The 69,753-nt window shown below is 40.6% G+C and overlaps 2 protein-coding genes and 1 long non-coding RNA gene across 6 annotated transcripts; 2 read left to right on the plus strand and 1 right to left on the minus strand.

Annotated features, from left to right (window-relative positions):
* Window positions 1–2,570: 2,570 nt before the first annotated feature.
* LOC310702392 (nuclear receptor subfamily 0 group B member 1-like) lies at window positions 2,571–9,079 on the plus strand. 2 transcript variants are annotated; one of them, XM_083493859.1, is made up of 3 exons: window positions 2,571–2,680; window positions 6,968–7,262; window positions 8,392–9,079. In XM_083493859.1, exons 1-3 carry the CDS (start codon window positions 2,675–2,677, stop codon window positions 8,643–8,645), a joined length of 555 nt encoding a protein of 184 aa, XP_083349985.1. In that variant the 5' UTR covers window positions 2,571–2,674; the 3' UTR covers window positions 8,646–9,079. The 2 variants fall into 2 exon arrangements, with proteins under 2 accessions (XP_083349985.1, XP_083349984.1); XM_083493858.1 differs by lacking the exon at window positions 2,571–2,680 and having other exon boundaries at window positions 6,588–7,262.
* Window positions 9,080–14,546: 5,467 nt separating this feature from the next.
* Window positions 14,547–56,879, plus strand: BCKDHB (branched chain keto acid dehydrogenase E1 subunit beta). 3 transcript variants are annotated; one of them, XM_083497483.1, is made up of 11 exons: window positions 14,547–14,764; window positions 20,382–20,459; window positions 20,748–20,816; window positions 22,201–22,334; window positions 23,104–23,259; window positions 24,647–24,755; window positions 30,569–30,666; window positions 31,487–31,597; window positions 35,447–35,533; window positions 52,991–53,139; window positions 55,351–56,879. In XM_083497483.1, the coding sequence occupies exons 1-10, from the start codon at window positions 14,620–14,622 to the stop codon at window positions 53,129–53,131; spliced, it is 1,128 nt and encodes a 375-aa protein (XP_083353609.1). In that variant the 5' UTR covers window positions 14,547–14,619; the 3' UTR covers window positions 53,132–53,139; window positions 55,351–56,879. The 3 variants fall into 3 exon arrangements, with proteins under 3 accessions (XP_083353609.1, XP_083353610.1, XP_083353611.1); XM_083497485.1 differs by lacking the exon at window positions 14,547–14,764 and adding an exon at window positions 15,106–15,127; XM_083497484.1 differs by lacking the exons at window positions 52,991–53,139; window positions 55,351–56,879 and adding an exon at window positions 39,494–40,628 and having other exon boundaries at window positions 14,564–14,764.
* LOC310704271 lies at window positions 39,811–50,443 on the minus strand. The gene is made up of 3 exons (XR_014524692.1): window positions 44,751–50,443; window positions 41,948–44,386; window positions 39,811–41,626 (listed from the first exon to the last, which is right to left on the minus strand). It is a non-coding gene; the product is annotated as an uncharacterized lncRNA (long non-coding RNA).
* Window positions 56,880–69,753: the final 12,874 nt, after the last annotated feature.

Raw genomic sequence — 69,753 nt, forward strand, 5'->3', positions numbered from 1 at the left:
CGCCTCTTTTCCGCAGCATATGCGATCGCCTTCTTTGGCACCTTGAGGGTCTGTGAAGTGGTAGCCGAGGTTAACGCAAGTGGGAGGAAGTGCAGTTGACCGAAGCTAGCATGACTGTGCAGATACGTCAATCCATAACGGACCAGGCAGGTAGGGGTTCCCTTGTAAAACTCACAGCTTCAGTGCAGCGGGGCCCATGCCCGGTCAAAGACACTAGATGGTACCTTTACCTCAGACTGCCCGGTCCTGGCCCGCTCCTGGTTCACGAGGATGGGTCACCTTTGTTGAGACACCAATTCACAAGGGCACTCCGCAAAGCTATTGATGCCTGTGGCTTATCTTCCCAGGATTATGTGGCACACTCATTCAGGATTGGCGCCGCCACAACAGCTGCACGCTTGGGCCTGCCAGCGGATAAGATTAAGAAAATGGGCCGGTGGAAATCCGACGCTTATAAAGGTTACACTCGTTAGAATGCGCTCTGCTCCTTTACCTCTACTTACCCATATTTTTCTTTCCTTTATTCTCAGCCGTTCTCAGAAGTGTCTGGATTTGTGGCCATGGTATAGTCCATTTGGCCCACGTATGGTCAGTTAGCTGTGGCCTCACCCCTAACCTTGGATTGCCACCTGGAGTGCAAATTTCCTGGTTTTCGAGACGAGGCATTGCTTATGCCATTGCTGAGAGGGAGAGACGAGGCATTGCTTATGCCATTGCTGAGTGCGAGTTTCCTGGTTTTTGAGATGAGGCATTGCTTATGCCATTGCTGAGTGCGAGTTTCCTGGATTTCGAGATGAGGCATTGCTTATGCCATTGCTGAGAGGGAGAGTTGCCGCGTTTGGCCCTCCTGACATCCTTATCCTTCAATTAGGAAAAAATGACCTGGCTAGCAGAAGAAGTGTGGACTTGTCGTGGCACATAAAAAGAGATTTGGATGAGATTGCTGCCTTGTGTGTTCTGGCCCTCCTTCCTGAAGAGAATTGTGTGGCACGGTATGCAGAACTGTATGGCCATTGAAAAATCCAGGAAACTCTTAAATCGTGCAATAGCCCGTTGGGCGCACTTTTTGTATGGCTGAGTCATCTCTCATGACCGTATCCAGATTGGCGACCAAGCCTTGTACCGGAATGATAGGGTCCATCTTTCAGACCAAGGGAATGACATTTGGTTAACTAGCATCATCAGCAGCATCAGGGATTGGTTACAGCTGTGAGGGTATTGGCGAGCCCCTTTTGGGCTCGGGTGGCGGTTAGGCATTGGAATAATGTGTCGTGGTGTCGAAGGGCTAGGTGTGGCCATCTCCTGCGCCTTCAATTTTTGGGTATTCCGTTAAAGGAATCCGGCGGTCGTGTATTCTGTCCGATGCCTGCTTGGCAGGAGGCCATGGCACGACCCTCGGTGACATCAGGGGAGAGCCTATAGTTGGATTAGCATCAACAGGCTCCACCTACTGGTGAATAAACCCCCTTTGTTTGTTTGTTTTTTAGACTCACCCCTCTCCGAGTGGGTGGAGTCAGCTGACGTAATCCAGTGCCTAAGCCAATACCTTTTCACTTGCTGTAATCAATAAAGTTGTGGCCTTTTCTTGCCCATTAACCTTATATCATGTGTCCTTGTGTTTCATTCCACTGCGCGGGGTTCGGGTCCTCGAACCACAATTGCCTCAGCGTGAAACAATGGAAGCAATGGGCCTGAGGGAAACTGAGCCATTGGGAGCCACTGAGAGAGGAAGCAGGTGTTTTGCAGTTCTCATGAGCCTGAAGTGCAGAGGGTTTGTTTAGAGCTTCCTTTTATATTTGGGGTTTCTCAATAACAGTATCACAGAATATATCCAAGGTGTGTGGTGGAAATGGCTTCAGGTAGGTCATATCAATGGGACGCGGGAGGCACTGTGAGTTAAACCACAGAGCCTAGGACTTGCCGATCAGAAGGTCGGTGGTTCGAATCCCCGCGACAGGGTGAGCTCCTGTTGCTCGGTCCCTGCTCCTGCCAACCTAGCAGTTTGAAAGCACGTCAAAGTGCAAGTAGATAAATAGGTACCGCTCCGGCGGGAAGGTAAACGGCGTTTACCTTCTCTGGTTCGCCAGAAGCGGCTTAGTCTTGCTGGCCACATGACCCAGAAACTGTACACCGGCTCCCTCGGCCAATAAAGCAAGATGAGCGCCGCAACCCCAGAGTCGGCCACAACTGGACCTAATGGTCAGGGGTCCCTTTTCCTTTACCTAGGCCATTCAATGCTGTTGGTAATGCAAATAAACTTCAGCAGCTTTGATTAACAGAAGACCCCCTGGCTTCTCATATGTACTTCCAACAATTATGTGACGCTTAGGGCTTACCAACATCACAACGATGGTTTTTAAAGCCCAGCAAGTGTTGCATTTGCCATTTTCTCTCTACCACCAGCAATGCCTGTCTGCTTGCACTCCAGTTAAATATTAAACATTCCACACTCAGGTTATCTGCATCCCTTATCACTTGTTTCCTAGCTGATAATGTTTAATCACTCAAGTGTTGTAGTAAATCCATAAAGTTTATAGATAACATGGTTTTGTGTCCTTGGATTGTTTTACAGTTTTCTACAGGTCACTGGATTCAACCTTGAGGCTTGTCAGCTGACCAGAAGGATGGTTCATAGCCATTTGTACTTAGAGGATGGCAGATTGAGACTTACTCAATGGGAGTAAGTACTATACTCCCATGTACTATAGACCTGAGGTGTCGGTCGTATTCTAACCTGCAAATATACAGCAATATAACAAACTACCTTTCCTTAACCCCAAAATGGGTGTGTGTGACTGCAACTTTTTATAATGTTGATTTATAGGTGGGCTTTGTTTGTTTATTTAGGCCCATTAGCACAACATTTTGGATACTTAGGGGTTTGGGTCTCATTTGATTCCCTGGGTCTAAGGCTTGAACCATACTTGTGGACACCATGGTGCTTTTAGACACCCTCCTGGCAGATGTCCCCAGTGCTTTTTTCCTAAAAAAATTTAAAAAAAATGTTTAAGGGCACTCTCATTTCCCTACGCATATTTAAATACTGCCCCCCCAATGAGGCCAAACTTAGATTCACAAAATATTGTGTTTTTTTTAATTGGGAGCATCCAGTGCTTTTTTCTGGGGGGTGGGGTGCAGGGGGAAACATACCCCTAAGCCCCCCAGGAAAAAAAGCACTGGATGCGCCCTTTAAAAAAAACCAAAAACCAACCTTGAGGGTTCTTTGCTTTTTCTTTGGTTGGAAAGGTTGTCTGGGTTATGAGGGGGAAAGTTGGCCTGCTTTTCTTTCCTGTGTTTTATTTGTTTTGGGGAGCATAGGCATTTTGCCTTCTTTGAGGGAGGGGAGTTCTGAACATTACTAGCCTTTCTTCTGTGAAACTTGATTCACAACTGTGCCCCCAGCCTGAAAAAAAAAAGGTTCAGTGGCCCCTGGCCTCAGTTCTCCGCAGGTGACATGGCAAGTTGCCTAGAAGGAAGAGTTCCAGAAGTCATATGCTGATGCCTTATCATGACCAATAAAAACGTGGCCTTTCCTGGAGTTTTTAACTCTATGCCACACTGTAGCAACAAGGTCCCAGAGTTTAAACCTTTACTGTGGAGTTTTTAAACAACAGAATAGTAGTAGAAATAAAAATAAAAATAAAAATTATTTATACCCCACCCATCTGGCTGGGTTTCCCCAGCCAGAATAGGATTCTTATGCTACCTGGGGCAGAAAGCAGAGCCGTAGCTTTTTTCCCTGAACACCTGAAATATGTGTATGCTTATGCTTAATATTTTAGAAGCGGGACCTAAGAACTGCCATGTTATTTTAAGCAGACGTACATGTACATACTTCTATGCTCCACTGAGACTAATTCCCAGGTAACAGGACACAGGATTGATGCCTTAATAGTCCTGCTTGTGTGAGCTGGGGACCGGCTTGTCAGTCCATCAGTTCATCTAAGACTGAGTACCATTCGCTCCCATGGATGGATCAGTGGCAGAAACACAGACATATCGCTTTCATCGTTAGATGTCCTTTGTCACTCCTGCTGAGCTCTCCATTTACCTTTTTGTGGTTACTTAGTGGCTTGTAAATCCAAGTGTTAAATTAATGTGGTGAGAAAAGCTTTACATGTAGCAAGATCCAGAAGACATTGTAATTTATGGCTGCAGTCTTAAGTTGAAATGCCGTTGTTTGTTGGCTAATCATTCTAATCTCAAACGCTACAAAAACCAGGGCGTATCCCTGATTCACCAGTTCAGTGCATTAACCACTAGGCTGGAGGGCAAAAACATTGCTAATCCCCCTTTCAGAGGATCTAAAACGTAGCCTGCGATTTCAACATGTGTTTAATTTGAGGCTCATAGGGACTTAGAACCTATTAAAGCAGGTGCGTTTCTTCTTATTTGGAGAGCAGCAAACTATCGTCCCAGATCTGTTCTCACCCCAGCATTTGCAACTTGATTGGAGAGCAGAGCATGTGCGCTCCAGGTATAGCTGGAGACTGTCTCTGCACATTGTTAATATTGTACCTCTCACGACAAGGACAAAAATGTGAATTGCAAAAGGGAATGAATAATGAAAACAGGAGTCTGGTGTTCTGCGTGCTGGCTGAGTCTCTCTCTCTCTACAAAATCTATCACCAGCTGCATCCCTTTCATTGCAACAACAAACAAATGCTGTTGTAGGGGCACACAGACATCTGTGGTTGAGCATTATTGCCTCCTGTGGCTCAGGGCAGTGGCGTAGCATGGGGGGTGCAGGGGGGCTGGCTGCACCGGGCACAACATCTGGGGGGGCGCGCTCGCACTAGCAGCTCTCTGCCCCTACCTGGCTCACTCACTCTCTCTCACTGCAGTGCTGGCTGTGCGAATCCGATCCGAGCCGCTGGGTCGCTGCCCACTGTGGAGGGGGGGGGGTGCCAGGCGTGCGGTGCGGAGAGAGAGCGAGGAACTATCTGGGGGAGGGACAGTGCAGCGGCCGCCCAGCGCAGCGCTGAGCGCGGGAGAGAACCACACCAGACCAGACCAGGCAGCAGCAAGAAGAAGCTGGCAGCGGCGGCAGGTTAGGGGTTAGGGGGCGCAAATTACTTGCCTTGCCCCGGGTGCTGACAACCCACGCTACGCCGCTGGCTCAGGGGGCTTCCTGCTGAGGTTCGGTCAGACAAGCAAAGGGCTTGGGCAGCTCCTTGAACCAAAGCTCCTGGGTTTCTGTGGTTTTCCCAGAGTTCCTTGAAGCATTAACAAAACAGTGTGGGTGGGTTGCTTTGTGCTGTGTGAGCTATCCATATGCAGAACTTGACCCAAGAGAGAGATGGCATTGTGAGGAGGAGTTGAAAATGAGGCAGCAATATGATGCAATGGCATCAATGTCGCAAGCAGGTAGGGATTAGGTGAGGTGAGAAAGCTCACCAATTGTGATTCAGTTCCAAAACAGGGAGAGTGTGTCTAGCCCTAATCCTATGGCGACAGAAGGATGCTATGAAATGCTAAATGGGGCTAATATGTTAATAAGGGATTAATAAGAATTCCCACGGCCTAGACAAAGCAAAAATTGGGTATCGGCATTAGCCACAACCATCTCAGGCTGATTTTTGCCTGTGCGTTATAGAGAGATGTGAGAGAGCTGTGTTGATGGCTTTCACTGAGCAGATCTCATCTGTGGATGAGTGCATTTTCCTGAAAGATTAATTCCAGACAAAAGGCCTTAAGAGAACAGTTTCTGCTTGCCTATACATCTCACCTACCACACTTCTGATGTGCTGCTATGGGGAGTAGGGAAAACCGCCCACTTCCATGCAGAAGAACCAGGTGTGGAAATGGCGAGACGCTCAACTTAAAATTCTCCCATTGCAGTAACTAGCGTGTTCCCACTGCTGTGTTCATGGAATCTTCCGGAGCATGCATTGACACTGCTTCTTCTTCCCAGTGCCCATCTGTTCAGGGAATGAGAAGAGGAGCTGTAGTAAGATGAACTGATTTTCTGTGCATGTGGGATCATTGCAGGACATGTTGGTTCCAGAAAACAACAAGACAGTTTATTTTTATTAATTATTCGTTTGCAATTATATCCCACTTTTTGTCCAAGGAGCTTAAATGGCAGTTTCCCAGCTATCCCTGTTTTATCTGCACCACAACCCAGTGAGATAGGTTAAACTACGTAAAAGGTCCAGGGTCGCCCAGTGAGTTCTGTGGAGGAGCGGGAATAGAACCTACTGCCCAAATTTCTTACTATAATGGCAGACTGCAAGCCAGCAGGCTCACTCTTAAGACAGGGCCATGGCTGTGACCTTATAATACAAAGTGTGTGACTGCAATAATAGCCATTGTTTTCACATCTGAAGTGCATGGTGTTGGGGCATGGAGACAATTGCCCTTATGCTGAGGTGATTCGTGATCATAAACGTCATGCTAGCTTCCCCCTCCCCCCCCCCGCTCATTCATTCAGACCATTTCTGCCCTGTCAGGGTTTGTTTAGCCACACCTTGGTTGGCTGTGGATGAAAACAGTCAGGAGCAAATAAAGTTCAAGGCAACTGCTGCTGGGGTCACTATTTACTGTTTGGCTTCCTGTGTATAAAAACCATGCCATGCCTACCTTGTTGTCAGGCATACTCGTTTCTGTTTTCTCATTATATTTCCGCATTGATCAGTTCTCCAAACGGCAGAAGATCCCAGGCTGAGAACTCTCTTAGGAAGCTGTTATGGCTGCTCGAGGGCTGTTTGAGATGGGTGGCAAATGTTGCAGCGGCTCAGTTTCTCCCCAGAGCATCCTCTACCAAATCCTTAACAATGAAGAGCGATGGAAGACTGAAGGGAACCCCCAGTGTTTTCCCCTTCCCTTTCTGTTTCCAAATATTGGCTGCCCCTGTGAGGTAAACCGAAGAGTCATCCTGAAAATACCGGGCATCACCTGCAGCAGAGCGTCGGAAGTGCTTCTGAAAACTATCACGTTCATAAGAAAGCTGCCTTCTTTTTTCCAGTTGCCCCTGGAGGACCAGATCCTCTTGATACGACAGGGCTGGGCACCCCTCTTCCTACTGGGTCTGGCTCAAGAACGGGTGGACTTTGAACTCTTAGAGACCTCAGTCCCCAGCCTCTTGAAAGCAGTCCTCCTTAATCAGTCTCCGGCAGGTGAATACAAACTGGAGAACTCTCCTTTGGGAGCATCACTAGCAGAAGTTCAGAAGATTAAGGATTTCCTGGGAAAGTTCTGGAACGCAGACATTTGTGCAAAAGAATATGCCTATCTTAAAGGAATTGTTCTATTTAATCCTGGTAAGTCTCGTCCAGGTATTTTCAAAGGCTGCAGTCCTGCCCTTAGTTCCTTGAGCATTGCTCCTATTAAAAGCCAAGGGACTTAACAGCTTGACTTGACTTACTTAATGACAGGATTGCACCCTAAAACGGCACAGTTCAGGGTGCAGAAATAAATTTAAAAGTTGCTTAAGAGGAAGGAATTTTTAATTGGGTTTTTACATGTTTTCAAAAATCCATTTTTAAACCTTTCTGACTTTCAAACTACAATATCCTTTTTTTTTTAAAAAAAAAGTATGTATTATATATAATACACATGCAGGTGTTGTGGGTGTATGGGAGCTAAAATATCCAAATTTACTTTACCGCTTAAAACTTTAGGCTCTAGTCTAATGTGAGGGAGATGTATGCAGGGGCAATACTGGACAATGCACAATGTAAATGTGATATTACATTACTATAAGTCAGGGGTGGGGAATCTGTGGTCTTCCTGATGTGGATTGCAACTCACATCAGCCCCATCCAATTTAGACAATTGTAAGGGACGATGGGAGCTGTAGTCCAACAATTTATGAAGGGACACAGGTTCCTGTTTCCAGCTGGAAGTGCTGCTGCAATGTAGGGAGCCAATTACTACAAAAATGTGGAATGAGTAACAGACCCTTCAAAAGAGATCTTAAGAGGATGGAGTCATTAGTGACAAGAGCATGGGGCACTAAATGTAATTAAAGGTTCATTCATGAAACATTACCGTGGGCTTTTGAGTAAACGCCTAACTGCAGTGCTAACCAGTTGAAAAACTTTATGGCATTCTGTATTTAGAAAGAAGTTGTCATCTGCTCGATTTCGTCCACCTTATTTATTTTTAAGCCAGCTTTTTGGAGTCAATCCCTCACAAGGCTGTTTTCAATACTGTGTATCAAAACATGAGTTATATAAATCAAAATATCTAACCTATAAAACAAACAGCAGGAATCCAAAATGAGGGACTAAAAAACACTGAACCCAGCATAAGATAAAAATGGACCACACTCCCAGCGAACATGCAATAAATGGCATTGCCATAGCGCTTCACACTTTCCTGCTCTCAGAACCAACACAACGAGAAGATGCATTTATTTCCCTTATTTCCTTATTTCTAATTTTACAGACCTCCACGACTTAAAATGCCACCATTATGCCCAGGCCCTTCAACAGGAAGCTCAGCATACTCTGATACAGTTTGTCTCAATGACTCATAGCAGAAGCAGGAGGAGATATGCTTGGATGATGGAATCGCTTGGTTTTCTGAGGACCTTCAGTCCAGATACCATTGGAGAACTCTTCTTCAAACCCATCTTGGGTGATGTCGACTTAAACACCTTACTTCTGGAAACACTTTACACCAAACAGGACCTTATTTGACATCTGATGAGACATTACAGAAGACCAGGACTATCATCAAAAGGGGCAAGTTCCCCAGAACAATAGGAAACCTTGCTTTCTGTGCACTGGAATCTGTCTCCACCCCTGTGGAGAACCCCACCACACTGTAGGACTCTCCTCTGTTTTGCCTATTTCCTGTTTCTTTGGTGATCTGCATTAATATATATATTTCACCAGTCATCCATATGCTATGGCGGCCAGCATTCTATTGCCCTTTTACCGATGATCTCCACTAGATAATAACTTTCCTCCCTCTTATAGTTGCATTACACTTGTTTTTATTAACGCTTTGCCACCCATGTATTTCCAGACATTTAATGGTTCAGCACAGGACAAAACAGCCCAGACGTCACTGTGATGTAAAATAAAGTATGTTTTATTTAAGTTTGTTCTTAATATAAGCAGTGATGCTTGCATTTGCTGTTAATTTTGAAATTAGGTGGCTCAGTTAATTTTGCTACCAATACTTTTGATACTACACAGTTATGGTCACTTTAAATCAGGCATGGTCAAACTTGGCCTTCCAGCTGTTTTGGGACTACAAGTCCCATCATCTCTGACCACTGGTCCTGTTAGCTAGGGATGATGGGAGTTGTAGTCCCAAAAGAGCTGGAGGGCCAAGTTTGGCCATGCCTGCTAAATGGTATATCCTGTGCAATGTATGGATTTTTGTCACTTTACAAATGTGGCTGTGTGAGCTTTGAGTCCCCCCTCCCACCCAAGCCTAAGCCAATTGCTCTATAAAGCACCTTTCTCCAGTTAACACATAATAGATGGCTCACAGGTCAACACATGCATTCTTTAGACAAGTCTAGGGCCTCCATCTTCTGAAGTATCTCAGGCTTCCCCCAGAACCACTGCCACAGTCTCTCACCTGGTGCCACAACTGGTGTTGGCTCAGGTTCCCAGCGACCCTGCCCTCACTTAGCTGTAGCTCTCTCTTAAAGGCTGCTTCCAGAGTCTTTTCCTTGCAGTCTTTTTTCCAGCTCTTAACCTGTGACCTCTATGTTTGTGAGTATGGGTATGTAAGTCCTTGCTGAGCAGCATTAGGTTTTAAGTTGTTTCTACATGCCGGTTTGTCTTTTAATTGCTAATTAAGTAGGTTTTATGACAGTACATTCAGGTCTTCGATGTCTTGAAAGGGATGTTGCTGCAACTTTACAATGCATTTAGTATAATCTGAGCTTTATGTGTGCACTTTGAATTCCACCTCTATATAATTTGCCCTTTATTTTTCACATACCATATGCAAGTTTTCGGTTAACGCTACATTGTCTTTGTTCACACATTTAAAAAATGCAGCTTGATGGTTGCAAAATTGCTGGCTGTTTTCTTTTAATGCATTCTAATCAAGATAAGACTGGATTTAAATATTCAGGAAAACTAAATGCATATTGAAACAAATGGTCAGCGTATACTACTCCACCAAAAACAGGGAGGACTTGTCCACTCCCACTAGTAACAACACAAAAGCATGTAGTAGTCGTAGTAGCAACAGCAACAGCAACAGCAACAGCAACAGCAACAGCAACAGCAACAATAACAAGAATAATTTTATTATTCGTACTCTGCCCATTTGACTGAGGTGCCCCAACCACTCTGGGCAGCTTCCTACAATACAAAAGCATAATAAAACATCAAACACCTAAAACTTCCCTATATAGGGCTGCCTTCAGACATCTTCTAAAAGTTGTAGTTACAGTGGTACCTCAGGTTAAGTACTTAATTCGTTCCGGAGGTCCATTCTTAACCTGAAACTGTTCTTAACCTGAAGCACCACTTTAGATAATGCGGCCTCCTGCTGCCGCCACGCCACTAGAGCACGATTTCTGTTCTCACCCTGAAGCAAAGTTCTTAACCCGAGGTACTATTTCTGGGTTAGCGGAGTCTGTAACCTGAAGCATATGTAACCTGAAGCGTATGTAACCCGAGGTACCACTGTATTTACCTTGAAATCTGATGGGAAAGAGGGTGCCACTACTGAGAAGGCCCTCTGTCTGGTTCCCTGTAACTTTACTTCTTGCAGTGAAGTTTACTGTTCCACTCGCAATAGTTAGATGTATAACACACTCCTATGTATGTTTATGTGGAAGTAAGACCCAATGAATTTGTCTGAAGGATTGCAACCTGGATGCATCATTTTCAGGATGGCTCAGTACGGAATATCATTATGCCGGAATACCAATCAGTAAAGGAAGCAAGCGGGAATCCTTCCATGCATAAGCAGCTGGGGAATGGTTAGAGCAGAAGGGAGGGAGTCCAACAGCAGATGGAGCCAAAACCAATGACAGGAAGAGCCAAGTACTTGTAGTTTTGCCTCCTTTGTCCCCACCAGGTATGTAGGGTTAGGACTGCAGTCTTTGAAAGCAACCTTGCTGCTTTTACTTCCTCTCACACACTCTCTTCTTATGAAAATTAACATAATTTGATTCTCATTCCGCAAGGATGAAGAACAAGTCGAACCAGGCTTTCCAAGGGTGGAGAAACAAGCAACTAAATAGTGGTGCTCAATTTGATCTTTCTGTGAACAGAACAGGAGTTGTTTGCTGCAAATTTCAACCAGAAGTCCATTCAGTAGAGAAAACGTAGAATACACATGGGTTGGGAAGTTTGGAAGAAAAGCAGGGTGGGCTTAAAGCTTTAGAAGGAACTGTAAAGTATTTCCTAGAAATTCTTCAGGGGATGGAAAGCAATGGTACAAAATCAAATGCAAGCTTTGGTCTGCTGCTGCAGGGTTACAATTAAGTCCAAGGTAATGAACCTATTAAGGAACATTTATTTAAAAACTATTCAGGATCTTGAACTTAAACATGAAAAACTGGTTCAGCTAGAATATATGCCAAGCTAGAGCAGCATAGATGGGAACTGGACGGTGTGGAATCTCATTATGTGGCCAAGTCACTCCACTTTGTGAAACCAAAGTTCAGTGCTCTAAACTCTTAGCAAATGCGTTAAAGGGGGAGAAAAAGAAGCAATCACATGTGTTCTCTTTGAGATAAACTAACGGCTCAGAAACCTAGGATGGTAAAAATAATAAATGATTCTGACGCTATTACTTGAACCTATATCATTCAAAGTAACTGTTACATAAGGCTTTTTTTCCAGAGGGAACTCAATTCCGGCACCTCTCAGGTTGGTGACATTGGCATTCTAAGAGAAAAGGGGAGGCATTCATGGTGAGTTCTGGCGCCTCTTTTTCTAGAAAAATAGCACTGCTGTTACAGAACAATATGAATCAATATTTGGATAATCTGCATTTGAAACCACTTAAAGAACAACACACAAAGTTATCAAATACAGCATTTATACTGAAGAAGAAATCAGTTATCAACATTGGCAAGCTAAAGCATGGCAACACACCAGGCCCAGACTGCTTTGGCAGTCTTTTTTATAACAGGGTTGCCATATTTCAAAAAGTGAAAATCTGGACACAAAAGTTGAGGATTTTCCTGGATATTAAACCCTTTCCCACCTGGATGCTGTTTACAAATTCAAGAGTGCCTAATACCTTATTTGAATATTTTGTTTAATACTATCCGGAATGGGGAAAGAATCTCAGATACTTAGAATATCCCATGTGGGATCTGAAGGAAGTGGGATCCTATCACCTGATCAAGATTTCCTTTTTTCACTCATGCTCTTCACCAGAGTTCCTCAAACACGACCCTCCAGATGTTTTTGGCCTACAACTCCCATGATCATTAGCTATCAGGACCAGTGGTCAAGGATGATGGGAATTGTAGTCTCAAAACATCTGGAGGGCTGAGTTTGAGGAAGTCTGCTCTTCACAATCCCCCTGGAGCCCTGGCTGTAGCATTAAGATATAATTCCTTCATTAAAGGATAGGAGGGAGAGGGCAAACAACATATGTGGACAATATTATTTGTATGACACATAATCCCAAAGGGACAATCCCTGCATTGAGGACTGAATTATCAGTTTTTGAGAAAGTATAGCTGGACTATGTTTTAACTGGGATAAATCGTTTTTGTATTGTAATGTCAATTCAAATACACAACTGGAACTTTAGAAAGTTAACATCTTGATACGTTGTAAAGATTTCCATTACTTAAGGATGCAGATCCCTTGAAATTTAAGTACATCACATTATTTGAATTTTATTCCTTTAGTCAAAAAGATTATGTGTAATTTGGGCAGATGGAAGAAGCTTAATATATCTATTTTGGGCTGAATTGCATCAGTAAATATGATGATAGTTCCTACATTCCTACATCTGTTCCAAGTGCTTCCCCTCTCTCTCTCCATCCTACCTCTCTTAAGAATTGGCAAAGAATGATTAAAAATTTTGTATTTCAGATGAAGAGAACAAGATTAGCTCTGAAAAATTGTTGTAGGAGGCCAGATGAAGGAGGATGAGGATGTCCACATTTGATGCTATATTGCAAAGCATTTCAAATAAGATAACACTTTTTTATTTTTGACAAAGTTGACAAAAATGGATTTTACATGGACAGAAGTGATGGGTATTGCCATTTTACAAATGGACTCCTACAGTGCTGCATTAAATTCATAATCCATATACTCTGCCCTATCCTATTCCTACAGCTGCTTCTATCATCCCTGATCATTGCTAATTGAAGCTGAGGGGGGCTTAGAGTTCAGCCACACCTGGAGGCCTACAGGCCTTGCTTTAGTGTGCCCTAGTTAGTACATGGCTAGATAACTAAAGCAAGGTTTCTACTTATTGCTGTTCCTTATTTTTCTGTGCCATCTTGTGGGTTGTCAGAGAATTGCAACATGAACGATGCACTTTACAGACCACATTGCAATGGGCATTCAAGCGAAACTCAGAAGATGTAAATAAGATGCTGTAACGTTAGTGGCTGGTGCCCATCGAGACTGGTAGGGTGGAAGGCAGGGAGACCAACTGTAGGTAGAACCAGAGACAATGAATTCTAATTTTGCCCCCCTCCTCTTCCTTGCTGAGTTCTACATATGCAACCCTGGAACTAAGAAGGGGGAAGCTGACAGGCAGCGCCACCCTATGAACTGGTTGCGAGGCAGGCAAGTAGAGGATGGCAGAGGGCAGACTACGGTTGAGGGAAATTGTTAGGTCCTGTTCATGGCGGTGTGGCTGTGGATTGAAGGAGTACAGAGTGCATCATGGGCCACCCTTGTGCTGCTCTTGTCCAACACCCACCTTGTTTCAGCAGGCACAATGATTCCATGGATGGAATGTTCTGCAGGTGTCCCTCTCATGGTGGTGTTCTAAGGATATATCAGGGCTTCCATCAACTCACCTTGACATCATATGGAATATATTTGCATTTTTCATTAATTCAAATAAGCATGCTTAAGAAACGATTAAGGCGAGTCTCGATTCAGGTGCTGCAATTTGATGACAGCATCGTTTTGTATGCAAGGCACATGCTCTATCACTCACCCTTCCACCTTGCCCTAGCAGGGGATTTCTAACGTGTTTGACAACTAGCAAATAAATGAATGCAATCTCCCTCAAGAAATAAGACCTGACCTGAGAAAGTTTATGAACTTTGCTTCTATCTTTATTTGGGGGTGTGTGTCCTAAATGTGTCCATGGTGGTTGTTGTTTTTATCCTTGCAGGTGAGGGAGAGCACAAAATGGCAGGAAGTGCCGTTTCCGTACAACTCTGCAGTTTCAAAAGTCAAATCGCTGCCAAGATTCCCTTTATATCACACGCTAACCTCCCAATTTCCTCTTAGCACCTAATCCACACCAATACTTTGCGCATGCGTCTTACAACGCCAATTCCCCCCCCCACCTTCCAGAGCACTGTCTCGCTCGGTATTTTTAAACACAACCCCACCGCCCCAGCAGGGAGGGTTCCGATTGGCCCGTCCCCCGCTCGCAAAGCTGCCAATGAGAATGTCCGGTGCGGTCCCCGCCTGCGCTTCTCAGGGTCGGCGTAGCGAGACCGCGGGCGCGCGCGCGCGTTTCTCGTCAGCAGCCGACATGGCGCTCGCTGGGCTCGCGCTGCGCGGCGCTGCTGCGGCGGCGTCGAGACCTCGGCCGCGGCTACGTTTCGCGACAGGGCCTCTGAGCCGCAGGCACGCGGCGCATTTCACTTTCCAGCCGGACCCAGAGCCCACCCAGTATGGTGAGAGCTTCCGTCCTCCTCACTCGCTCCTGAGTAGAAGCGAGCCGCCCGGCGGACTGAGGCGGCGCAAAGCTGAGGCGGTAGAATGGACTGCACCATTTAAGGAGGGGAAAAAAGAAAAAAAGATATTTTCACACACCCCACCGGATGCCGTTACTCAAAAACCGCGCACCAGGCGCTAGGCCCCTTTTCTAACTCCCGCGCCTTTTATTTCTGAAGAATCTTTTACGTGCAGCCGAATTTTAAAAGGGCACCTTCCACCCCCCCTCGTCCCCTTAAAGTGGTGCAGTCCGTTCTCCCTTCTCATTCCCGCTTGGTTCCGCTGTCCTATGGAGACTCAGCCTCATGTTGCTGCTGGGGAGGGTGAAGGCTTGGCGCTAGAGGGCGATCGCTTTGTGAATGGGGGGCAGAAATAAATCAAACTTGTTTACTCTCTCCCCCCCCCCCTTGGGTCGCGGTGCTCGCGTTATTAAAATTCAGGTTGCCCACCTCATTGTGGTACTGCAGAGCAGCAAGGCAGCCAGGTGCCAAAGAGGACAGAAGGACACTGGCAGTTTTTTTTAGCAGTTATAGCAGAAATTGGGAGGCTTGCAGCCAGCTGGTAGTTTGCTGTAGTTCTTTGCATCTGGTCACATTCACTTAATGTTGGAGTAGGGTTTTTCTCCTTCATCCCCTTGAACGTGGAACTCCCAAAACAAGGCGTCCTGTAAATATTGATTCTAGGGAGTGAGAGATGTTACTGACAAACACACACTCCTGTGGGTAGGAGTGACAGTAAAAATCATGAAAACCGCCTGCCATACACACAGGCGTACAGTGGTACCTCAGTTTACGAACAGCCCTGTTTACAAACTATTAGGTTTACGAACTCCACAAAACCGGAAGTAGTGTCCTAGTTTGCGAATTTTATCTTGGACTACGAATGGAAGCCGAACAGTGAAAGGGCACCGGTGGAGGGAGGCCTCATTAGGGAAAGCGCGCCTCAGTTTAAGAACAGTTTTGGTTTAAGAACGGACTTCCGGAACGGATTAAGTTCGTAAACCGAGGTACCCCTGTATATGTAAATGATGGTACTACTAGAACTCTGTGACACCAGCCTGCCATGATTTATCTGTACAGAAGATTTTTAAAACTCAAAAGTTTACATACGCTGAAATGAATTCTTGGAGATGTGACCTGTGCTACTTTATAGTTCGTACATGAGGTCACTTCGTGAAGAGAAATTGCGTCAGTCAGGCTTCAGAACTATAATGATTTTGTACTTTAGGGTGCAGAGATAGACAGTTACACCTGTTAAGTAATTCCACTTCCTTGCTTCCTAAACACCATTGAACAGCTGGCGGTGGAAGAATGCTAAAAGGATAGCCTATTATGAGTGCATCCAAAAGTGTGTGTGTGTGTGTGTATGTGTGTGTATATATATATATTTCATTTCATTTCATTTATTTATTTACGGCTATTAGCCCATAAAATATGTACAAACATAAAAAAGCACAAAGGCTTAAAAACCGAAATATCTGACAACAGAAGGTGAGCACTGCGATGCAAGGGTGGGTCATTGGGCAGAGCCAAGTAACAGGATGTGGCCCGGAGAGCTCCAAGGGACGGTTCACAGAAAAGGAAAACTGAAGACGAGATCCGACATGCACTCTCATCATAACTGTCCGATTAGATTTTGATGTTGTTGTTGTTTTTTGGTGGTTTTTGCGTGTGAGATAACCGCATTCAGGAATCTCGCCACCTGCAGAGTAACAGAAGGATCTGTATCCTGCAAAAGCAGTGCGGCGTGTGACTCAACAGGCCTGCTAACCAAGCGCAGTAAAGCAGGGCCCAGGAATTTAGTCCTGGCTATGGTATGCAGGGGACAGTTGAACATTATATGTGGAAGAGATTCAACAGTTTTCCCATCACACACGCATAGCGGAGACACCAAACCCTTGGAAAATCTGTGGCTCAGCAGGTTCGATGGAAGGACATTGAACCTTGCACGAATAAATGCAAGTCGGTGTGGTACTGATGAAAGAGATGACATGTATGATGGAAGGTCAAGTGGTGGGGTTATTCCGTGATACCTGGGGGAGCAGACACCCCCACCTCTGGCAAGGTTGTGTTGATTTTCAATGTCTGCTAATCTTTGCTCAATGAGGCTTTTAGCTGAGCGTAAGTTCATCTTTAGGGAGTCCGCTGGGGAAATTCCGATGCTCAGAAGTTTGGCATGGATTTTTCCTACCCACGGATTAACAAATTCGTCCCGCCAGAGGCACTGAAAAAGGTAATGGTCGGGAAGCCTATGCCAGCTGGACAGCCAATAGCCAAAGACTCGCTTCCAGATGACAGTCTCCAATGTTGCAATCCTTAACTCCAGACGTATGGCTGCGTTGCTCACACACATAGGGAGTTTCAGGAGGCGACGGAGAAACTGATTCTGCAATGTCTCCAGCGATGTTAAATTGGACCCAGGGGCCCAGAGCGGGGCAGCATAGCAGAGGGTGGAAACCACTTTTGCGTGGTATACCTTCAATGCAGAGGGGATGTGGGAGGCTCCGTCAGCCGCAAAAAATTGGAGTAGAGCATAAAGTATTGTTTTCCCTTTGTTTAGTAAATACTGTATCTGTGGCTTCCAGCTTAGGTTGTAGTGAAAAAAGACTCCCAGGTATTTAAATTTGAAAACCTGTTCTAATTGGACTCCATCTAATTTCCAGCTGTAAGTTTTCCGAGACCTGGTAAAGACCAGGACTTTAGATTTCCCATGATTAATTGTCAGATGGTTGAGTTTGCAATAAGCCGCAAAAATCTTTAGAGCTCTGCATAAACCGACTCTAGAGTAGGAAAGGATCGCTGCATCATCGGCGTATAGGAGCAAAGGGCAGCGAAAATCGGCTAGGCGGGGGGCATGAATGTTGGCTTGAGACTCATTCAGAAAGAGCTTCATATCACTAATAAACAGGTTGAAGAGGAGTGGAGCCAAAATGCAGCCTTGGCGCACACCTCTATTTATTGGGACCTCGTTGGATAGGTTTCCCGCAGGTGTGAGTCTCACTCTAGCCGACGACCCGTGGTGTAATTGGGTTATAAGCCATAACAGTCTTCTATCTATGCCCCATCTCTCTAGTTTCTTCCATAGACAGTTTCTTGGGATACTGTCGAAGGCGGCCTTTAGGTCTATGAAAGCGACGCATAGGCGCCCCCGCCTCGGGGCAGAATATTTTCTGGCAAGATGATACATAATTACCATATGGTCAGAGGTCGAGTAATTGTTCCTAAAGCCCGCTTGCTCATGGCCAATCAGATTTGAGTCGTTTGCCCAATGAGACAGCTTAGACAGCAAAAATTTTGCATAGATTTTCCCGATGATAGACAAAAGGCTGATGTTCCGATAGTTCTCCGGGTCAGCAGGGGGACCCTTTTTATGGACTGGCACGATCACGGCCTCCTTCCATGACCTAGGGATAAGCCCCGTAGAATTAATTGCGTCAAAGACTTTGGCCAGAATTTCAGCCCACCACCTCGGTTGCGCAACAATAGCCTCAGCAGGGACTAGATCCAGCCCGGGGGCTTTGCCCGTTTTCAGATCTAATATCAAGTCCATTATCAGGTCTGGGTCGGTAGAGGGCCACAAAGGTAGATGGTCGGCTCGGAATTCCGTGGATGAGTTGGATTCCTCTGCCAAGGAGAAATATTTACTCAAGAATTTTTCCCATGTGGGCGCAGGGATAATCGTCAGTGGGTACTTCCTTCCTCTTATGTTTATCAGAGCCCAAAATTCCTGTGGTCTGCGGGATCTAGAGGCCGCTATCAAGGCTCGCCAACGCTTTTGATGCCACTCGCGTTTGGCTAGCTTTAAAGTCTGTTTGTATGCTCTTTTGGCTTGTAAATAGGAGGATGGTAGAGCTTGGGCATTAGAGTTTTTGTATTCATTATAGATGGAACGAAGAAGGGATCTTGCTTGTTCGCAAGAGGTGTTAAACCAAGGGGCCCCAGCACTGCAATGCGCCACTTTCGCCTTTTGAGGAGGTGATGTAAAAAAAGTGGTAAGGTTTGTTGTAAGAAGGTTAAAAAGTTTCAAAACCGAATTGGAATCTTGTAAATCAGTAGTTATTTGAGGTAGATAGGCAGTGATTTCCCTATGGAAAAAATCCTGGTATTTTTGGGCCACAGCCTCCGACCATTTGATCCCTCTTATTTGGACCGATGATGAGGTTTCCAGAAGGACTGAGTGTTTATAGTCCTTCTGGCGCCGGAACAATGACAAAGTGGTCACTACTGGAAGGTGATCACTGAAATGTTGATTTTCAACTTGGAAGGAAAGTACATTAACGGCCAAATTTGCGGAGATCAAGCAGTAATCGATAACACTGTTAGATGTTGGTCCCAGGTGAGTGAACTCCCCCGGTATATCGGGGGGGAAGGTGCCGTTCAAGAATACTAGATTCAAGCGAATGGCCATTTGGTAAATATATATATATATGTGTGTGTGTGTGTGTGTGTGTGTGTGTGTGTGTTACATAATGTCTACATTCACATGAACAAAGGCAAACAATTGGGTACTTCTCTAGAAGAGCTGTTGTAGGGCATGGTATCTACATATCGTACTTCAGTGCAGAAAAATGACCCCAGTGATTTCTGCTATAAATTATGCTGATGGCCTATTATCTTCATTGGTTTGCTAGTTTATTGTAAGTCTCGGTACTGACCCCTATGTGATATAACTATACTGTGCACAAGGCTTGACTACTTCTGTGTATGGCTAGGTGAGAACATTAGGGGTGGAGACATTTCATTATTCCAAATACCTGCTTTATCTGTTTCTTATATTTCAATAAGAAACAGGAATAGCTCATTTCAATTCTGTACAATATTTTCCCCCAGTATTTTTTCTAGTTGATAATAATAGGATTTACAATTCGGTTTTCCATAAGGTCCCAGAGTGGAGTATATACATTTTAATGTTACAATTAAAATAATTAGATAAAATTTCAATTGAAACAGTGCAAAACCAGTTCAAACCAGCAACATCCAAATATTACAGTACCGCAGAGGGGAATTAGCACTATGTATTATTCAGTCATCCCCCATTCCCCATCTTAAGCTGTTACTGAAAAGTACAATGATTAAAAATCATAATCCTATCCATGTTTACTCAGATGTAATCCTATTTAATTAATTGTAGCTTACTCCAATGTAAGTGGGGTTAGGATTGCAACCTTAGTATGTAGGCAAAGGTATTCAACAAAACTCAGCCCCCCAAAGATTATTCATGGTGAATGTGTCTTAAAATTTCATTATTCAGCTTTTGGATTAAATAGCAAAAGCAGAATAGCAGAAGCTATTTAATGTACAAGAAAGACAAATAACTATTGATGCGTGGTGAACATTTCATACTTGATGTGCTCAACTACAGAAAGTGATAGCTAACAAGAAATCTTAACCCTTATTGCATGGACCCTTTATGAAGTTATAGGTAGTGAAATGAACTGTGAATAGCTGAAGGCACTGGGGTCATGGAAAATCTTGTAGATTGGAAATATATAATGCTGTCTCTGTGGATTGGAACCCAATATTTCAGGTATTTGTATTTAACCGTTGTCTTGTCTAACTTATTGGTCTCTTTGCACAGGCCAGACACAGAAAATGAACCTTTTCCAGTCCATTACAAGTGCCTTGGATAATGCCTTGTCGAAAGATCCAACAGCAGGTATAGTTTTATATCTAAAATTATAACTAGGCACTAAAATTATATCTAAAATTATAACTATAAAAGGGCTTCTAACAAAAGAACCTCCATAGACATAATTTTAGATAATTTTAGATACATCCTGCTACTGTGCAGCCAGAGTTTTGATTATATTGAATAATATAATGCAAAGTATGCAAAGGGTCAGGTTGAACTTGAGATTCCTTTTAATTACTAATCATTATTAACTAAGAATCATTTTGTATTCTTGAGCAATTATTTACTTAATTCCGTGTTGTACACTTGCAGTAATATTTGGTGAAGATGTATCCTTTGGGGGAGTCTTTAGGTGCACTCTTGGCTTGAGAGACAAATATGGTGAGTTTACAACTTATATGATTCATTTGCCAGATAGTTGTTTCTCTTCCTGTTCATATTAGCTATTATATCAACCATAATATTATATATATATATAGAGAGAGGTTATATGTTTGATTCCACTTGAGAAATTGTTATTTCCTTCTTGTAAAGGTGATCAGAGCAGCCAATGCAGGCAGCTATTTCCAAAGTTTAAAAATGGGCTAACAGCACAGTCCTATAATGTCTATTTAGAAGTAAGCCTGGTGGAGGTAAGAAGGATTTACTTCTAGGAAAGTGGGTCCTGTATAGAATTACAGCCTAGTTCACCTTGGTTTTGAAGGTTAATAAAACTGAATGATTTTTAGGCTCTTAGACAGTTATGCAGGATGTGCAGAACTATTAATATTCTGCACCAAGGAATCCCATATTTAGCATTTTAAAACATAGCAGATTTTCACTTAATGTCAAGCTTTGTTAGAACAGTGCATTCATTTGTGCTAGATTGTGCTTCTGACACGAGATGGTTTTATTTGGGGTCTGTGGTATTTGCTGATAGAGCTCAGCAATTCAATTTGCCCAACAAGGGGGAAAGACTGCAGTTGCAAGAAACAACATTTTACATGTTGATATATCAAGAACTACTATAACATTTTGCAAATGAAACAAGTAGGGAAACTTGTGTGGGAAACTTACTCTGGTTGCTGCTAGTGAGTACATGGCTAGTAGTGTGCATTCCACTGCACTTTTGGCAGGGGCTTCTGGGACAGCACATCTCCTTTCACACTGTTAGAGCCCAGTGGAACCTCTCCCAATCCTAACCCCTGCCAGCAACATGGATTAGTGGTTAGGGTTGCTCTGATCACAAATATATTGCAACTGCAACATTAATAAACAGTTACTAGTGTAGGTGTTACTTTCCTTACCCTTACACAAGTTTCTTTGTCTGCATATTAGTAGTATATATTGTAACAATGGCCCCTTTTAACAGTAGGTATATTTGTAGCTATGCTTGCATAAAGCTAAAGTGATTCATATGGTAACATTTCATAAATATATCAAACTATGTTTTTAGGTGTCCACTTACACGTGATACATTAAATGTTTATAGATGAGTAAATTTAGCTTGGGTTTGATAAGAAACCACACCAAATAAAATATTGAACATATTTCAAAACAAACAAAAGTTACTGGAGAAAAGCTCTGTGGCTTCAGACTTTCCCATCATTGTTCTCTGACATCACTACTTCTGACAGTAGCTTTTAGTAAAAAAAGTTATTGTCACTTTGTAGGCTCCTGAATTCCACTAAGTAGCTTGTACTCTGAGAAGTATCTTTTGCATCTGCGCATCTACCCTATATTCTTATTTTAAAAGGTTTATTAAGAGAAACTCTTATTTTTGTAGGTAAAGACAGAGTGTTCAATACTCCTTTATGCGAACAAGGAATTGTAGGATTTGGCATTGGAGTTGCAGTAACTGGTGCTACAGCCATTGCAGAAATTCAGTTTGCTGACTATATCTACCCTGCCTTTGATCAGGTTGGTGCATAATCTAAGATGCTGAAAATAAGAATAACAGTTTGTTGTTATTTTTCCTTAAAGTAATGAAAAGCTGAACAGAAATGGGATTGGACATGAGGGAGGCTGAAGCAGAATGTCAATATGACTGCACTAGGTGGGGATGCTGATAAGGTTTTGGCACTTTGCATGTTACATGAAGCACCAAAATTGTATGTGTGAATGCAGTGGTTCCTGTGCTTGCTCTTCATCCTTCTAACATGCAAGAAGAAGAAGAAAATTTACAGCTCTCCTGTGGGCAGATAGTACGCTTGTATCTCCTTAGAGGGGAAATGCATGAGTCCCCTTGCAGACATTTCAAAAGGTGGTGGAAAGTAGAGGTGTGAATGCAATTTTGGTGCTACTTCTTGCTGCTGCTTGTAATGTGAGGCAGCCATCAGTGAAAAAGTATTGGAGCTAGGCTAAAAACTGAACATTTGTATTTAGCTTTGACTTCGGCTGTTGCATACTTGATAAAATGTACTTTGTTACAGTAATAATAAAGAGCAACACATAAGGGTAATTTGTAGGAATCAGATACTAGAAATCTGTGTTACATCTGCAGCTGGCTCAAGGAAGTGTGTTGCAAAGCAAAGCAAATGATGTAAAAATTTATTAGCATTTGGTTTTAAGATTTGGGGTGTCTGTTCCTGCTTAATATTGTACAATGGAACATGAACGACCAAAATGCATAGTATGTGTGTGCCTGAGTACATTCAAGATTAATTAAATAAATGTATCTTCCCCTCAGATTGTTAATGAGGCGGCAAAGTATCGCTATCGCTCTGGAAATCTCTTTGATTGTGGAAGCCTCACTATAAGAGCCCCTTGGGGTTGTGTGGGTCATGGTGCATTATATCACTCTCAAAGCCCTGAAGCCTTTTTTGCTCATTGTCCAGGACTAAAGGTATGGTAATTGGATAAATGGATTTTATTATAATTGGTGTGGATTTACCATTACGGTTAACTATTCCTCATGGGAGGCTCTCTGTGACTTAAGCAATTGCCATGTTACCTTGTGAATGAATCTGGTGATGTTTGCAGATGGACTCTGTAGATTCCCTTTTCTGTTAACATGTTTTGACATGTTAACTAATTTTTCACATGGTTCCTTTATGTATAAGGATCACTACTAATGTGGTAGCAGAGTACTGTGAGGACTTCACCACCCCAAAATTAAATGCTAAAATTAAATTAAAACCAAACATTTGAATTGAGCTTGAGTCTTCATTGAAGAACGAAGTGCTACGCTATCAAATATGCATTAAAAAGTTGCAGCTCACAGTCAGTGGACTTGTGTATTGCAGTTATTGCTGGAATGTATCACTTCAGTCTGAAAGTAGGGGATCACTTATTTGTATGATTAAGCTGTTTATACTTCACACAAAACGAGCATGGTTTAGAGAAGAACTTACGAAATCTCTTGGGAAATCTTTAGGAACTATCAGCTGGGAACCTTTTGCCAGCATGGCTACTTGAGTAGAGTCCCTTTATTACTCTCAGGTTTGAAGAGCGATGATTAGAGCTGCCTTTAATAAACTCGTAACAGATCAAATACCAGTGTACTTGAATCAAACAGAATTGTCAGAAGACAATTATACTGTCAGTCGAATGGTATTGCTTTTGAACAAGTGCCACAATCAGAATTTCAGTTGATATTTAGGGCAGACTGCATTGGCCTGGGTTTAGCTTCTGATGTGCCTTAGTGTTTTGCCCTCAATTTATTGGGGCAAGTAGCAGATAAAGTGTATAGGTACAGCAGTGTCACTGGATAATATTTCGAGGATTATATTCAAGCCTGTTCTAAAAGCAATGCAAGATAGGCATACAGTGATGTTTCAGTACTGTGCTTCTGAGACTCTTTTTGTAAGTTTGTTCAATCTTGGTTTGTTCCACTGTAGTTTGTGCCACACCAGTTTTAATTGCTACTGAAGCAAGCCAGTTTAAAATGTAGCTTGAGCCATTAGTCTTCTTTGAAGAAAACCATAGAGAGACTGTTTGTGTTGTTGATTTGTATATACCTGATAACTACTCTGAACTCTGACCAGATGTAGATTTTTTTTATTCTATAATGTGCTCATATTTCAGAAAAAAATGTATTGGATGCAGTGGTCACAGTAGAGAGCTATAGGCTCTTTCAGGTATTTCTGAGCTAGTTTTGATGATTGAATAATGGTAGTTATTAAACTTTGAATAGAAATAGTAGTATAAGAAGGTGATAGGTATGCTACGTTGCTTCTGTAATAAGCGAAGTATTTTGTTTTGTAGATTTTCTTATTCTATATTTTTTCCAGGTTGTTGTTCCAAGAGGTCCTGTAGAAGCCAAAGGACTATTGCTATCATGCATAGAAGATAAAAACCCTTGTATATTCTTTGAACCTAAAATACTGTACAGAGCAGCAGGTAAAGGCTTTTATGCACAACATAAAAATAAGTGAATGAAGATGATGTTCTGCATAGGCATATAAGGAAGCATGGTCTATTTGAGCAGCCAGCTTAAATTACTCATTTCCTTATTTCGTTTATCGAACATTTGCTTGGATATGAAGAAATAGATTATTTAAAGCATACTCCTGTGTGTTTATTCATATGAAAGAATACTACTAATAATGTCCCACTGTGTTGAGTCTTGATGGTGGTGGTGCACAGATAGTTTGCTATTGTTTGTTTAAGATCTTTGAAAGAAAGATTTCCTGCCTGACAACTATGGATTTGCCTCTCTTATCTTATTAATGGGCTGAAGGTTGCCTGACCAGCTGGAAGGTAGCCTTTTATTAATGAATGAAGAATGAAATAGGACTATTTCACTGTTAAGGGTTTTTTGCTATAATAATGGCAAAAAGAGGTTTAAAGAGGTTTAAGTTGGCCATAGTAGTTTGAGCTTGTTTCAAACTTTATGAAATAGGATTATTTTCACTAATCATATTTAAGATTAGATTTCTCATTCAGCTATATCTGCAATTAATGGAAACATTCAATTTCTTTATCACAGCTGTCTTAGAAGAAGTGAGGTGAACAGTGAGCATAAGCTGCAACTTGCTGTGGCTCATCCTTATAACTCTAAACTATCAGTGGCGTAGCGTCGGTTGTCAGCACCCGGGGCAAGGCAAGTAATTTGCGCCCCCTAACCCGTGGATTTGCACCCCCTAACCCTAACCCCCCGATGTTGCGCCCGGTGCGGCCGGGCCCCCCTGCACCCCCACGCTACGCCACTGTAAACTATGGCTTAGTATTATATGTGAACTGGGCCTGTATCTGTTAAAGCATTTGCTCGAGTGCTGAATCAATGTTCTCTTATTTATCAAAGGAACAATTCATTTAGTACAAACAGTCAAGAAAGAACTGTATATGTATCATGTGGCGGGAGGCTCTCAATTTTCAGTTAGGCTAGAAATGGAGGTTTTGGGCTATTTTCAAGGCAGACTATTCAGGTGTGATCCAGCTTCTTGCCCTGCATACATACACCTTTGGCTTTAGGTAGTCTTCCTGCTAGCATTTTTTTTTAATGTTTGTTTTTACTCTAGTTTAACGCACCATCAAATCTAATGCTCCATCGAATCTAATGTGCACCTCAATTTTCAGAACCTTGAAACCCCAAAAAGTATTTGCTAGCAAATGTAAATGTGCCATCAAATCTAATGCGCGCCTTAATTTTCACACTGTAATTTGGCCAAAAAAGGTGAGCATTAGATTTGAGTAAATACAGTAATATACAAAAGAGTTGAATTTTTCACGTTTTCATGATGAAAGGGTAAAATAGTACATATTTCCTGTTGTTGAAAATATTGATGTGCCAAAAATAAGAGAGAGAAGAAAATAAGCTGTTTGTCTTTTTATTAGGTGCATAATTTATAATATTGGTGAAAAAATACACTTTTGTACCTTTGAACAAGGTTTTTAGTTTAATTTTTAGCAAGACTTGTCAGTGTGCATTGTCTTGTAAAGATATTGATGCAGGAGGAAGCAATGCAAAGTACTATGGTGAATACAGAAGTTAGTTATTTTAATAATAGCAACATTTTAAAACTGCTTTATTCAAAATATAAGAATTGTTTTAAACAAAACATAACTTTTACATAGAGGTGTTTGGTTTGTTTATTTTTAAACTATATTTGCTAGTGAATCAAGAGCACATAGTGGTAATTCATAGGAAACAATGAGTCACCTTGACATTATGAGGTTTAAGTATCTTGTGGAGAGAGTATTCTTATGGCTTATGACCTTTTCAGTTTCATTTAATTCTATCATATATGACATGAGTGGTGCAGAAATGATTTGCATCAGTGGTTGTTATAGTGACATGGCAGGTAAGATAGGAAAAACTAGCTTGTTTTTAATCAGCGTTTAAAATGCCCTGTCACAAAGACGTGTTTTTCTATTGCAATTAATTGTAAATAAAATCAAACACTAGCACTGCCAAATGCATGACTTCGGATTTATGAATATTCATAGAATGTTAGTTGGAGGAAGCTTTGCAGGTGAGAAATAATCATGCTAATAACAATTAACAATAATAAAAAGGAGCCCAGGGCAGTAAAGAACAAAGCTGCAAAACAATACAATTAAAAATAAAATAAAAACATAATCTAAAGCACCTGAAAACCTTTTTTTTAATAAAGCAGTCTTGTATCCTCACAGCTAATAATTACAAGTTTGATGTGGACAACATCTTTCAGTTATAAAATGCTTGAGTGAACAGGAACATTTTGAACTTTCTCTTGAATGTTAATAATGAGGGAGATAGGCACACATCACCGAGGAGGGCATTCTGCAACCGGAAGCTGCCATTAGTTCTGTGCAAAGGGTGATTAACTTAACAGTGCTGGGTTGAAAGGGACATTAAATGCTAATTAACTTGTCATTTCTGATATATCAACACAAGTTACTCACTCCATAGCTGCAGGATGTTCGTAAGGGGTTTCTGACCAAACAAGACATAGAGCCAGGCGACTAATCTGTCACTAGCGGGGAAAGGGGGCAATGTTTCCCAGGAAATGCAAATTTAGACTTAATCCAGTTACTGGCGGAAGATGTTTGCCAGAGGATGTCCTCAGAGCCAAACGAGCATATGCTTGCATTAGATATGGCAAAGGTTCTGAGGGCTAATGAGGCTTGTGGTCTATTAAAATAAGCCATTCCTTGCACAGGTACTGCACAGTTATTTCCGTGGGAGAAGATTTGGCTTAAACCACAGTTTTTTTCTGATTCCTTTGCCATGGCAAAGTATGTTAGTAAAGCTAACATAGTCACATCATTCCAGGGCATGTGCAAAGTTCCAGCTGAGCCAAGCATTTTGGTAATGCTAGATAACTGGTTCCATTGATTTTTATTGTTAATAAAGTTCTAATTTCCAGCTGAAATTAGGCCTCATGTTACAATATCTATTTAAAAATCACAGGATTGTCATTATGCAAACTTTGGCCTTTGCAGTGGGAGACTTGGGTTCCAACAATTATAGCTACATGAAATTAATTGGATGGCTTTTGGTGAATCATACACTCTCAACCTAGCTTACCTAAGACCAGAGATTCTCAAAATTTCTAGCTCCAGGGTCTTCTTGAGATGGCTGAAAGTAACTGAAGCCCACAAGTCACAGTATGGTGGCAGATGGAGGCAGAGTGTTGCATAAACCTGAAATTACTGATATCATTTTCTATACGCTTCTGTCTAACCCATTTTTGAAAACTATTATATCCTGTACCACAATGTTTTTCTTATGACAACGAGCACCACAGCCCAGCTCTCCTCAAGCTAAGTAATGAATATTTGCTTTGGAGGTATTGTGACCAGTGGTGGAGCTTCAGGCTCCAGCATCAGGGAACGGAGAGCAGGCGGGAGCGGGGCGCCCAGCGCGGGTGGGGGGGCCCAGCCGTGATGGCACCCTGCCGGGATCGCGCTGCCGGGGCCGGTGCACTCTCCCCCCAACTCCTCTTCCTCCACCAGTGATTGTGACTCAGCCCACCCTTTTTAGGCAGAATATGCTGATCCAAAATGATGAAGAAAATAAATAAATAAATAAGCAAGCAAGCAAGCAATTTCCCCACTTTTACCCTGAGTGCTTCTTACATTTAGGCATTTCCTGTAAATCCTTCTCCCATTCTCCTTTCATACTTGTACCATTCTGCTCCCCACCTTCAAATTGCCGGTTTCTGGAAGTAAGCATAGATTATGCTGTATTGAACTTGTTTATAGATCTTGACATCACAACAACAATTTGTGGTCATGGTGAAGGGGACGTACGCAGGCCTGGGACTTGCTGTGGCTTGTTCACGTGATGTCTGAATGTGGCAACTATCTACAAACTTATTAACTTATCTCTGCAGTCATGTGGCTTAGAAATTTTCTTCTTCTGTTGTTAAATGAAAGAACAGATACTTAGGAAACTGAATTCTTTGGTCATTCTGGAATTTTCTGAAATCCCACGAAGGTAGAGCCTACATGATGGTAACAGAATTTATGATTTAATCAGTGTACCGTATTTTTTGCACCATATCACTCACTTTTTTCCTCCTAGAAAGTAAGGGGAAATGTCTGTGCGTGTTATGGAGCGAATGCCTGCGGGTGGCGGGGGGGATCTGCTGCAGTCATGAGCAGAGGATCCATGGTTCCCCTTCCTTCCCTCCTCCGTACTTACAAAGCACGGATCCACATGGATCCTCAGGATTTTTGCATTGGGCTACTCCAAACTCACTGTCAGATCACATGTCTGTGGCCACAGCATGAACCACAAAAATCATACACCCACTGTTTCGTTTAGAATATTTTTTTCTTGTTTTCCTCCTCTAAAAACTACGTGCGTGTTATGGTCTGGTGCGTGTTATAGAGCGAAAAATACGGTACTTATCCCTTCAAGGAAAAGAAGCTGGTACAGCCAATTTAGAGCAGGTGATAACTTGTGGTTGCAGGACTATAGCATTTCAGAGTTGCTGCCAAATATGAGGTTTTGAAGAAGCAGTGTGTAAAAGGGCCTCATTGTCCAAAGGGAAAAATACTTCTGCAGTTTTAATAGAAGCATACAAGGAAAGATTGACAATTATTTTCAGAATAATTTACTATATAGCTGTGTGTTATTCTGTGGGTTGCTAGAGTGACTAAAATTACACCTGGAAACTATAATTGAAAATGGCCAGGCTGGAATAATTACTTCACTAGTATTATATAACTAAGAGCAGATGTCATTGTTAGTGGGAAAATAGTGTGAAAGAGCATTTACATCTAAAATTACCAGCATTCACATATGAGCACTGATATATTTAGGCTCTCTTTTGATTTCTTTGGTCTTTCACTGTATTGAGTTAAGCTAATGAGGTAAATGGGAATCATTTAAAGCTAGAGAAAGTAGCTTATTTTAGCAGAAGGTTTGGCTGAGAATGGTCAATAATATCGAATGACGCAACATATTTCAATGAAAATGTGAATGTCACAGACTCCTGGCTGTTCTTTGCAGCAATAGAAAGCCGCTGCTGAGGACTGGGGGGCCCTTGGGAATGGATGTGATTTGGCAGGAGGCTGCAGACGGGGAGTTGGGCATTGGGAGAAATAGCCATTTGGATCCAAGCCTGTATCTTTCAGTGCAATTCCCAATCCATAGCTGTTCCTTAGAAATTACAGTGTTGCTATTGTGGAATCAACCTGTAAATAAACTACAAATGAAAACATACAACCATGTGTTGTTTTTGTTTTTGCTTCTGATAATTGTTTCAGATTGTTAAAAGAATGAATACTGGTACTGGAAATTTTGTTGTTGAGCAATTCATGTTTTTTGGTAGAGCAGCATTAACCTAGTGGCTCATTACGTGATGAGTTTTGTTAAGTCTTGTTTTCTAAACTTTTAATATACCATGTACAGTATCAGGCAAGCAGAGACCTCCCTTTGCCTTGCCACTGTGCAGCCTGTATCTCCTGGAACTTCTTGCAGCCTCAGCCTCACCTGTTCAGTTTACATTCTTGGGTGCTTTGTCATATGCACCTGCTATTAATTAATTAATTTCAAAAGATTTATATATTGCTTGATTGTAATAAAACCTCAAAGTGGTTAGGTAACTCGGGTCATTGAATCTTGACTATGGGAAAACAGTCTTCTTTCGTACTCCCAAGGTATGTTCAACTAACACAAAACCATGAGTAACACAATGCAAATTTTAAATCATTAGCGTTCAGCATCTAACTGTTTAGCAGCTGGAGAATCTAACCTACATTGCTTTGCATTTATTCAGTGGAGCAAGTCCCTGTGGAGCCATACTACATTCCACTCTCTCAAGCAGAAGTCCTTCAGAATGGAAGTGATGTTACACTGGTGGCCTGGGGTACGCAGGCAAGTAAGACTCTGATGGATTTTTAAAGAGAAATTACGCTATATTATCTCCTGGAAAGATGTTCTTTGAAATGCCCTCCAGATGAAGTGGACTACAACTCCCATGATCCCTGGCCATTGGCTATGCAGACTAGGGATCACAGTAATCTAGTACATGTCATCCAGACTTAATGGCACATTCCTAACTCCCACCCCTTGCCAGTGGGGCTTGGTGAAGCCCCTGCCACATCCACAGCCTTCTGCTCCTTTGAGGGACAGCAGAAATTGGGAGTAGGGAGAATGAAGACAGGATGATTGGGCCCAATGCTGTTGTGTGATGGCTGTGGGACCAGCCTTGAATGCCTTTTCGTTGGCTCCTGTCCATGTGTTCAGTGACTGGTAGGTTGAGCCAGGAGAGCTGGGTGGTGCAATGCCTCCACCTAATCCAACTCCTCCCTTTTCCCAGCATAAGGTGAGTTTGGATTACTCTGTGTGGAGGTTCCAATGGAAGCAGTGCGAAAAGTTCATCATGACTTAAGTCCCATTTATTTCAGTGGGATCTTAGGGCAGCTAACTGTGGCTTCAATCCACAGTCTTTATCTAACAAGTGAAACTTAAATACTTCAGTGCATTGTGGAAACCTTTAAATTAAACACATATAGCATCAATTCTGTTTTTATTTTTGAAAAAAATATATTTCTGATTGAGGCTGTCGTGCTAAGATAAGTGCAGTATGCATGTTGTGAAATATTCAAAAGCACTCTTGATAGGTGTTGCTGAAATGAAATTTCAGTAGCCTGCATATCTAATATACTATTGCATGTTTTCACCCAATATTTAGGTTCATGTTATTAAAGAGGTAGCAGTTATGGCCCAAGAAAAGCTTGGTGTGTCCTGTGAAGTAATTGATCTAAAGACTATTCTGCCTTGGGATGCAGAGACTATATGCAAGGTAGGTACATATGGCACATTAGCGCATTCAAGCATTTCAGTTATTTTCTCATATCGTAGGTCTTTGTGGAATGACCACCACTAGAGGCCTCTATTAGTTCAAGTTAAAACTGAGTTTTGGCGCTGTTTTACTGACTACTATACTGTGAAGACAGAATTTCAGCTTGTTCCAAAATAATTTTGAAAGTCTACTCTATACTGTTCAGTCATATGAGATTGTGTAAAATATTGTGGTACGTTAGCTTCTTAGGTAGAGATGGGTAGTCAGAAGGCTACCTGGAAAACATGATGGTTAAAATCAGGGGAGGGGTACCTGTATTCACAGTACTGACTTGAAGAGAAATCTGTAATCTATTTTCTGAAATATATTATGTGTATTTTTTTCTTTATAATTTTTAAAAGAGCTTTTTTCTTCTTTAGAACTTTTAGAATAACTGGCTAATAATGGGGCGTGTTGGGGGAGGGGTACTGCCTCTGGTGGGGGACATGTTATGCTCCTTCTGGGGTAGTTTGTCCACTTTTGGTCCCCACCCTGCACTTGTGCTTCCTAGAAGTGGCAGCATGCGACAGTGTGCACACCCTGGGGAAAAACTTTGATTGGCCTGCTAGACCAGGTAAAGGTAGGTGATGGGCTTAGTTTTAAAATGCATCCTTATCTTGTCATTCATTCCTTCTGAATCTCTGAACATTTGGAGAATGAGTGTGACCTTGTCAAATGTGGGACACCCTCTCCCTCATTCCTGTGATGAGTAAAGTTTCATTTATTGATTATATTTTACTTTAAAATGTGTGTGTTGCCTCTCCAAATGCTTGAGAATGCATAAAAGGAAAACATTTAATAAAAATTATTTCAAGATACAACAATGAAATGCAGTATCGGGAGCTTTGGGTTGGTGCAGCATAGAAGCAGAGAAGGATAGCTTTGTCTCCTTCACTTCCAGCTTTTCTGTCTTGTTTGCCCAAGTATGGGACTGTTTATTTCTGCTACTAATTGCCGGACCCTTCTCCAGCTGCTGCTATGCACTTCTAAAGAGTAATTAAACATGTGGTGTTTTTTCTTTTAAAAATACTTTTGTACTGCACACATATTACACATTTCTCAAGTGAGGAATGTTGACAACAGCAGCTGCATGTGCCCTAGTTGTCAGTAAATAATTAAATTCTCATCATTAATTTTGCTAATTCAGATGGTTTTTCATGCATTTTTTTGTTATTTTCCCCTTTTAAAGCTTCCTCTTTCCACATTGGTAGATTCCTCTTTTTGTAAATGTTCTTGAGTTCCTGTAACAAGTAAAATCAGGACCACCTGCTTTAATGGCACCACAATTAAACTCAAGATTCCTAATGACATTTTGGGAAATTTGAAGAGAGAACTTAGTGAAATTTGGACTTTTGTCCTAGGAACCAAGAATGTTCTAGCAAAATAAGGCGTGATATCCTGCAGCAACATACAAGAAGGACTACAAAGCAATGAAAATGGAGCACAAAGAATGCAATTTTAAAATAAAATGTCAGCCGTTGCTAATCAGGTTCTCTTCAGATATTTTGGGCCATAACTCCAATGTTAACTGCAAGATTGCACCAGATTTAATTACTGTCCTCCATGCCTCGCAAGCGCTTGACAGCCCTGTGCTGTGCGGAATTGGAGAACAGTCAGTGGTGGAAATCTAACACGCAACGTTATTTGAACTCTTATTATTTCCATAAACTAGAGGAGATTATATCCACAGACAAACGCCAATTAAGGGATTGGTGCCAAGTGATCAAATCCTCTAAATCAGGCATTTCCAACTCAGAAGAGATTGTGATCTGCTCCCAGTATAAAAAAACTGGCAGTGATCTACCCATTGTGATTGGCGGGAGGAGGAGCGTGGGTGGGGTGGGTGGATTGCCCAGAGTTGTTGAGCTTTTTGGGGGAAGGAATGCACAGAGTATTTTAGCTTCCCCCCATAATTTTGTACACAATAACAAACCCGTGATCTACCAGGATCAGCCAGGGATTAGACATCCCTGCTCTAAATGCTCTCCTTGGTTCCTCCTAAAAACAGTCCATTTTAGAGCCAGTTACCTGTCAAATCTCTGGCCAGCCTCGCTTAGATTCACTTTTACTGAGCTACGTTTTCAAGCTATACACTCCGCTGTCCTAAACGGACAATATAACAGGGTACTATTCGAAGACAGACTCTGTATATGTGGGCAACCGCAGATGGAAGACGTCTTGCAATATTTTCTTGCCCACTATACATTGGACTGAGGAGGCGATTTATCACCTTACCATCCGTACAGGAAAAATGTCTCTTCCCAGCAGAGAAGATCCTATGACTTCTTAGTGATGTAAACACTTCAGTGACTCATAAAATTTGTTTTGGCGGCCAAAAAGATCACAATGAAGACCCTGGACAATATAGCAGTGAACTGTAAGGGAGATGCAAATATCTAAATAGAGACATTTATTTGTGGTGCGACACCTCTTTTGCTTGTATTTATTTTTGATTCAGATTTGTCCTGGCCAATGGCTAGTACAATAAAGTTATTTGGATTGGATTGGACTACAACTCCCATCAATCTAGGTAATATAGCCAATGATTGGGGGTGATGGAAGGCTGATATATGTGATAGGAAGTGCCAGAAAGCAGTAGATTTCTGCCATGTGTGCACAGCAGAATTAATGTGTATGTCTCACATTAGGTATCATGCTGCAATCTATACCAAGTTTCCAGGCAGTAAGCCCCACTGAATTAATAGGATTGAACTGTTAATGCAGGGCATATTGTCTTGATGAATGGCCCTCATAGAGCCAAGCAATTCTCTAGAAATCACTTGGGTTTGAATGTAGGACTGTTAAGGGTTATCTTTTTGTATTCAGCATCTAAAGAATTTTGGCTTGCATTTAAACTAATGATATCACGTCAGTGCTTTGTATTTGGAGACAGTCCTTTCAGTTTATGTATAGCTGTGCCATACATCCCCTCCTCCCTAACTAATTCTTGATACAGGGTAGATTTATCTTGTAGCTTCCTCTGTAGCTTTTAGCAAATGGAAAGGAATCCAGGAACCTTTGGTTTTCCTGACTGTCTTTTTGTCTAATGACAGTAAAAGCCAATGTTTGCCATTGAAACGGTCTGCCTTGGGAGGTTGTGGACTCTCCTTCATTGGAGGTTTTTAAGCAGAGGTTCGATGGCCATCTGTCGTGGATGCTTTTGTTGAGATTCCTGCATCACAGGGGGCTGCGCAAAATGAACATCAGGGTCCCTTCCAACTCGACAATTCTATCATTCTATCACTGAGCTGGAACACAGCATGCAGTTAATAGATACAGCTTTTATGGTAGTTTGATAAACCCAGCAAAATCTGTGGAGTTTCTGTGAAAACCTTTGTGGCTTTCTGAGGAAATCCCAGCCCTATACCTGCTGCTGTCATGTTCCTTAATCACGAACGAATAAGGCAACAAGAATGTCAGTTCTTGGCTGCAAAGAGATCATTTGCTTCTGAACTAGTAAAATGTTGGACACTCGTAACTGTGATAACTGCAGTCTTTTAAAAAAGTAATTTGGAACTTTTAACTTGTTCATTGATTTACTGGTGTTAATAGAAAATTAAGACTGATCCATTGCATGGATGAATCTGCAGGGTTTTTCACTCTGTATTGCATTAAATTCTTGTAGCAATTACTGTTGTTACATTTCTTATAGAATTTTAACTGTTGCTGGATAAACTTTGGATATTTTAGAGCAACAATTTAGCTTTTAGGAATATTTCTGCAAGTATGCTTATTAAAACATTAAATTGCATGTTCTATTTATACTATGCATCTGAAAGATCATTGTTTTAAATTATTTTATCTTTGCAGTCAGTGGCAAAGACTGGACGGTTGCTGATTAGCCATGAAGCCCCTATTACAGGAGGTTTTGCGTCAGAAATTAGTTCAACAGTTCAGGTAATCTGTTTTTAAGTACCAGAAGATTATTTTCTAGAAGGATATTTATAGTGTTAAGAATGACATACTCAAAAATATAATTAAGATGTTACAGTTCTCTTGTGCATGTTAATTTTCCATCATTTTGGGAGTTGAGTGCTGCCTTGTGGTTGAAGGGAGAATTGTTGTACAAACAGGGAAATCTCAGTGTTCCAAGCCATCAGTCTCGTTGTGGTTGCATCTCAGTACTATGCTTCTTTGTTGGCTTTCAGGCTTGTGTTTTCTCCTTTACTTCATTTGTGTCTTCTGTAGTGCCCATGTATCTCCTTGAGTCCTCTAGTTTTCCTTTGTCTTTATCAAAGACAAATTTTTATGGAATTTTGCTTGAGGATTAATTTTGTAGTGGTTGTAGCGAAACAGTAACATAGGTACACTTACAACTAAGTGGTGACTAGTAAATCTCTAGAACTGTCATGTATAGTACAGCTAAACATTTGGAAGAAATGGGCACTGATGTGTGAAAATGGGGTTCTCTTGAGTCTTGACTTGTTATGGGTATACAGGGAAGTTTAGAAGTTTCAGAAAGCAGAAGAAAGACTGTGCCACACACTGTGTTTTTCACAGCTGATTTTATTTTACAGTGGTGATTATTAAGTTATTACTTAAGTTTATCCTTTTCAAAACTCAAGATAAAACTTGCCTATCCTGAAAAATTCTGATTTTGTTCATCTTTGAAAATAGAGTATATTATTTAAACAGAGCAATTTATGACAGCTTGTTTTGAAAATATTGGTTTCATGATTCTTTTCATATAAACTGGAAACCCATTGTTTACATAGCCATTTTCATTTGGTACAGAGTTTAATGCCCTTGAATTTCTACTTTCTATTACTTTATTCATCCCCTCCTTTCAGTAATTTTTATATATGCATTTTATTAAAAAATAACAACTGCAAAAGTGGGCAAAAGCTTTATAATTGGATATAAAAGCCTTTCCCCCCTTCCTTTGTTGTCATTGTCATTTTTCATAAATTCCATATGTAAAATCAGATTTTCTGTCATGTGATTTATGAAATATATTGTAGGAGAACGTTCGTTTAGGCACACAAAATATTCAGCTTTATTATTAATTTCTAACACATATTCACTTCACAGTGAATGTATTTTTTAAAGTGTTTGACACATCTGTATCATGAAAAGAAAGCAAAAATCCAACACCCCCCCATCAATATTTTGCTGGATGAAATGCATAGTAGGAATGCCAAAAATCTCAGGATTGGAGTTGGCTTTTACTTTTGCACATGGAAGTAATAAAACTTAAATAAAGGGAGTCCAATTGCAGTAGAAAAATTCTATTTTCATATCATTCATCCTAACTGTGTGGCTAGAAGAAGCTGAATAACAATATGCAGGTTACCATAAGAGTATTAGCATGCATCACTTGGGGGGTACTTCTGGATCTGTTACTGTCGCTTGAGGCTCAAGTGTCCTTGATTCCACAGACTTCCTTCTATAATTTGCACCCCTGTCTGGACAGGAACAGCCTAACTTCTGTTGTCTACACTCTGGCAACTCTAGGCTAAATTACTGCAATGCATTAACACATGTGGCTGGGTGCCTTTGAAGGTTGTTCAGAAACTACAGCTGGTCCTGAATTCAGCGGCCAGATTGTTGACTGGTGCAAGGTGGTCTGATAATATAAACCCAATTCTGGCATAACTGCACTGGCCACCAGTTGGTTTTCAGTCTTAATTCAAAGTGCTGGTTTTGACCTATGCTGTTCAGGATCCTAATAACTCAAGACTGTCTCTCCCCACATGAACCAACCCAAAACTTGCGCTCATCATCCAAGGCCCTTCATCCTGTGCCGCCTCTGAGGGAGGTTCAGAGGGTGTCAGCATACCTTTACAGTGGTGGCTCCCTGCTTATGAAACTCTTTCTTCAGGGAGGCAATCCTGGCATCATCATTTCTTACTTTTAGGAACCAGACCTTTGTTTTTTAATTTATCTGATGTCTCCCTCAGTAGGCGAGATACTTTAGTTCTGCCTTTTAATTTTTCCTCTGTTTTTAATATATGTAAGTCAAATAATAATCATTACTATTAATAATTTTGCATCTTATGGCAGTGTACACACACAACAGCATGGTGTCGGCATAGATCTTAAATAAAAGAGAGAGTCACATTGCAATCCCGGGCATGTTAACTTTAAGTCATGCTGATTTCAGCAGAGCTTGCTCCTAGAAAAGTAGGTATAGATTGAAGCCTGAGGTATCAAACTTATCTTTTGCATTGATGTAATCCTGAAGGAAGATTTAAAATCTTTTAATGCATATCCTAGAGTTTAATGAAGATGGTGTATGGATTGCCTGCTAGTGGTGACTTATTCCTGGAACTATAAATGTAGTTTTATTTAAATAGACTTTGTTCTGTTAAAATGAAAATGGAACAGAGATGAATTACACCTGCCACACTGATGCTCATCTTTAATTTTGAGAGCCATAAGTTCTGTGTATAGTGAATTGAGCTCCAGGAATTTCCAGCAGGGACCAATAGTATGATTTGTGAAAAACTATTGAGCCTACCTTTTACTTTTCTTGCCCACCAGAGTCAATTCATGTGGGTATTGCCTGGAAAGTGTGGCTTTTAGATAATGAGCCTTCTGTCACTACACAGGTTGCAACAAAAGTAGAAATAAACATTTTTAAAAAGTTTGCTTTCCCGATCCAAAGCTTTATCTAAGTGGATGCAGGGAAACAATTTGTTTGCACAATTATCTGGTATGTTGCATCACAGAAACATCCGTAAGCTGTTAGAGCTTCAAATGCAAAAGCTAAGAGCTAATCCACATTGTGTCTTTTTTGTCTATGTGAACAGCCCTAGTCTTTCCTTTTATACACTCACATGGTGAAAAATAATGTCTGAACTAGTGGAATGCAATTAGTAATGAGACATACTTCCTGCTTTCCTGGTTATCTTTCCTGGTGTATTGGCAGTAAGACTTCATGTAGCACAAAGTTTACTGGGGGTGGAAGGATGTTGCCTGGGCATAATATTTTATATCAAGACTTTGCTGATCATGATGTTGCTTTTAACAAATTATGAAAGCGTTTGATAACCTCTCACCCAAAAAGTGTTTCTAAAAGAGTGGCTGTTGGTGGTATCTACCTGTCACAGAGTTGGAGATCTGTTTTATGCTAGCATGATAAGGAGATAGTTATTGCTAATCATCAGAGGTTCCCAGCTCCTTTTATTTAGTATTATATATATAGAGCATTTGTACCACATTCTTCAACCAAAAAGGCTCCCAGAGCGGCTTACATGAAATCAGAACAAGACCCTCCCTAGCTGCAGGCTTAGATTGAAACAAACAAATAACATACAGAGGAAAAGGGACAAGGAGGGAAGATGAAAATAAAACTCAAAACCCAGGCACCAAATTATAGACACCTGCTCGTATATTGACCAGCTTCTTGCATACTGTAGGGTTGCCATATTTCAAAAAAAGTTGTTGAGCTTTTTGTTTAGACCCCAAAATTGTTGGGCTTTTTGGTGGAAACCTTTCCCTAAAATAGTCATTTTAAGCTTTTTGACCTTTTTCTGCTGCTTTTTCCAGCGCATTGCCATACACCCAGGTTTTCCCTGTCATTTTATCAATTTGGCAAAATTTCATCAGATTCCATTTTTACACCTAAAGGCCAGGACATGCTAGGAATTTTCCTGGCGTATGCCAAGGCTACCATACTTCAGAGGCTGGAGGTGCCTGATGAAATGACTGCCTCTAGATGAGACATGAGGGGAAAGAGGCCCGATGGAGCTGGCCTGCCACAGCAGAGTCAATGGATTGAGCTCTGCTACTCAGCAGACCTGGAGCCGCTTGAAACACATTAAATTTCCTAAAATCTCATTCTGTAAAGCAGGGCCAGATACTCGGGATTTGCCATACAGCTAATTTTCTGTTTTGCTCTTTAATCTTCTGCAGTTCAGCTGGCAATAATCACAACTTCTAAAAGATTGTCACAGTTCCATAGATCACAGTATAAGATAGTGTCCTTGGGTTGTTGGACAAAATTAATGAACTGTAAAGCAATAAAAGAGGCCTGCGTAATGGAAGCCAAATGGAAAAGAAAAGGAAGAAAGGTGAAAAGGGTGGCCTGGGGGATGATGATAAGCAAGAAGAATTGAGCTATATAAAAAGAAAGCATTGATAACATGGGCTCTGATTCAGATGACTACAAAAAGGCGTTTCGTTAAGAAAAGCATTTTGTCAAAATTCCCTTGTGTCGAACTACAGTTAGCGTGGCAAGATGCATCTATTTTAAAAAAATAAAATTCTGACAGCTACCTTTCCTGAGATTTACTTTCTATGTTTTGATTATGCATGGAGTAAGACAGTCTTTGTGGAGCCACATGAGGGTTTTTGTGTGTCATGTTAGCATAAAGTCTGCATAATGATGTGAACCACCCACCCACCCCTCTTCTACCATTAGTATTGGGATACAGATTGTTATTGGCTATTGAATAGATCAATAGAGTGTAACTTGTGAAATGTGGGCCATTTTTACTGAAAATTTATTTCCATTTTGGGATGTTCAGTTCGCCGTAGATATTTATCTGCTTGAGGCAAAATGATTGTCATAGTGGTACATTTATATTTACTGACTGTGATTTATAACTCAATATATGCCTGCCAAAGCAGAACTGGAATAAATATGGAACTTTTGTTTTAATGAGTTTCTTTCCTTTAGTGGGTTTAGCACATGCCTCTGTTCAACTGTTAATGTTCACTCTCCTAAAATGTGTTTTGGGTTATACTTGTTATTTAGTATATAGTTGCAGCTGCAAAAATATATTTGTAATTCAAACCAATATGGTTGGAAATACGGACCTAAACTTAAATTTAACCTAGATAAATTATAACATGCTTGCTTGAAATACCATTAATTCAAAGCATAATGGGAAAAGGACCAGGATAACTCTTAAATAATGAGGGATTCTCATGCACAAAGTGAACCTTTGGAAAGTTTTTGTAGAATTTTCATGAAACTTAGAAAGATTTTTTCAATATTATATTTTGTTAGAATTTAACCAATAAAAGGAACTTCATTGAAAAAGCATATCAGACTATGCAACTTATGTTTTATGAACTGGTGTAGTTTCCTTTTTTGTTCCAAAGATACATTAAAGTTTGGATGCATCAGCATTTTCAACAAGTTTATAAACTGAATGATAATTTGGGATCAGAGAGACATATGGATTCTTTAGTATACATTCACGTCCTATTTAGTTAGAAAAGATTTTATAAAGTACAGTGCATTGCATCAATAATCTGTAGTTCAGTTCTAGTGTTCTTTTTAATCACTTACTTGGCTTCTGACTGGTTACATGTATGACTTTTATTTAATACAGATTGAATGTGACAGGACATAGCTGTGAAAATGTTCAATAAAATGCCTAAAGTCTTGCACATTCAACATGTCCCAGTTCCAAAAATTAAGGCTTGAAAGCATTTTATTTTGTTTGGCATTGTAAATAAAAACCCACAGAAATGGCTTTAAATATGAAATTGTAGGAGTTACTGTTAAATCTGCCAGTTTTAAAAGGTATCACCTCATACTATATACTCATCCTATAAAGAAAAACGAGAGCTCTCAGTTTACAATATGCCAGTTGTTTTGTGGAGAATCCATTCATAGATAGCTTCTGAGTAGGGCATTCTTACCTACACATAAATGCTGCATAGTAATGCTATATGGACTTCTTTCCCAGTTTTGGCAAATTCATTGATGACAGATTCTACCAAAACAGCAAATGCTGTTCACTGTTCCTCTCAAAGAGTTCCTTTAGAGGGCAAAAAGATCCAAAAAATACTATATTTAAGTGTATACCTTCCAGACATTAAACATATATGTAGAAATAGACTGCAGTCTTTTTTGTGAGGTTGAAAATAAATCACTGCATTTATCTTACCAGAATAAAAGTTGATGGAGGATTAATTTTAGAAAGGGTTGGCTTACAGGAAAGTCTTTATTCCAAAGTAGTTGCCAAATTTTAATGTTTCAAACACACACTTGCACAATATGAAAGTAGTTAATGCTTTTATTAATTTTTATAACTATGTAAGGGCATCGCATGGTTGGCGGTTCGAATCCCCGCGGCGGGGTGCGCTCCCGTCGTTCGGTCCCAGCGCCTGCCAACCTAGCAGTTCAAAAGCACCTCCGGGTGCAAGTAGATAAATAGGGACCGCTTACCAGCGGGAAGGTAAATGGTGTTCCGTGTGCTGCGCTGGCTCGCCAGATGCAGCTTGTCACACTGGCCACGTGACCCGGAAGTGTCTGCGGACAGCACTGGCTCCCGGCCTCTAGAGTGAGATGAGCGCACAACCCTAGAGTCTGGCAAGACTGGCCCGTACGGGCAGGGGTACCTTTACCTTTACCTTTAAGGGCATCCTAGAGTGTGGAAGTGTTACTTGGTATAATTTCAGTAATTTGCAGTTCACAGAAAAGATGCATTTCATTGACAAAGATTTATTTCATTTGCTCACCAGGGGGAATGACCAAATGCGAATAATGATCTTTCTCTTCAATTAATCACCTAGAGCATCAATCCACACACACACACACACACACACAATTTGTAAGTACCTGGAAACATAGACTGTACCATATGCAAAACATAACACTGAATTATTAGGAAGCTTTAGATAACTCTGAAGACATTAATAGGAGCTATTCCATTTTTTTAAAGTGATACTATGTAATAACACGTTATAGCAGGGTTAGCCTATATGACACTCTAGAGTTGTTGCTAGACTGCAGCTCCCATAGTCCCTGACCATTGATCATATTGCCTCAGGCTTATAGGAGTTGTAGTCCAACAACAGCTGAAGAACACCACATTGACTACCCTTGCATTACAACAATAGTAGCACCATCAACCAATGGTCTGGTTTGCATGTCACTAACCATAGTTAAGCTTAATGTTTAAGTTTAACAGTGAATATGTGGCATGCGTAAGGTGATAATCACAGTTGCATTGTTTCTCCCCTACTGGGCAGTTTGGGACCTAGGCTTAGTGTTATATCCAAACCTAGGCTCATGATTTGTTGTGTGGTAAGCAAAGACGCGGGTGGCGCTGTGGGTAATACCTCAGCGCCTAGGACTTGCCAATCGCCAGGTCAGCGGTTCGAATCCCTGTGGCGGGGTGCTCTCCCGTTGCTCGGTCCCAGCGCCTGCCAACCTAGCAGTTCGAAAGCACCCCCGGGTGCAAGTAGATAAATAGGGACCGCTTACTAGCGGGAACGTAAACGGTGTTTCCGTGTGCTGCGCTGGCTCGCCAGATGCAGCTTGTCACGCTGGCCACATGACCCGGAAGTGTCTCCAGACAGCGCTGGCCCCCGGCCTCTTAAGTGAGATGGGCGCACAGCCCTAGAGTCAGACACGACTGGCCCGTACGGGCAGGGGTACCTTTACCTTTACCTTTAAGCAAAGACCAAACCTTACAGCTATAGCTCATGATTTATTTGGGGAAAACAAGCCATGAAGCCAGACTGGCTTAGCATTAAGTCCAAATCTATGACAGTGTGGCAGCTTCAGGAATCGGGGACGAATGAAGTGGCCACAACTATTGCTCTGTTCACCATTCACTTTGTGTTCACCATTAAACCAAAGTTAAACTTAACCATGGTTTAAAGTGACACACAAGCACTGCCGGTAACACAGATTTAAACTTGGCTGTTTTTTGCAAGTTCACCTCAGTGTATTCCATGAGCTGGTTTAATATTATTGAATATTCTCAGAGAGACGAGGCATCCTCATCCAGTGTGGACAAGCAATACAAGTTCTTTGAGGTCAGAGGTCAAGTGACAAGCAGTAGCCTGGTTTGCAGCACTAGCTTAGTGTGAACGAGGAAACATACAGCTTCCCAGAAAGGAAGTTGCAGCTACTTTGCTCTTCCTCTGGTCATTCTGCTGTGCTGAGCTAAGCTATGGTTTGGCTTAGTGTGCCATCTAAACTAGGGCTGTGGTTTAACTCTCTCCTAACAAACCATGAGTTGTAACCACAAGCTGGCAAGGGGCGACACCATGATCACAAACACTTATTTGAGAGTTTGCATGGTTGCTTGTTTGTACTAAGCCAGGGGTTGGCTTAGCGTGGTGTGTGAACCAGGTCAATGCTTTGCTCAAGTGTTCTGATAAAGTGTTTCTGAGATGCTTCTGTCAATATCAAATAGCAAATATGTCTTCATCATTAGGCTGCAGTTTTGTTTTCAGAAACCACGTCCTTACCTCCTCATACAACTTGGTCAACAACCACAGTGATAAGTGAATTGTGAAATAATCATATCTGCTGCTGGTAATACTTGCTACCTAATGGTTTATTTACTTTATATAGCAATGCATAATTCTGTGAGTAGTTTTATGGGTACTTAAATTAATTACAGCTTTTGTTTAGCTTTTTGTACTGGAAGAGGAGAAAGTTTGAGCAGCAATGGTAATTTCAGTGGTAATAAAATTAGCATTGATTAAGGTTTGACAGGCTGCATTTGTCCAGGTGCTATACACTTGGAATTCCTGGCAAATGAATGCAGAAAGGCTAGTTTATCATAGGAAAAGAAAAGTATTTCAGACTTCTGTTTTCAAGTATAAACAATTCTAAACTTATTTAGAATGCAGTGAGGAAATTGAAGATAAATCTGGACCTGAATACTTCAGTTTGTACACCTGAAATGATACAGTGCTATGATGTTGGTCTAAAACAGCACAAGATAAATTTCTCAGCTACAATATTATTTCCTAGGACATTATAGCAGATAAGAGTTTTTTCATAGACTGAAGAAAATTGTGATAAATGTTCTTAAATCTAATTTATGTGAGCTAGGTCTATTAAAGGGACGCGGGTGGCGCTGTGGGTAAAAGCCCCAGTGCCTAGGACTTGCTGATCGAAAGGTCGGCGGTTCAAATCCCCGCGGCGGGGTGTGCTCCTGTCGCTCGGTCCCAGTGCCTGCCAACCTAGCAGTTCGAAAGCACCCCCGGGTGCAAGTAGATAAATAGGGACCGCTTACTGGCGGGAAGGTAAACGGCGTTCCCGTGTGCTGCTCTGGTGCCGGTTCGCCAGAGCAGCTTCGTCACGCTGGCCACGTGACCCGGAAGTGTCTGCAGACAGCGCTGGTGAGTGAGATGAGCGCACAACCCTAGAGTCAAGACTGGCCCGTACGGGCAGGGGTACCTTTACCTTTACCTAGGTCTATTGAAAAAGGAAAATTGTGGAATGTGCAGATTTTCCAAAGGTGTGTAGATGATAGAAAGTGAGAGACCACATACAAAGCATTTAAAAATGCACAAATAATTTCTTAACACATTATAAACATGGAGTTATCATGCATCTGAAAATGTGTTTTATAGAGTTGGGGAATCTCTAGACCTGTATGAGAGGTGGTAAGAGGGGCTGTAATGGGGAGGGGGAATTGAACTCTCTATCCTTCTACCTTGAAAATATCCACTTGGTATGAGTTTTGTTGTACAACAGGTCTGTGTCAAACTCACTGGATTTATAAGGCTCGGGAATGATTTTCCTGCTGACTTTATTTGAATTGTTAGTTTGCTGTACCCTGAGGGATTGTGGGATAACATACTTTCAATGAATGTGTGGGGAAATTAAAGTAATAATCAGAATAAAATAAAAAATATTGAAAGCTTACGTTCCAGCTTTGCTCTAGGTGTCAAAAGTCAGTTCAGATTAAGAACAAAATTCTCCATTACTACTTAAATAAATTTCCCCGTTTTGATAAAGGGGGAATCACTAAGAGAAATCTCTGTAGATTCATAGAACTGCAGAGCTGGAAGGGATCCCAACAATAATCTATTCCAACCTGCTGCGTTGCAGGATTCTAAGCCAAATTCATACACGAGAGATTTCCATGTAGCATGATTCCCACATGTAGACAGCAAACTCAAAATGATATATTTGGATTAGCCTGATGCTACAGGAAGCTTGTTGATGTACTTATCAGCAAGCAAATTTGTCACCAATAGGCACCTTAATTAATTAACTATTCCCTGTTGTTTTTTGTTTGTATACACATCTTTCTCTTAGGAATTGAATGTCTCCTAAATAATTGCATATTTAGATACACTTATGAGATTAAAAATGTGCTGTGTGTTGAACTGAACTGGCTGAGACAAACAACACCAGTTTTGCTTGTGTGCATGCATATACCAAGCATTTAGATACTCTATATGTTACACTTTTGGAGTATAAAACCTATAGCCAGTGTTAAGGACAAAGTAGCAATATTTAGGTTAACTTGCAGTGAGCTAAAGGAAATATTTAATGAAAATATTTATCGTGTCAGAGTCTACATTACAGGGACAGAGATTAAACTACATTTTGTGAGAATAGTAGATTAAAGTAAATATTATGTACAATAAGAGTAAAACTGCTTAATTTGTTCTTTTACAAATAAAGGCCCCTGACCTTCTAACATAGTTTATTTCAAGCTTTTAACAAGGTTTATTTAAGACACATGTGCAACAATTCCTACATAGCTAGGGTTTTAACATGAATAGTTTTTTCCTTAGTCCTCAAGATTGTGGTTTTGCCTGACAGTTTCTATTTAATCTTGAATGATGAATTTTATAGTTTGCTGAAGTAGGTATGCAACTTTTCTTTAAAAATGTTAGTTGATTTAATTAGATTTGTTTGCTTTTTGCAGCACTTTGACTCTTCCTAAAAATGTATTCTTAAACTGTTAGTTTTTAAGTACTTCCTACATTACTTGCAATCAGTTTCAATCTAGTAGTGAATATTAGATGATCGCATCCTTGTGTCAGTATCGCTGCGCACAGCGTTAATGAATTGTTTTATTTGATTTTCTAATGCTGTTTCACATCCTCTTCACTTCAACATGGATTGTGCATGAAGAGTTGATCACATTTCAGAATTGTAAAGCCTTTTGAAAATCAGAACACTGAGTTAGATTCACTGTGCTCTCATCTCAGCATGACTAAGTCTGAATCCAACCTGTCAGGTCTTGGTCAGTCCTAAACATGTTATGTTAATGCTCAGGTCTGCCAATACAGGGCTCTAGCACCACTCAAACTGAGATATATACTTTAGGGTAATATTAAACAAGTTCAGTGAAGCAGAGAAGAATGTTCTGTGTGCTTGGTATAGAAAACTTATTAGAGGCAATATAAATCAAGTTAAGTAAACATTTTTTTTACGATCACCTCTGTGCTAATATTCAGGTATGTTTTAAAGAGATGTTTCAGCTGCGCAAGTGTTATTTTTGTACTTTGTTTCATACTGAAACCTTTTGGCGGACAGGAATTTCTAGGTCTTATATATGACAGGGTTTTGGCTCTGAAATGTTTAGTTCCTAAGTAGGCCACTTTGATCTAGATCATGCCACATTAATATGACATTGCTTACTGATTTACTGCGCTGTCATAAATTTAGGATTGTGGGTGCCAATAGAACAACAATTTATAGTTGTATAACAATTTGAATAATTTCACTATCAATTTCCTCCCCAATAAAACGTTTTCTGTTAGCGAGTTCAGTCTTCCTTTCTCTTGTTGCTTTCTGAAACATCTGCAGTGATTGTATCCTTCCTGTAGAAAAGTGGTCAAAACTAAATAAATGCATATGTTGCTGCATATCTTTAAAATATTTGAGCAAAAGGTTCAGATCACTTAGAAGCTGTCAGGAACTGACTGTACTTGCCAATGTATTTGCTTTTGACCTAAATATCCACTTAATTTCCAAAGGTTTGGAAACCGTACCTAAAGCTTTGTTTAAGCGTTTCAAAAAGCATTTTGCTCCAGAAGTCGGCTATTTGAGACTGAATTCAGATGTTCACCTCCGTGTGTTTAGTCAGATTGATTTTAACTGTAATGAAATGTATATAACGGGGCAGCAGATTCCAGCCTGGGATTTTATTTTTTGTCATAAATTAAAGAAAAAGAGAACCCAGATTTCAGCGCTGAACAAAACTGCAACTCAGCGCTAACAGGTTTTCCTCGTTGCTAGAGGTCCCTGTTCATTGCATTCTTCTAAAATAGTATAATAGCTAAGGGTACATCGGCATTTCATTTGGTGGGATATGCAAAACTTAATTTATTGTGCACGTAGCTAACTATTTTCACATGTTCAATACTATAAAATCATACCACAATTTCTTTTAGAATTTAAAAGCTTTTACATTTTAAATAATCATGTGTAACGTGTTAGACATCTTGAAATCAAATCCCATGTAACATATATACTATTGGTATAAATAGCGCCTACTGAGTTGATAGAGTGATCACTTATTTTCTTAACAATAATTTTCTTCTATATCTGAAACCAAAAAATAATAAAAAAATGATCAAAGCTTAACAGTTATATTTTCCTGCATTGTAGAACAGATGTGTTTGAATGGAAAGTAACTTGCTAAACAATCATGACATTGACATTGACATTAGAAGCTCTTGTTTTCAGAGATTGAAAATTTGATGAAGCATTGAGGCTAATAATAGGAACAAAAATCTGGTTTTCATGAATAAATGTTTATAGTAAGAATACAGGATTCCCCAGGAAAAATAATAATTAAAACAAAGAAAAACAAAGACAGATTTAAATAACTCCCAAAGTAGCTTCGTTTTTTCCATTTCTACTTGCCATATCATTTAAAAGTACAGCTATATTTTATAAATAAATACAATTTGGTATGAAATATATAAAGATTCAAGCTTTCAGAAATATATCCTTCATTATATGTAGTGCATTTTACACAAATGTAAAGAAAAGTTAAACAATAGATCAAAGAAATGCGTACAAGTAACTTCAGTGAGATCTGTTTTAAAATGTTACTGCAGGCATTCAGATGTACCTGAAAGTTAATCTTTTTGAACTTTTAGTTTTACTTTAAATAATCACCTTAATTCAAGTCGGAAATTTTATAATTTATTGCAGCAGGACAGCTGAAGTATAGCATCAGTACAATCCAAAAGGAATACAAGAAACAGCTTGTGTGTATGAGAATCCAAGGACAACTCAGATGGTGATCTTAAAAAAAGAAAATAATTTGAAAGTTCCATGCTTTTATTGGAAAGCTGAAATGTATGAATCCTAAAGTATTTGAAGATTGGCCACTCATCCAAACACAGCCAAACTTTTACTGTTCAGTATTGTCACACAAAGGAGCTATCTACAAGCCCAAGTTTCTGCAATTAATTCCTGGAAGGCCCCTTGGGTGGCTAGCACTGAATGGTGTATTGTTTAAAAAAGGCTAGTATCAGATTTCATTTAAGAAATGTGTGTGTTTGAATGCCGTAAGTCTGCTTGTGTAAAAAGATAGATCTCGCTACAAACACACTTGGTTTTAAAATGCATTTCAACGTAGATAAAATCTTTATGCCACTGTCTGTAGGGTGGTATTAAATTGGTTGTTCTCTTATAACATGTTTGTAAACTGTCAGGATTAAATATGATCTCTTCATCCTAAGATTTTTCATATTGAATAGATTATCAACACACATAGAGCATGAGAAATTAATAGTTTGGGATACTTTTTCTTGGGGATTTCTTTTCAGCCGCAACTCATCAGAACTCAATTCTGGCATCTCTCAGGTGGGCGCCATTGCCATTATACGAGGAAAAGGCAGGCGTTCTTAGTGAGTTGTGGCACCTCTTTTTCTAGAAAAATAGCACTGCCTTTTTTCTTACGCGTATTTAAAACAGGTGGCTGAGTGGCACTCGCAAATCATCAGCTAATACAGTGGAAGTCTTTTCCCTCCATGATAAATTATAATAATAATAAATTTTTATTTGTACCCTGCCCTGCCCGGCCGGAGTTGGGCTCAGAGCGGCTAACATCATATAAATAATACAATATACATAAAAGCAAACAATCAATTAAAATGCATCCCAAAATTAATTTAAATAATGTACCTGTCCTCCCAAACTCCTGTGTTTCAACAGCAGTAGTCTGACATGCAGGTGTTCTAAATTATTGAGGAAATGGCAACAGGAAGATATGTGTTATAGGATGTAGGAGGATAGGATGTAGGAGGGAGCAACCAGCTTTGTTGCAGTTAATAACATGTCGCTTGAGGTTGCCTAAGTGATGGTAAGTTGCATGAGGCTACCCAGTGATCTTATGGTAGAAGCAATATTTCCAGGATCTTTGGGATTTTCTGGATCACAGCTCAATTTCTTAGATAGCAATCCTTAATCCCATTTACCTGGGGATAACCCCATTAATTTTGCTGGGACTTGATTCTATGTAGACATAGTTAGGATTATGCTATTAGCTACTAATCTTCATCAGTGATCCAACTGTCATTGTTAGTATGGAGTCTCAATTTAAAAACATCATTAGCAGAACAAATCCTGAAGCATTGGATCCTAAGTTAGATTGGAAAGAACTGGCTCAGAGTGTTAACATATGGCAGTGCTGCATTCTATCAGCAAATATTAATACTTCAGATTTTAATACATTCTGTTTTCATCATAACATTTAAAATTACAAGTAGCAATTTTCTTTCTAATTTCATTTCACTTTGTCAGCAGAACTGCGGCTTTACCGAGGGTTTCACATTGAGGATTTCACAGTACAAGAAAATGAAAAGCTAAAACAAGCATTTCCACTCTCCTCCAAAAACTCTTATTGAATAGATTTATTGTCTACAGGGTGAAAGTAATTAGTTAAAGAAAATATACAACACAGCACATAATGTTAGAAGCTCTTTTTTTATATGAAAGGAAAAAAGTGTTGGTAAAAATATCTAGGAAAACTGTAACCCAGAAGTCATCTGTAGAGTAGTTGGATTACTGCTAAGCGGAGATGGCAATAATTTAAATAGATTAAGAAAAAACCCAACGTGGAAATGCAAGAAAGAAAGAGAAAGAAAGAAAGAAAGAAAGAGAAGAAGGAAGGAAGGAAGGAAGGAAGGAAGGGGAAGGGGAAGGGGAAGGGGAAGAGGAAAAGGAAAAGGAAAAGGAAAAGGAAAAGGAAAAGGAAAAGGAAAAGGAAAGATCTCTTCTGTATAAAGTTCAATGGAAGTGCTCACCTTGTGTGATTTATCATAAGGCCATGTTTCACATGAAGGTTGGAAATATGATGTGCTGATCCTTACAAGTCAACTGTGCTGACCCTCAAAGGGATCGGAGTATATGGTGCAACCCACACCAAAGAAATAGTGCAGTTTACAAACCCATGTACCATGGTACTTCCATTTCCCCAGTATTACTTTAAGTCAGGGGTCAGCAAACGTTTTCAGCAGGGGGCCAGGCCACTGTCCCTCAGACCTTGTGGGGGACTGCACTATATTTTGAAAAAATAAATAAATGAACGAATTCCTATGCCCCACAAATAACCCAGAGATGCATTTTAAATAAAAGGACACATTCTACTCATGTAAAAACACGCTGATTCCTGTACTGTCCGCAAGCCGTATTTAGAAGGCGATTGGGCTGGATGCGGCCCCTGGGCCTTAGTTTGCCTACCCATGCTTTAAGTGATGTGCTGATAGAATAAATCTTTTGTGTAAACAACCCCCAAGAGCATACCATACAAGAGAGTTCACCAAAGAGACCTGCTGATATGACATCCTAAGTGTAGACCCAATATCAGCACCTGGCACCTTTAAGCAACTGCTGGGGCCCTAGCACCTTGGCTACGCCTACTGGTGTGGATACATGCTTGTGCCCCTCACAGCAGGCACCTACAGTACAGCATGGAAAATTTTAAGTCATGGTTTCCAGCCTCATAGTTGCTACTGCCAGAGAAGTCTGCCTGAGGGACATTATCATAGGAAGGCCCTCCTCAACTCTAGAACTGGCCCTGGTGCTATAGCAATGAAAAAGGGGAAATTTGGTGTTAGGGATTTAACGGCTTGGGATTTAGATACACCGTGCTAAAGAAAAGATACAAAGAAGAGATCTTTGTGAGTTTGGTTTTCATTGGCCATTTTCTTCTTTAATATGCTTGTTGTGTATTATGCTACTTAGAGAACTTGACTGCTACACCCAGTACATTGAACAATGTTGTTCACAGCTAGATGTTTGTGTTTCTAGTTTTATTACTTCCAGGCAATAAAATGCTTTGCGATTATTTTTCAGTCAGTTGTAATCAACTGTATCCCCAATCCCAGCTCATTCAAATGTTCACTTAGTAACATGGTCATCTCATGGGACTCTTCCACCTCAGAATGCATATGGCAATTGCTTTTTTTGAAAGCATTTATGTGTGAAAATCTTCTTGTAAGTGGAAAATGGAAAGCTTATTGGCCAGGAAGAAAGCTCAGCTAGCAGTTTAGTTTATTCATGTATTTGAATTATTTACTTAAATAATGTAATGTATAATTTTTTTTTACCTATTTTGTTCATTCCTCCATAAAATCTTGAGGACTTACGGTTTCTTAGATAATGGGAGCAGCATGGGTTTGAATAGCTGACACATTTAAAGCTAATACTAAACATGTCAATGGTAACTGATGAATTTTGATAAGTTTTTTTTAACTATTAGATTCAAAGTGCTGGTGTTGACCTATAAAACCTAACATTTTCATTTCTTTTTTTAACTTTTTCTTTCTTTTGTCTGTGTCCTATTGGTTCTTCCCTGAACAGAACATTGAAGTTTAAGACATCACTGAGACAGTAAATTTATTTTGGGCAAGAGACTTCTTCCTTGCCTTGGCCTTGTTTCCTTTTGGATTTAAAAAACCAAATATTCCTTTTTAACTTGAGAGTTTTAAAACATAGCTGATATTCAGTAGTGACAGCTGGGAGATGCAAACAAGTATTGCCAGTGGGGTTGACGAAAACGATGTCTTGCTTTCTACTGTTTTTCAAGGCACAGAGATTATTCTGCTCTTCTGGTACATAAATTGGAAGTGAAAGGAGAAAGTGGGAAGGCCAAATCTCTTCCATTGACTGATAATAGCTGGTTTTTAGACTGCTATATACCTGAGTGTCCCTTAGACATTTTCACACCTGTTAATCACTGAGAAGTTGTTGTGTATCTGGGAAACATTTAAATGATCCAGCCATGTGTGCAGGGGGAAATCACATGAGTCTTTTTCAGTAACATGAATCCTTGAGGGGAGTTGAGCTTTGAGAAGGACTCTCATGGCCTGGCTATAAAAGTCTTGCAGTTTCTTCATGCTGGTACTGGTACTGAGTTAACTTGCCTCTTTTCTTGGTGCAAGATCAAGAGTTATAGTCCTGAACTCTTGCCAAAAACTCTGGGCTAGTACTTTCAGAACTGTCCAGGGTCCTGAACCTGCCTTCTCCAGAACATTACTGGCTTGTGACCTGTCACCTAAGCTGTCACCTTGGGATAATGGAATTCCTAGAGGATCAGGACGACCCTTAATTGTGTTCTTTAAATTCCAAGACTCTCATCCAAGCATAGTTTAATGAGTGTTAAAATGTCAAGAATATCCTTTAAAGCTATTGGCATTATTCACTTTCTTCTATCTTTTCATTAACAGGAGGAGTGTTTCTTGAACCTAGAAGCGCCTATTTCAAGAGTGTGTGGTTATGACACTCCATTTCCTCACATATTTGAGCCATTCTATATCCCAGACAAATGGAAATGCTATGATGCACTTCGGAAAATGATTAATTATTGATCATGCAGGTAAGTGGGGGGTGGAGAAGATATATTTAGATAGTTTGGAATTAGTTTTAAAATGTTCAGATAAAATTCTAAGATTTTTTTAAAAACTACATAAGCCCTTGCCTGCAATCCCAAACATGTGTTCTAGGGAGCAAATATAATTGAATTCTGCAGGATGAATTCTTATTAAACATATATATGATTGTGCTACCGTTGAGCAAAGTCACCATATAAATCTGAGTGGCATGGTAGCAGATACTTTTACTTGTTCAGGGTTGCTACAGTTTGGCAAGGGATTAGACAACCATTCATTAATGCTTAAAACACGTATTTCGCTATAAGATGTGGATAGAAACAATTTATTTTCAAAAATAACCTTTTTGGGGGTAGTTTTCCTGATGTAAGACTAAGTGGTTGTTTGGATCTGCACAGAGAGAAAACTAAAACAAGCACTGCAAGCCAGACTGTCCTACAGTTTTCATGGTCTGACTGCTCACTTTAGAGCTATTTTTTAAGGTTGTTGGTATCAGTCTGTCTCGAGAGACAATGGAGGTGACGACTTCTGGGGTGAAGACAAACCTCTGCATTAGCAGCACCCAAATAACCTCCCTAGGGCACAAGCCTGGGTGGTGTATATGGAGGTTCTGGATGACAAGATACCCCCCCCTTCAGCCTCATTGATGTATTCCAAAGGAAATCAGAGCAATACATTTGAAGGGTTGTGGGGCTCTATCAAGTGGCATAAGAAAGAGCACAGAGCACTGCAGTGGGAAGGTTAAATTAACGAAAATCTTGCCCTGCTCTCTTACTCCTGTGGGAACCTCTGCTGGATCTTGGTTCCCTCTGCAAAGGGAAGGAGACTTTCCCATTCATAGAGGGCTAGTTAGGATCCAAGCCACAGTTTTGTATACTTGCAAAATCTGATTGATATCTTTAACATTTCAGTTAGTACTAAGTACTTAACTGCCTGATATAATACATTCCTATTTAGTTAATTGGTGCAGTGATTTTTATCTTAATTACCTATTTGTTTGACCTTTACTGCTGCTAGAGCTTTGGGGAGTGGGAAGTAAGTTTAAAAATATGCAGACCAAACTGGCAACTTCTCCGCCTCCCCAATTCCCATTAAAAGCTTTTTCTTTCATTCCAAGTGCCAGTGCAAATAAAAAGGGGTTTATAATGTTTTACAAGTATGCTCATAACACAGGAAATTCAGTACTTGTGGGAGGCTGCTAATAATTACTCTTTCTTTGTCTTTTCTATATCCAAATTGAGTAAAATGACCAAGGGCTTACTGAATATATGAGACTTCAGGGCCACTTCAGACATGAAATTTCATACATGAAGGTTGCCTGTGTAAATAGAAGCAAACATTTCTAGATCATGTGCTTTAGTTGCATTCTAACCGCAGTATTTCCCTTTGCAATCATAACAGGACACTAAAGTGAGGTTATGTGATGATGTTATGTCTTGCCAGAAAAAAATATCATTAAACATGCTATAACAATCAAGGCAACCGAATTATAAGACTAGGGTTATGTTTATGCCATTTCCACATGCACGCTGTGTTCCATAGTAGTAGCAATTAATAATGGGCCATGCAAGCCTAGCACCGTACAAAATTATTATTTTTAAATTTATCTGACAAGAAGCTTACAATTCAGTAAAAATTGCAACATTAGTGTGTGTGTGTGTGTGAGAGAGAGAGAGAGAGAGAGTGAGTGAGTGAGAGAGAGAGAGAGAGAGAGAGAGAGAGAGAGAAGTAAAAGAGGGATGAAAGTAACAGAAAGGACTGACTGCCAAAGCGCATACACGCTTTCTGAAAGAGGTCTCTTTAATGTATTTCTTTAAAGTCTAAATTGAATTAGAGTATATTTCAACAAACGGAACATTCCAAATGGAATGATGAAAGGAAATGCATGAAATGCATGAACATAAGAAGAGTTCTGCAGGATCAGACCAAAGTCCCATCTAGTCCACTGATGAGCCAGATGCCCATAGGAAGGCTATGAGTAGGATATGAGCACAACAGCATTCTCCAGCTCCTTATTCCAGCCTGTTGCTGTTCTGCTGGATCAAACATATTAACTAGTAGCCATTGATAGCTTTACCATCCATGAATCTCTAAAAAGTGCATAGGATTGTAACCTTCAATGCCTAAAAGTGTGCATATTGAAATTCTGCATAAACATTTTCTACTTGTTTGTAATACGTTCTCTTTCCGCCCCCCAGAAACAACCTCTGTTAGACATTCTCTGCTTCTACGAAGGTGAGAAGAACAAGAAGAAAAAGCAGTTGCTGTTGGTGGAACTATTAACATAAAATTGAGATCTTTCAAAAATTGTAGAGGAGAACTAAGTGAGATTATTTTCTCAAATGCATTGATTTGGATACTCATCTTGGCTATTCATCAAAAGCTCAACATTTCTGCCAGCTGTGCATTCAAGAATGGGCAGGTGATTGCCGTGAAACATTGGCTGTGATTTTCTTTCCCCGCTCCCCATTCTGAATGTGACAAAACTTCTAAAATGTTTTACCCTATAAATGATGTATTGGGTTCCACACAATGAAGATGGAGGGTTGTATCCAACATTGCTGTTCCACTAGTACAAAAGACTTCTGTTTGTGCAGTAGAATTTACTCCTCTTCTCCCCTTTAGCTCCTTGTGCACCCTCAAAATCTCCAGAGGGTTGGGGGTCCTTTGGCGCAGCTTTGCAGGAAGATGAGGGGAAGTGGGATTCTCATAGCGGACCATTGCCCACACATCATTAGATACAGCCCACTAATCAGGAAGCATTTGGTATGCTTTTTTGTGTGCCTTACTAGATAGATCTTTTTACTTTGATTTCACAACAGACTTATTTGTGTTTCAACTAAAACTGGCAGTGGTTTTACACATGGACATTTTCTTTTATTTATTTTTAGATCTCATTATATCAGTGGCATAAACTGTCAGTTCTTTGAAAAAGCCAGGTGTCCTAAAGTTGGAATCAAAAGCTACTCTTTGATCCAAAATTAAAAACAAACATAATTCTCAAATCAGTTTACTTGCTCAAGGCTTTTGTTAAAAAATGTGGGTTGGAAGAACTGATGAAGAAGCATCTGCTGCCATGGAGTTATGAAAATATATAATTAATACCAGTAATTTCACAGAAACACTCCTGTGAGTCTGAGACTCATTAGGTGTTTCTACACTTGAGTATGAAAGTTAGATATTGCATTATGATTTTATTTTGAATGCAAAGCACAAATGTTAACCTTGAATATAATAACTGTATCAGAGAAAAATGTACATTTTTCTAAATGGGTTTATCTCAGCACCCGAAAGCATTGCATTTACTTACTAACACATTGTGTAGACCAAGATAACCTTTTACATTTTTAATGCATTTTAAAACAGGTATAGATTCATAACATGGATGGTTGGAATTCTTCAGTTTCTGTGCTGCTCTCACAGCCTTGTCTAGATGGCAGTGTGCACCTATTCAACCTGGATAAATGCCTTTAAAAGTGTTTACCATACAAAAACAGATACTTGTAAATGTGAAAATTGTACATGCTTTTTGCCAAAATGCAGCACATGACAATGAAATCCTCAGTTAAAAAGTCACAAATGAAATGTATCTTCATTAGTATCGGGCATATGATACCCTGGACCTCTAAGCATTTTGAAAGGTAACATTTTTATGTAAGTTAACATAAGGAATGTTTATGTTAACTATGTTTAAACATTAGCTTTTAAAATAAAATGTAAGATTGTTTGTGCTAGTTTGTGCTTTTTCATTTACAAATTGTATTACAGGCCTACAGTTTGAAAGATAAAAGCATAGTTTTCTGCAAGTAATAATCTATTCTGATTCCTGAATGCAGGTCAGCATAGAAAGAAGTATGCAACTGTACGAATGCATATATTTATTCTGAAATTAGAATTGGTTTGGCTATGCCTGCTTACCTAATCAAATTTAGTTACTGATAGAAATGCAGTTTCTTGAGACATCTGTTGATTTTTGCTTTTGTAAGGGTCTGAACTAAGTTGTTCATAAAGTAATAATGAGTTCAAAATGAGCAAATACTTCTCCCATTCTGCCTGTATATATCTTTAGGAAAGGCTAATGAGAAGAAGTTCCATTGCTTGATGGAAGCTTTAAAGTACCCAATAGCCTTGTGAATAACATTAATGAGTACATCCTCTAACAAGCTGAAGTGCTCATGTTTAAAAAGACAACTGGATGTCTCTGTATGATTTCATCGCTCCATGAAAGCTAGCTGTGGGATGCAACGAAATACATCCAAAATTCATGTTCTTTTAAAAAGAAAACCTGTTAAAACTACTGCCTCTCTTTTTACCACAGTCAAGTACCACAAGTGTGCAAAACTCATTCTGTGTATTGGCAGGTGTGTTTTTTTAATAGAAAAAATGTTGTTTACAAATCCATCACAATTTGTACAAACAGATTTTACGAAACAAATGTTTAAGGAGAAAGAACGAAAAGTCTAACACATATATATTCATGTTCCTTATAGCTTATCAAGTCTGCAACTGGAAAGCTGCATATCAAAGAAAAAAAGTCAGAAATACTCCATTTCAAAATAAATTTCTTGGCATTTGGTGAATGCGCAAGTTATTCCCTTACAAGCAGGTTATTGGCTTTGTCGCTTAAAGCCTTGGCTACAAACAGATATTTTGAGTAAATCTCCACCTCCATTGTAGTTTCCATATGATTTCTATAAGTCATGGCATGGATCCAAAGACCAGTTTAACTTTCCGTGAGCCTAAGGTTTAGGGTTAGTCCTTTTCTTTTTAAATAGCAGTTCTTCATGTTGTGTGGCATTTGAAACTGAAGGGGATTTTTAAAATACTACTGAATTAGGGAGGGAGGAATCAGATATTTAAAGCAAAACTGTAAAAGATAAATGAAACTTAAGGCCAGGATCCAAGCAACAGGTTTTGTCCTTGGTTTGAATCTCAGTTACCCCTATTTATCAGGCAGCAACACTTTGGTTTTCTGTTCGTGATCTTCCTGCAGAACACCCACCTGTTCTACTATGAAGCACCTTTGGTGCTAGTGTGAATGAATATGGATAGTATGACAAAGTATTACATTTATTGAGATGATTGAGCTAAAATTTGATATTGTTCCCACACACCTGTTTATTTTTTTGAGAAGTATCAAGATCTTCTGTCTTCTAAACTTGCCAAGAGAATTATTGATTTTTACAAGCCACCTGAGGAATCTAATCTTGCTGCTAAATATTGCATGCATTGATTTACTGTAATGCTGCTAGATGAGCATAGATAGCACTTGATTCTTTTTGTCACGGTCGCACCATTCCTGTGTGATACTTAGGTCTGATGCTAATTTTGAAAACGGAATCACACATAACCTTTGTTCTGTGTGGGTGGTGTAGTGTCTCTCCAACACAATAGAACTGTCTTGAATATTTCTTTTGAGTTTTAAAATATTTTTTAAAGGTGCTACCTTTAAGCTAAGTGATGAATTGGGATGTAGGATGGAGAGCAAAGGGGACTTAAATGCTAAAAACAGTAATACTAAAAAACGGGGGTGGCTCATGAAACCTGCCCCCTGCTTAGCCTATAGATTGCCTGGCATAATTTATCTGATTTATAATTCAGAGGGGAATGAATGTTTGTGAAGAAGAAAAATGCAACCAGGGTTGTTTCAAAAGATGGTTGGATGGCTGTTATGGAATCTTGATTGCGATCACAGCCAACCTCTACACATGTTTGTTCTTATGCTATCCCTAGAAAAGTCTCTATGGACTTTCTCACTTTTAACGGCTATCAATAAATGCAAGCTTACTTAGTTCTTGTATGCCTTTTATGATTACAGAAGTTACAGAAGGTACCAGTTTCAATTATTTGCTAGATGACTTAAAAGCTTAATTGGAGCAAAAACTTTGTTTTTTTTCCTTTATCAGGGCTCTGGAGAATGTGTGTTTTGCATTTCCTTGTTAATGTCTAACATTTAAAAGCACAACAGACGAGTCTGCCATGAAACTGAAAACTTCAGTCAACAACTGCTATAATTATGTTTGTGCATTTGTATAGGTATTCTGAGTGGTTCATATTAAGTGACACAATTCTGGCACCTACTCATGAATAACTGATTTGAGGAAGTTTTAGGTCTTTCTTTTGCCTGTGCTATGTGATTTGGACCATATCTGTGAACATAAGATAACAAAGACATGTTGTGCTTTACCCAAGCCTCCCTTAAATGTACTCTTAGATGCACTGAGTGAGTGATTTAGGATTCATGGGTTAAGCCTAATGCAGGAGTTTTTGGATTTTTATGGTGATATTTCCTGAGACCTTTTAAAAGTGACTGATGAAATTTCGTGTTTTCTGCTTCTCTTGTATCCCTTACTTGGACTCCCTTGGGTTATTAATGAGAATATTAGTGTATCATCTAGTTTTCATTCCATTAACTTCCCATGTCAATATTTAAATCTATTTCCCCACCCACATTAATTTCATTAACTTCTTCTCCCACAAATTTATCCCCTTGCCTTCTAGTGTATTCATTTTTATCTTCTGCGTTCCAATTTCCCCTCCCCTCAATAAACCAAAATCAGCAGACAATTTGCTCACCAATGCTTGTATTGTTCAAAAGTGGTGCTGCTTGCTGCTTTTATTATTAAGTGCTGAAGTACTGTTCCTGGCTGTGGTGCTTGTTCTACCATGAGGCTTGTGTCAGCACTTGGGACAGGTCACTGAAGACTGCCAGTCTGGCTGCTGATAGCATCACTATATAATAGCCCTGCCAGAAATTTACACTTCAGGACCATTCACTCAAACAATGTGAACTGAAGAAAAGTGTCAGGGGGGGGGCATTTATGGTGGAAGTTACTTGTAGGAAGTCCAGGGACTATAAAAACCCAAGAAAAAGAACCAGATATTTTTTTTTTAAGTCACTATTTTGCAGCAATAAAAGGTGGGTGTGGGGACATAGAATTCTGCAGGCCATAAAATATATCATGGTGCATGTTTATTTTGAAGTGAATGTGATTAACTACTTGCATTTGATATGTCAGAAGTTGAAAATCAATTGTACTTGGCTATAAATGGCAATGAGAAATCCTCAAAGTGATTGGATAATTAATTGAATATGCATCGATTGTACAATTGGCTCTTCAATAATATGTGCAAATACAATTTTAAAAGAAATTGCAATGGATACTGATTAAAGATTCATAATCTTTGCCCATTTTTCAAAGCAAAATGCAGATTCACATTCCTAGATGTAAAAACCTTGAACCAATCAATAATTTCTCTCTGGGAAGTCTTTGAAGGCTTGAATTTCTGCACCAGTGGGGTGACTTGTCTTTATGCCTTAAGGAGCTCTGAGGATGAAGTCTTGCTGCCAGCAAATTCCATCATTTCTGGGCTTCCTCTTTATATTTCAAGGGTCTGTTTGTTTCAGAGTCTTACCTATAACATAAGGATCCCAAAATCATGAGGGGACCCAAGCCTTTCCGCAAAATTCTAGGTCTGGTTCAACCCCTGGTTCATTAGAAGCTTGGGGCTGCCATCCCTGCTTCTGTTTGCATTGAGGGTTATGGGCTTTGTCTTCCTACTTCTCCAGAATACTCCATGAAGGTGGTGTGAGTGGCAGGGAGGTAATAAGGAAGAATTCAGGCAGAACTTAGGTTTTTGGAAGAACTGCAAGCCCTGTGATGCTTAGCTAGCCCATGTTTGGGAGCATCCAAGATCTCCCTGTGCCTCCATCTGCCTCTCCAATTTACAGTACGATGCTATTCTTAAAAAATTTCCAGAGCCCTGCTAGATAACCTATTTATTAATTCATGGGATTGCCAGTGGGTGTATCTTAATGTCTTAATTCATTTTTAAAGCAAAACATGAACTATTTCAATAAATACAAAACAATTTACCAAATATAAATCCGCACCCCATTCCCCCTCCTGTTTTTCTTGTAGATATTCATTTGAGATCAGTTCATTGATTTAAATGCTTTTGTGTGCTAATCCAGGTAGATGGGCATGGCTCCTCCCACACCTCCGGCTATAGACCAGAACAGCAGCCTACTTGAACTTGCAATCCATATCAAGGTGCACTTGATACACAAAGACATGACTAACGGATGGCTGCTTGCTTGTACCAGCTTCTGTGATCCTCTCCATTCCACCTCTCCTTGCCAATCTAGCCTGGAGGGAAGAGGACAGGGATGAAAACGGAATACAAATGGTGCCTTGATGTCTACTTAACTTTTGGCAGGCCAATAAATGCATTTCTATCTCGACCATGTGTGTGTAATACACAAAGACAGCAAAAATGCTTTCATATATTCCATTATTTAATGCTCCTCGACTGCCCTTTTCCTAGTTAAGATTTTGTACAGTAACTCAGCCTTAAAAGGCGCTTCTGTTGCTCCGCAACAAGGAAGCAGCAAAATACAGACAGGTTTGTGAGTCATTTTCAAGTTCCAAATTATCAAATAGAGGTCTGATCAGTACCATGACTTTCAGCAGACAATGTTTTTATTCAGAAAAGGAAGTGAAGTTAGGCGTAACTTTAAATAACCCATATCGGAGGTAACCTCTCAAATTATATAGAATTTGACATAATTAAACAGTTATTTTGTCGTACTACAATTTACTGCATTGCCTTTTATGTCTACAACTTTGATGTTCATCATGGATTTGAATGGTTTATTTCAGTGAAAGTTGGCCTGCGTTTTCAACATGCAGAGTGCAATTACCTTTTTCCAGAAACCATGCAAAATGTTCTTGGTTCTCAATTTGATTACTCTTGGAGAAATATCTGTGGCACCTAATCTGGGCACTGACTGGCATGGTTAAGCAGCAGAGAAGAACCCACAGTATTGCTACCTGTATGAAGAAAATGTGATTTTTTTAATGCTACCGGTATACCCAAAAGCAGGCAATAAAAATAAACGCCAAGTTAGTTGTGCTGCCACAATATGTAATCTTCAGTGAAAGAAAACAACTTAAGTTTCTTCAGACCACCCGTAAAACATAAATAAACCTAGACTTATTCCATGTGTATTTCTTTATATAAGAAAAGGAGTAATATAGACATCATTAAAAAAAATTTAAAGAAGGAATACACATTTGCTGAAATTTGATCTGGTGAGATTTTACAATGCACACACGTTAAATTAAGTTGTGCTCAGGAGAGGAAAGATCCCTATTGGACCAATTATTAAAACCAATAAATTTAGGTAGCAATCTTAACCCCACTATTTTGGAAATAAACCCAATTGAAGTAAAAAAGACTTGACTAGAGATGGTTATGACTGCTCTGTTATATACCGTATTTTTCGCTCTATAACACGCACCCGACCATAACACGCATGTAGTTTTTAGAGGAGGGAAATCCGTAGGCATGCCACCCGTAGGCATTTCCTCCATAACACGCACAGACATTTCCCCTTACTTTCTAGGAGGAAAAAAGTGAGTGTTATGGTGCAAAAAATACGGTAGTCTATTTTAAGGAAACCATTGTATGCTACAAGTTCAAAATGATATCCTTGCACCCATTTTCGATGGGCTCCAGAAAAATGCAATGGAAATGAAAATATGCAAATATAATAATGGAGATTAAAATCATGAAAAATGTAAATGCTCTGCTGGGTTTGATCTCAACCCTATCTAGCACAGCATCCAGTTTCTCATAGGAAGCCCACCAGCACAATATAAAGGCAAAAACGTTCTGCCATTGTTGCTCTCCAGCAACTGATACCTTCTAGCACACCATGCATTTAGGGCACATAATTTTCCCCAAAGAATCCTGGAAAATAGTTTGCTCAGATTGCTGCGAATTGTAGCTCTGTGATGAGTAAACAACAGCTTCCAGGATAGTGTCATGTGATTCTAATGTATAGTTTGTGTGCATGGTATTGTTCTGGAGTGGCAACATGAGAACAGGCCTTTTCTGCAGTGGCTCCCCCCCCCCACTTGTGGAATGCTCTCCCCAGGGAGGCTTGCCTGGTGCCTTCATTATGTATCTTTAGACACCAGGCAAAATCATTCCTCACAGAGACAGTGCCTATCTAATATGTAGCAGAAGAAAATTCCAAAGGGTAGGTGTGAAGTTCCAATATCATACTGAATGGCTCTCCTGGTAGGATAGTATCTGCAGGAGGTCCTCTTCTGTAGAGTGCAGTGATAAATTGGGTGTATATGGTATCTGGGTCTAGTACTAGCACCTGGAATTTAGCTGAGTAACAGGCGTTACAAATACCTAGTACCCAGATCTCCCATTGATGATTATTTGTGAGAAACAGGTGGTACTCTATTTTTCCATCTATAAGACACCCCCATGTATAAGATGTCCCCTATTTTTTGAGACTCCGACTTAAGAAAATTGGGGGAGATACTATCCGTGTATAAGACGAGTCCAGATTTTGAACATTATTTGAGAGTAAAAAAACATAGTCTTGTACACGGAAATGTACTGTACTTATATCCCTCATTCCCACCCTTACATCACAGAGGACACGTGCTCCACCTGGCTCTCAGGCATTGTAAGCCCCCTTTACACAGGTAAGAAAAGGATTTCTCCTGTGTTTCCCACTGCTCTATTTTTCTTTTTGGTGACACCAAGGGTATTTTATTATTATTAATAATAATTTATTATTTATACCCCGCCCATCTGGCTGGGCTTCCCCAGCCACTCTGGGCGGCTTCCAAAAGAATATTAAAATACTATAATACATCAAACATTAAAAGCTTCCCGAAACAGGGCTGCCTTCAGATGTCTTCTAAAAGCCTGGTAGTTGCTGTTCTCTTTGACATCTGGTGGGAGGGTGTTCCACAGGGAAGGCGCCACTACCGAGAAGGCCCTCTGCCTGGTTCCCTGTAACTTGGCTTCTCGCAGTGAGGGAACTGCCAGAAGGCCCTCAGTGCTGGACCTCAGTGTCCGGGTAGAACGATGGGGGTGGAGACGCTCCTTCAGGTATACTGGACCAAGGCCGTTTAAGGCTTTAAAGGTCAGCACCAACACTTTGAATTGTGCTCGGAAACGTACTGGGAGCCAATGTAGGTCTTTCAAGACCGGTGTTATGTGGTCTCTGCGGCCGTTTTGTTTCAAGGAGACGATTGTGTTGGTGGTTATTTACAACAAAAAAATGATAGTTCACTAACAGAAGTTAAGATGTAAAGAGAAATAAAACGTAGATAATTGATCACAGAAGTAGATAAATGATGCTAAAAATAAAATTAAACGTAATTAAGAACAATGTAATTAAAATAGAACAAGGTTGGATAATCTCCCTAGATAATGGAACAAAAATAGTTGGTGACTCTCCAGCTTGAGTATTGTTTCTTTGTTTATAAAATAAAACTGCCATTGGAGATTTTTGGGGGGAGACACAGAAATAGTATACTGCTGCTAGACTACTTAGCACAAAAGCATTCTCCAGGTGGGGGTAAGGATCTACGTCAACGTTTGGATGCTGGGTGCTGGGTGCCATTTTGAATCAAGATGGTGGCCTGAAGCATGACTTTGGCATGGCTTTTCCTATTTTATGGCATAGGTTCTACTGCATTTGAAATATGGCTGCACAACTCAGCATGGGGGTTCTTGAGGTAAGATGGGGTCTTTGTTGGCATTTGGATGCCAGACACAATTTTGAATCAAGATAGTGGACTGGAATGTGACTACCCATTTTGGGGTGTGATGGGTCCAATCTCACAAATTACATTATCCATTTAAGAAACATAATTTTTTGGTTTCTAAAAATCCCCAGGCAGTGACAGGCACTCCCCACTAATATCTTAATAAAAGAAATCCAAAAGGCCTACAGAAAAGAAACATTTTTGCAATCAATGTTGGTGGCAGCCTAATTTTTCTATATGCTTTATCTGAGACTAAGCCATTGGAAATTTTACTTGAAAAGATGGACATCACAGAAACAAGTAAGTGAGTAAATTTGCCAAGTAAAGTAGTCTATCTGGCTTCCTTCAAGTGTAGCCAGTTAAGAAAGATTGATTTCCTAAGCACCAAACTGGCTACATTTTCTACATTTAGCTCTAAATCTTCTGCAACCATCATTTCCAGTAGCATATTTTCTCCATGGTTGCTCTGCTGAAACAATTGCACACCAATTTCTTTGAAAGACACAACTAATGATTAATGGGCTTCAAAGGCAAACCAGAGAAATTCAGTCTAACCTTACTACTACTACTACTATTATTACCGTAATTTCATTTCTATACCACTTTACATTTTAAAGAATCTTAAAGCAGTTTAGAACCTACATTAAAACATCAAATAAAACAACCCAGAATAAAACATTACTGGAGAAAGCCAAGTATATGTTCAAAACAACATGATTAACAGGAAACTAAAATATTATCTTGAAGATTTCAGAATAAAAGATTGCTAAAGGAAGTCATTTGAATTATGGTGCTGGAGGAGACTCTTGAGAGTCCCATGGACTGCAAGAAGATCAAACCTATCCATTCTGAAGGAAATCAGCCCTGAGTGCTCACTGGAAGGACAGATCCTGAAGCGGAGGCTCCAATACTTTGGCCACCTTATGAGAAGAGAAGACTCCCTGGAAAAGACCCTGATGTTGGGAAAGATGGAGGGCACAAGGAGAAGGGGACGACAGAGGACGAGATGGTTGGACAGTGTTCTCGAAGCTACCAGCATGAGTCTGACCAAACTGCGGGAGGCAGTGGAAGACAGGAGTGCCTGGCGTGCTCTGGTCCATGTGGTCACGAAGAGTCGGTCACGACTAAACGACTAAACAACAACAAAGGAAGTCAAATATAAAATGCACATTTAAAACAATGTAATTAGCAAAGAAAATATTATAAGCATAGAACATATCTGCTGCTGCCAATCCTACCAATGATGGTTCATGGCAGGTAGAAACTGTGGAAGCTCAGGCTCGAATACCTGGGTCTGCACTAAGAGCTCAGTGTAGTTATTTTATTTTGGGCTGCATCCTAAGACAGCTTTGTGGCTGGTATGGCAACCTTCTGAAGAAGGGAATTTCTCTGGCCATGGTGATAGGTACTGGAATTCTATGTTTTTATCCTATAGGGACATCAGGTGCTCACTGTGCTTATTTCTTAAGCTGTGTAGATGAACTCAGTCCCTCACCTCTGCTGCACACATACATGCAGTGAAGATTGCAACCACTATCCAACCCTGAAGTGCTGGAGATTTCAACACCTGCCATGTTAGTGAGAAAGGACCACATTTGTTTATAGATCTTTCATGCGAGCAGGAACTCTGGAATGATCAAGCTTCCTAGCAGTAACAGAGAATCCTGTGAACATACAGCTGTACATGCATCAAATCCTTTCTCACTACAGTGGTACCTCAGGTTACATATGCTTCAGGTTACATACGCTTCAGGTTACAGACGCCGCTAACCCAGAAATAATACCTCAGGTTAAAAACTTTGCTTCAGGATGAGAACAGAAATTGCACAGCAGTGGCACGGTGGCAGCAGCGGGAGGCCCCATTAGCTAAAGTGGTGCTTCAGGTTAAGAATAGTTTCAGGTTAAGTACGGACCTCCGGAACAAATTAAGTACTTAATCCGAGGTACCACTGTAATTTCTGTCAGAGGCAATTGTGAAGTGGTCGATTCAGAAGTGCAGGGTCCTTTCGTGATAGTTACAGCCACAACCGCTTCTAAGATTATACAGCCTTTAAGATCATCCAGTTTTATAATTTTACAATAATTATAATCAGGGAGATTTGCATTGATTCAAATTAAAATGGCAATTCGCTTTTCAGCTAGATCTCCTTTTTTTCTGTGCATGGGCACAGTGTTCCAGTGTCCTCTTTCAGAGTGATTTAAGGTGTGTTTTCCTTGAAGCTCCATTGTACATGAGAGAACTTGTATACCATTCTCTTGAAATAGAAGCACCTTGCGTTCCCAGTGTTCCTAAATGCTCAGCTTTGGAGCACACTGAACAACAACTCACTATTTCCCCCATGCGCTGCTCCTCAGTGTCTGATTCACCTTCCTTTGTTCTGATTGGCTCCAGTCAGCACAAAGGGTGAGAAGACTTCTTCTCAGTGGATCGCGCACCATTACCACCTCTACATTCCCCACCCCCAATCTGTCTTCATATTTGAAGAAAGCCATACATTGTCCTAAACTACAGCCAAATTTGATGTAAAGTGACTGTGGCAGTGTTAGAGGATTTAGTATTTCAGTCATGTATTGTGGTGTTCCCTCTCTTTTTGGAGGAGATACTATTTTTATTCCCTTTCTGAACCGTATAATTAGGACTGGGAACGAACAGGCCATACTGTGCAAAGGAAATTTTAGCAGAGCTTCTTGCATTAGAAAAAACAGCTATAAAGCTTTGTCTGCCAAACATTGCTGAGGTGCAGATTCCAGAATGCGTATGAAATAGACAGGGCACAGATGGTGGTGCTTGGGAGGGGAGGGGAAGGCATGTTCAGGACTCCTTGCTATGGAAAAACCTTGTTTCCATCTGTAAACAACAGCAGCAAAGATTTCTGGTTTCACAAAATGACCAGATGTCTACATGTATGGTGAGATGCAGGTGGGGAACAGAAGGTGCTTAAAAATGTACTATTAAAAATAACAATCCACTATTAAAAGAAGCTGCTACCATTTTAATGCTGACTGTGTCAAGCAAAGGAAGGATCACTGGAATTATTCTCCAGTCTCTTTAAGACCCTTTAAGTTCTGTGTGTGACGATTCAAGTTGTGTCCTTCCATTTATGGAAGAGCTTCTGAGGATCTGTCTCTACTAATGAAAGAGAAAGGGAGGGGATTTTTGCCAATTCCACTGTTCCCTTGCAGCCTAAAAACCTCTAGAGAAGAGGGTTCAGGAACCCTCTGGAGCAACGCTAAAGATGGTGCAAAGAGGTTTCAAGGCAGGAGGGAATAAGTGAAAATGGCCTTCTCTTCTCTTCCTTTAGCTGGCACTTCCTGTGTCACTGGAGGCTTCTGCTAGATCCAAGACTCTTCCATGTATGGAAGAGCATCATTGGATACAACCTACTATTGGATCATTGACATAGAAAATTAGACCAGTGTCCATCTGTAAAAATTATCTCTGTATTTAGTCATGGTATCATGGGATAACAGATATTATAAAACCGTCTCCCACTCTCCCCCATCTTGCATTACATCAACACCCTACATTTAAGGCCCTCTTACACCACTTTAATGGTCCTGGAGAATCCTGGGAGCTGAAGTTCGTTACAGGATGCTGAGACTTGTAGGTCTGTGAGGTCAGCACCCTTAACAAGTTTCTGTTCCCAAGATTCTTTGGAGGAAGCCATATGGGATCAATCCACCAACCTCTGATGGATGATTTAGAAGGTTGATGGTTGATGGATTGCTCTAACAAGCCATGATTGTTAAAGTAGTATAAGAGTGCTTTAAATGTATGGTGGGGTTGTGACCATACCTGATGATGTGGTTTTGTTAGATGTTGTTGGGCTACAATTCCCAACAGCCCCAGCTGCTTAGGATGATGGGAGTTGTGGTCCAACAATATCTGGAAGATACCACATTGGTTACCCCTGCACTAAGCATTACACATGTTGATGCCTCTTACCATCTGAACCATCCTTCAGACCATAAACAAGACACTTCTAACACCATCAATGTTTACCTCCTCATCTTTCTGAACACAGCGTTGTTTGACTACTAAAAGGAAAGACTCAAATGTCATTTGAGTTATTATCCTTCCAAGGGGAAGGATCATAAACATTCTTTTCCCGAAGAGCCTCTACTTTTGTCTTTCATAGACACTTGTTCAGATCAAAGAGATATTTCAGCGTTAGAAGTTCTGTACTTTAAAGGCAGTTTTGTGGCATGCGTCAAACAGCTTTAAATTTCCTATATTCCAGTGTTTCCCAAACGTTTTTGGGCAACGGCACACCTGTTTACTGAAAAAAAATCTCGTGGCACACCACCATTAAAGCCCCGCCCCATGACGTCAGCGCGCAGCGTCACGCCGGGAGGGACGCACAAAAGTGAAAGTTTTTTCCCTCCCCCTTGCTGGGGAACCTCCAAGCTTTGGGGGTGGGAGGAGGCAGCAGAGCGAGGGACTGAGGGACGGCGGCAACTGAGGCGGCGGCGGCTGAGGCAGAGCTGGGAAGGGGGTTTCCAGGGGACACGGCAGCTCCTCGAAAGGCTTCTCTCAGCTGCGCTCAATCCGCCTCGGAGAGGATTTCCCCTCCGGTCCCATGCGTTCGTTTGGGGCATCGCTCCGGCTGCTCCCTCTCCCGCCGCGCAGGAGCGATGCCTCTCTCTGGCTCTCCCTCCGCGCAGGCTGAGGGAGGGAGGGAGGGGCGCGTGTGACCCGTCTCTGCTGGGAGACCAAACCCAGCGAGGCAGAGTCGCGCGGAGGCGCCCAGGCAGCGCTGCCGGCTGCGAGGAGGAGCGTCAGGCAGCAGCAGGAGGCGCGGCCTCTCCTCGTCGCCGCCGCCCCGCCTCTCGCCGCCCGACTCGCCCGCCTCCCTCCAGGCATCTCGCGGCACACGAGGCAACGTCTCACGGCACACTCGTGTGCCGCGGAACACCGGTTGGGAAACACTGCTATATTCAGCTGTGATATTCTCAGATGTTTTTTTTTTTTTTTAAATCAAGATGGGAAGGAAAAAATCTACAGTAAGTTTGAAG

Source organism: Podarcis liolepis (assembly GCF_965112155.1).
Source record: "Podarcis liolepis genome assembly, chromosome: 3".
Lineage (NCBI taxonomy): Eukaryota > Metazoa > Chordata > Lepidosauria > Squamata > Lacertidae > Podarcis > Podarcis liolepis.

What these genes read in the sequence shown, in the direction of transcription:
- BCKDHB (XM_083497483.1), top strand. Translation starts at nt 14,620, where the DNA reads ATGGCGCTCGCTGGGCTCGCGCTGCGCGGCGCTGCTGCGGCGGCGTCG. An exon ending in TCTACCCTGCCTTTGATCAG is followed by an intron (nt 22,335 to 23,103) that starts GTTGGTGCATAA and finishes TCTTCCCCTCAG; the next exon opens with ATTGTTAATGAGGCGGCAAA. An exon ending in CTCATTGTCCAGGACTAAAG is followed by an intron (nt 23,260 to 24,646) that starts GTATGGTAATTG and finishes TATTTTTTCCAG; the next exon opens with GTTGTTGTTCCAAGAGGTCC.
- LOC310702392 (XM_083493858.1), top strand. Translation starts at nt 6,689, where the DNA reads ATGGCTGCTCGAGGGCTGTTTGAGATGGGTGGCAAATGTTGCAGCGGC. An exon ending in AATTGTTCTATTTAATCCTG is followed by an intron (nt 7,263 to 8,391) that starts GTAAGTCTCGTC and finishes CTAATTTTACAG; the next exon opens with ACCTCCACGACTTAAAATGC.